A 72,089-nucleotide genomic window follows, 5' to 3' on the forward strand; every position below is an offset into this window, starting at 1 on the left:
GCTGTCTCTCGGTCCTTCCCCCTTGCTGGGGTCAGGCTCCAGGTCCTCAGTTATGTAAAAACAACAGTTCTTCATTAAATGTTCCTTAAAACAATTTGTTACCACAGTCATTTCTCATTCAAGTTTACCTCTGCTAATACTGAAACATGTTGGTCCTTTGATGTATGTTGTTGTGTGCTAGTATGACTAATGGAGTTTTATAGATCATAGTTCTATGGTCTGTAGCCAGATGAAACTGATGCCAGGGTTATTTACAATATGTTCAGGTCACGTTTTTGTCTTTGGTAAAATTCCACATAAACTGGATTCGGGCTGTGTGTGACGTTTCAGTGCAAGTATAATTTCATGATAATTTTTCTCACTTGTGCTCCCTGTTCTGCTAACAGTTTGCATTAGAGAGATTTAAATTATAATTGCTTTGGCAAGATAGAAAGTGAACTAGTTGGTATTGAGGTTGAGTACTGTTCAGTTATTTAAAACTGGTGCACCCTCTCTCTAGATGCCAATAATGTAAATAACCATGACAATTTTTAAGTCATGTATTTGTGTGAGTATATTTGATTATAACTAGGGAGGAATTTCTCATGCAGTATTGATTATTATTTTTTTTTTCCTTGTGGCTACAACACACATCATTAACTAGGTATAGTAAGAATGATATAAATTGTAAATCTGCATTACTCGTTTTGAATTAAATGTGATCTTTCAGAAAAGAAACCTAGGTGGTCATGTGAATTACTTATACCAAGGAGCTTAATGTGGGCCTAATTTGGAAAAAAGGCTGGAAAAGCAAAAGGTGTTTGTTGTTTTTTTTTTAGTTGGTTGTTTGGTTGTTTAGGTTTTGTTGTTGTTGTTGTTGTTGTTTTTTCTTGTGGAGAAATCCAGGTATGAGAAACACAAAGCAACTGGAGAACGGGTGGGGAGTGTTTGGAGACTTCCAGAATTTCATTGTGAGAAGAACTGAAAGTACTACTGTAGGCCTGGTTGGAAAAGAGGCAGGAAAGAGGGAACACAATAGCTATATATGGATGATGATAGCGTCTAGAGAGGAAATCCATGAGATCCCTGGCAAATATAAGTCTATATATACCAGTATAGGTCCCAAATATAAGCTGACTTCTGTAAGATTATTTTGTGTGAAAGGTTTGCTTGTTTGTGTTTTGCCACTTGAGACTGTGCTTTTAGGCATTCTTGTTTTCCCTGAACTTTTTTGAAACACTTAGTGTTGAGGTATATTCTAGACGAGGCTTACGGCTAAATAAGCTACTTATCTAATAATGAATAAGACTTCCTCTGTTCCTAAACAATAGAAATGCACTTTGGTTGAATTGTTCCCATAGAAGACCATTTAGGCCACAAAATTAATTTCACAGACCCTCCAGCAATCACTATACATCTTCAGAACCCATTTCCAAAAAGGCAGAGTCCCTGTTACGAGAGCAAAGTGTTTCACTTTTGAACTGAGAATAGGAATTTCATACAACTTATAAAACTGAAGAATATTTTGTTTTGAAATAATCTTATTTCTCCTCTGTGCTTAAAAAGTGAGACATCTATTACAGCTGAGCTTTGTGGAATTTCACATTAATGGTGAAGTTCTGATATTGGCTTAAATTTGGTAAAAGCAAGTCTAGGATATCTCCAGAACTCTATACAAGAGGATAATAGTGACAAAAACTTAAGGATTTTTTTTCTGGTTAATAATAAATGATCATATTGTGAGTTGTGTGTGTTTTTGTTTTTGTGTTGCTTTTCTTTTTAAGACAAATGCAAACCTGTCAAACTGAAGTGATATCATGGGCAAATCAGCAAGAGAATTTGCCTTGTGTATGGACTGGCTAATAATCTTTGGATTTTCCTTTTATTTGGAATTTGTTCTCTATAGTTCTATTGAGTTTTTCAGTCCTCTTGCAGATACTTTGTCTACTTGCAGGTGTTTAAATATCAGCAGTGAATGTGGGTGAGTGGGGGCTTTCCAAACCCTAGAGGAGAGAGGAGAAGAAATGGTTTTGCTTATGCATTGTGTCTTTCTGGAGGATAAAAGAAATCTCCTTAGATGCTAATTGCTAAAACTTGTAAACAGACTGTGTCCAAAACCCCTGTAAAATTAGTGTTTAGAAGAATCATCTTGTTTGGAATGTAGACAGATTTTGAATCTGGAAACGAGCAAGGTGTCTTTTAGTCATAATGAGGTACATTTGGAACGATCTTTAGGTGATATGTTCATAGCACTATGGTCTTATATTTGTTCTGGCCAGAATAACTGTTTGAAATTACACTGAAAGCTTGCAAAACTACTAAGTATTATACATAGTGAAATTTATTTATTTAGGAACAAACTGTGTAAGTTTAGAGAACCAAATATTTGGGGGGATATTCCTTCAACATTTAATAGTGAAATACTCAGGTTTGTCTTATTTTTCCATGTTAATGAATTCAAGGATTTCTTTTTATTCTGAATGTAAATAGTAGATAAATAACACATTATGTAGCAGTGGAATTACCAATTTTTTTATTATAAACAACTTGAAAAAAACCCTTGGATTTTACAGTGCATGTGGCATAACCTTCAGGTCACTTATATGTACAGTGTGGTAGGAGTGAAGCGCCCATTACTAAGTACAGAGACATGTTGATTGATTTCTTTCTATAAATAAGAGCAGTTAACTACTGATAGGACATGCTGAGGCTGCTTTACCCCTTGCCTATGGAGTTTTAATAGATTGAGGGGGCACAGCCACCCCTCCTCTGCACATAGCAGCTGAGATAGCCAATTTCTTGGCTGAGTCTCGGGTTATAAGGACCTGGCCTGCAGCCTGGTGCCTTGTCCCCTTTATTTATTGAAAAGCATAATCTGCCATAAGAGGAAGGTGGGATGACAGCTGGGATACTGTATATATGTTGTGTATATATTGTGTGTATATCCATACAGAGGGAAGAAAGCCAAATGTTGCAGAAGCTGTACTTGCTGTCACAGTGTCTTAAGACGATTTGATGATTTGATGTTTTTAATAATCTCATCTGAGGACTAAAAGACAAAAGATGACTTTCGATATTTTATGTGTCTTAAGAAAAAAAATAAAATAAATCAAGATTCCCATTTTGGAAACCTACTCAAGGGTAGACTGTGCTTTAAACACTCCTGTTTGTGAAACCGATATTATACTCAGATAGTTCATTGTGGATTTGTGTGATGAGGTGTCAAACCTGTCTAAACACTTAAGATGAAGTAAAAGACTGGAAGGTGTCATTGCTGCATATCTCTTGGTTTATCTTTTTATTAGTTCAAGTCCACACTGTATTACATTTCTATTATAATGTTGTGTGTGTGCTGGGGCTACCTCCATTCAGGACTGTGAGAAAGCTGAAATGAGCCCTCAGTACAGAAAAGACATGGACTTGTTGGAGAGGTTCCAGAGGAGGCCACAAAAATGATGAGAGGGCTGGAACAGCTCTGCTGTGAGAACAGGCTGAGAGAGTTGGTGTTGTTCAGCTTGTAGAAGGCTCCAGGGAAAACTTATTGGAACCTTTCAGTACTTAAAAATGGCCTATGAGAAGGGTGGGGACAGACTTTTTAGCAGGGCCTGTTGTCATAGGACAAGGCATAATGGTTTTAAACTAAAAGATGGGAGATGCAGACTAGTTATAAGGGAGAAATTTTTTTATGATGAGGGTGGTGAAACTGGACAATTGCCCAGAGAGGTGGTAGATGCCCCATCCCTGGAGACATTCCAGGCCAGGCTGGATGGGGCTCTGACCAACCTGATCTAGTTGAAGATGTCCCTGCTCATTGCAGGGGGGTTGGACTAGACCTTTGAAGGTCCCTTCCAACCCAAATTATTCTATGGTTCTGTGATCTTCCTCTACTCTACTGGAGCTGTGCACAGTGTCACTGGGTGACAAGGCTGTTGATCTCCCACATGTGGAGGTGACTTGTAGGGGGTAGTTCAGGAAAGGGTAGGTGAACATCCCACTTTTTAAAGTAATAATAATAATGGAGAAACTGAGAGCAGGCGGGGGACAAACAGACCTATGAGCCCTCTGAAGTTCCTCTAGGAGCTCCTTCACCAAGGTCTGTGCCTCTGCAAGGTGCTTCAGTGATAAAAGGGAAATCTGCTTTCTTCTGTCAATGCTCTGACATGATAGAACCATGAAGAGGAGAAGGGGTCAGTGCATCATATTGCCACTGGTTCTGCCATGACTGCTCTTTGGGGCCTGCCTGGGTTACCATGAATGTGCACAGTGTGCTCTGGGGCACTTTGATGTTTAAGAGGAGCTGGCTGAAGTGAAGGCATGGTAGAGGCAAGCCTTTTCTAAAAACTGTCCTAAGCCCCAACAAATCCAGGAACCTCAAAGCTTTCTCTGTGGTGCCAAAACCTGTAAACTCCTGTTTTTCCCTGGCCAAAGGCGTAACAAAAGCTTCCAGGTTGCAATAGAAACTGAAGGGAGGGGACAAAAGGAGGCAGAAAGGAAGAAAAAAACTATTGCAACAAAAGAGAGTTAAACACCTCCCCCCCCGCCAACCCCCTCCAAATTCCAGAGATTGGGGAGTAGATATTATGAGACAGCTTTGGTTTCTAGCAGCTTGATCTTTGCCTTTGTATACACTTGGCTTTGTATGCATTGATGTCCTGTTGGTAATTATCATTCTGTTGACACCTGTATTCATGATGACACCCCTATATCACATTTTCATCGCAGCGTGAAATGTCGCTCTCTTTGCTTTTGTTTTGTTTAGTACTATGAATTTAGCTCCGAATTGAAAAAAATAGACACTTCTCACAACACACAATGAGACATTGATAACCTTGCAGCTTAGTTACTGATCCTATCTCAGTGCTTCCATCTCTCTCCTTCCTCCCACCCTCTTTTTAAGCAGACAAGGTTTTCCCTCAACAAGCTGATGACAGAATAATTTCTCCAGGTTGATTGTTTGCCCCACATGGTCCTCTGAAGATCTTCATACAAGTGGTGAGAAGCAGATCAAAAGTCTGCAAGAAAAAAAGAGGCAGAGGATTAAAAAAAACGCCATAAAGATCTTGCTCAGGTTTCAGGCTGATGATGAACAGACTTGTAAAGTATTCTGAGACCTGTCAAATTTTCCCATCTAAATCCAAACCTATTTTTAAAAGAATTTTCATAATGAGTGTCTCTTTTACCCCATCCACAGGCTCACGGTATTTTCTGAAAAAGTTCTGCAGGGCAGAGGAGTTGAACACTTGATCACATGCAGGAGCACAGGATAGATGGAGTACAGCTGACTCAACAGCTACAGGGGATTTGGGTAAGTGCCCACCATGTCAGCCGACTAGAACTTACTAAAGTAGTGGTAAGTGTCAGATAATTTGTTACTTTTTGATGAAAATTCTCATTTTTATCACCTGTCAGGCAAATTTAACCTCACTGGAAAATCTCAGTGGTAGTTTGTTGGGGAAGAAGTATGCAGGGAATGGCTAATGAAAACAGGAAGGCAGATCAGCATCCAACTGTAAAAAGAGGTGATTTTTTTTTTTTTTTTTCCACAACTTAGCTTTTACCTAAAGGTACCCAGGCCAGACTCATGCTATTAATGTGAGGGGAGGAAGGTTACAAACCTGTTGCGGTGCTGAGGCTATCAATCCATGTCAAACCCACTCATGTTGCTTTCAGGAGGGAAACAATCAATTGCTTGAAGGAGACAATGTTTTCCAACTTGCAGTGTCAATCAACCTGTTCCCACAATCGTTGCATTGATGGAGGAAAATTTTGATAAGCGAGACTTCTTATCTGACTCCACTGCAATCAAATGACATGGGTTCGCTGATTGGAAATTACATTGTCTCTGGTCACAAAGGTGACTGGACATGGTAATTGCACCACCTTTGTGGTTTGTTTTTTTCTTTTTTTTAAGTAATAATAATAACAATATATTCTTGAATGAAGATAGTGGGGATTTGAAATCAAGTCTTTGGTTAAACTGATGAACTGATACAGTCCAAATTGATATAGTTACTGTAATTGCTTTGTGTACTGTGAGAGGAAACTTTATCATGGTCTAAGTGCAGAAGATAGGAGTGTTGGCCCTACTTGCATGCTCTTGATCAAAGAATATTTTTATGAATGCATCATATTTTGTTTTCTTTCAGCTAGATCTTGAGCAGTACCCCTCAGGCGTATTTTAGAGATTGGCTTGAAAATTACTTCAAACCTTGTTTTAAATCCAAAATGGCTATAAGAGGGACTTGAAACATAGTGAAAGAAATATCCATAAATAATCTTTTCTATTTCACAATAGAAATAATTATTATTTTTTAAATAGAAATCTGGGAACAGTATAAGTGATCTCTTATTTCACAGCATTACGAACTCCATGGTATTACACCCTTTTTAGATGAAGATTTTAGCAGCATTATTTAGTACAAATTTGTTTAACTTTTAAGGAATAGATAAGGCTGTACTGTACTGCAGCAGTATTCTACAACTTTATTGCTTAATTTCTATTCCTAAAAGTGAGGAAATAGAAATAATCATGATGGAATACACTGTTGCTGCTTTTTGTCAGGGAAGTCTTGTTTTACTTGTAACTTTTCAAGCTGCAAACAGATGGCTGCAGTATAATCTACTTGCTAGTGACATCAAGCATTATTTACTGAAGGTATATATTTATATTGCTCTCTTCAAAAGTGTAAAAAGAGTAATTAAGTAGAATGATACTGATTTAGATCTTTATCTGCCCATGTGACTGCAGGGCCCTGGAGGAAGGCAATAGGATTGAGAGCTTCTAATCACTACATCAGTGTGTTTGAATCCAGACCATGATTAGAGTCAACTGAAGGCCATTAATGTGCAACGGCTCTTCAGGGGCCTATATCAAATGATTTTATAGTGTCTGTAAATTTTCTAGTTGATGGAACCCCTGTAATGATCAGTAGTCTGAGAAGGAAATCCATAGACTGAATGTGCATGTATCGAGAATGCATTTCAGCCTAGGAACAACCTCTTTGTTCCAGGACTTAGGGACACTCTTTGTACATTCCCTGCACAAGGGACTCAACATCATTGCTGCTTTTGTTTTTCAGTTCAAGATGAACCTGGACTTGCTTTAGTCTCTCAGAGATTTTCAAATTGCAATGTCTCCTCTGAAAGTGAAATAGGAACACGATGCAAAGCACATACAAGAGAGCAAAATTGTCCATTTTTTTTTCTCAGTATTTGATTAATTAGGCAATGTTTTAAAAATGCTGTAGTAGTGTTCATTACAGGTGCTTCTACGTGTAATAGCCAGTCTGTAGTTGAGTCAAATTATGTGGGTTTTAATAATTAAAAGGAAGTTTTATTTGTCCAGAACCTCCAAATTTGACTAAAATCTTTTCAGATCACTGCAATAGGCTCCAAATCTTATACTGAATTTCCCTTTTTTTTTTTTTTTTTCCTCAGGTCTATTGCTGATGTAAAAGTTTTTCTAATGTAGCAGGCAATAGGAAGAGTATGAAAGTGAGAGAACAATTTGTCCAAAATTCTTTAATTCAGATCCAAAGCTTTCACCATAAATCACTTCCTTCAGACCTGTTTTCCTCTCAAATCTGTTCTTGCTGATAACATTCTGTGCTTTGTATCTGCATGAATGTCCTGTAGGAAACAGTGGTTAATTCATGCATTTTGGAAGAACAGAATAGAAACATGTCTTTCCTGTGAGGCTCAGGAGATGTGATTTGTGTGCATTTTTATATCTGGAACTTTAACTTGAGTTGTGTTTTCACATTTTATGGAGATATCTGTGAACCCTGGAGTTGGAAACATAATTTCAAACACAAACTTAAAGTTTTTAAAATATGTATCTATTAGATACATATTTAAGTACTTTCATTGCATGATATGATGGACATGATTTGTAAAACACTAGCATTTCTGGAAGTTTTAGCAGTATATTCTGAGAAATGCAGGAAGAAAGATCTAAATATCCTATAGAAGTCAATGTTGTAAAACAGCAAAGCAAGTATTCTCATAATATTTGAAGTAGAAGCCAACTGTTCCATCACTAAGCATAACTACAGTAAAAATAATAGAAAGAGGTGGGGGAAAGATAGCGCATTTGAAGAATATCAGTATTTCACTAGTGGATGGAGGAAAAATTGGAATAACTCTGATATTTAGCACAGAATAGCAGGTAAACAGCTTGCTCTGCGACTTCAACAGTCTTAAGTGAATGCGTTTAAATAGATCTAGAAAGTCAAGATCTCTGGCTTGTTCAGTTTTTTATGCTTTAATAGCTATTTGCTTAATAGTCTGTCTCATTGGAAGAAGGTATTATGATACTTTGTATAAATCTCTTGGAAATATTTCATATAGTCATGTTCTTAATTGGATCACTGCTTTGCTTTTTACCTTGTAAGTATGCAGTTAACTTAGTTTCTTTCCAGAGCAGATTAAAAAAATCCCAGAGCATCCAATGAACATTGTTGTAACAATGAAGCAAGCACAAGAAGTACAATGTTTAAAGTATTATTATGAATGTTTTGAAGTGCTAAAATGTAGGTTTTATTTTTTTTTCCCCCAGTTTACTGGCACTATGGTATACCAATTAAATTTCCTGAGTCTTGAGGCAGGCAAAAAAACAGTCTCAGATGGAGCTTTGCCTATCCAAGGCTCGGAGATGAAGCTCCAGCTGGACCTATGTTAGTGCATATATCTTTAAGCACACCTTTTGCTGATTTTATAGGTTGAAGAGTACTGCATGACTCTAAGGCTTCTATTATTTACCTAGCATACACATTTAATTCTCACTACCAGTAATAAGATTCACAAGAAAAGTACTGAGCTGTGTCTTTGGGAACTAGATCTAGGTTTTCAGCCTCTTGATGTTCAACAGGATTTAGAACGTTTATTTAGTTTCCGTTCACAATCAAGCTATGCATTGCTTCCATATAAACATTTTATATATTTAAATATTTTATGCCATAAATATTATGGCAATTTCAGTTGCCTATGTAGAGTGTTTGTCAAAATTTGAAGTCTTTCAAATTACAGCCTAGTGATTTTTGTGTGGCTTCCTTTTATGGAAAATTGTCTCTTTCTCAGTACCTTTGGCTTTTTTATCCCATGAAAGGGATTGTGGTAAAAAGACTGGAAAATAAACCATATTTTTTTTTAACTTTAGAACCAAAGCAAAAGCTTTGTATTTATTTATTTATTTAGTTAGTTATTTATTTATTTTTTAATGATAAAAAAATTTGTTCTCCAGTCTCATTTTCCTTGGACGCTGTAGGCACCTCCTTGATTCGAAAAACATCTTGACATTTGAGATTTTAGCTGTGATTTATTCTTCATCAAGTAGGATTCTTGATTTTAGATCTCAGAAATTGAGTGGAAATATATGACTAGCAAATAGACACGGGTCATTCTGGGACCAAATAATTGATGCTAAGGGCAGCTCTATACCTAACTATATATATGTGTTCAATGTGTGGTCTTTCTTGCATAGTCCACAAATGCTCTTTGAGTTCTGAATAGCTACAAGATAGATTAATTCACCTATTTAAACCAAAACATTCTAGGGTGCACTGATCTCTGTTCTTAGTTTTATTATTTCCTCATATATGTTAAATTATTACATTTGTTGTATTTCTGTGATGTGTGCCCTCAAATACTGTAATTTTGAGAACATTCAGTCTGTTCACAGGTTTAAGTCTGTCGTCAGCTTTAGTCCTCTGTTTAGGAAACTATTAACCTTTAAGGTATATATAAATGTGCCTCTGTGTATAAGTTTGTCATGTGTATATAGGTGCATGCATGTCTGCATATATATATTTTTTCAGCTCTGCATGTTCTGCTTGGTGTCAGAAATGGAACAGCACTATGGAGTCTGAAATAAGGGAAATCTGTAAGAAACTTTGTGTTTCAAAGTCTCAGCACCAAAGATCCCCAAGCAAAGGGAAATTTTATACTTGAAATGTGTCTTAAAATTCTTCACATCTCATGTGCCCTCTATTTCTGTGACAATGCCTTTGAAAAAAGGGAATTAACACCATTTGTAGGCTTGTCTTCAAACAGATACTGTAAAGATCCAAGTCCTATTTAATCTGCATCAGAAGAGCCAAGGAGATAAAGAAGTGGAAGGCAATAGTGTAAATGTGATCTGGATAATTTGTTACAACAGGATGTACAAGCTAAAAGAGAGGGTTCCACTGAAGAACTTGAGGTAGAGAGGTATTCTATTTTTACTCACTGGGTTACTTTTAACTAATGGCAAATTAATCTAGCACATGTCTCGAAGCAAAGCAGTTCTGGAAGACCTGACAGCCATACAGTTAACACACTTCACAACTATTTACAACTTGAATGCAGACACTGAAGCAAGTGTGGCAGTAAGACAAATGTAAACCAAAAGGGCAAGGAATTATCTTTGTCATGAGATGACTGAGAAGTATGCATTGAACTATAGAATGATAATTTTTAAATATTTTTAAAAGTAAAAGTAGTAATTTTTCTATTCCACTACTTGTAGACACCTAATGTACAACACTAAAGAACATTTAGGCAGTTACTAGATATGTATGAAAACACTTATAAATGTTCCACCAGCTTTATTATATGCTTATCACATCTATAATTTTCTTCAGATAAGTTTTTATTATTACTATTAACCATTTTTTTGATACTTATCCAGTCAAAAGACATAAAGATCACCATATTATTTTGCAGTACTGCCACATCGTGTGAAAGAAAAATAGTGAACAAGGGGTAGATTATAGGATGTTCTCATAAAATACAACATGAATATGTGACGTAAGTAATATGCTCAGAAGTCAGAAATGGCTCACATATGAGTTTCAATAAAAATGTAGGGCTGAATTGGTGAATACTGTTCACAATGGAAATTTTTTTAAGATCTTTTTAGAGAGCATGGTTGAAGAAAAGAAATTAATCTTGGGTGTTAAGAGAGGAAAGAAGAGGGAATCTAGATAGATCAAAGAATTGCTTCTCCACGAAACTATATTCCTAAATTGACTGCAAAATGGCTTTTGTTTAAATAATAAACATATTTTCTTTGAAATTTTGTGTGGGTTTTCTGACATGATGGAGTTTATGAAAGCAGGGAAAAGCGCTTTGTAAAATGGTGACAATTAAATCGAAGACTGCATGTTTCAACTCTTCCCTCAGTGTACTCTTCAATGTTATGCAGCACAGAACAGTAAGACCTGCAGTTGTGACACAGTGCCAAATATAAAGACAGCTCTGGTTCAGCTGAGATATACCCTGACTATTTCAGGATTCTGGAAGTTTAATTTTATTTCATTGAAACCTGGATATGTTGGGCTATTTTTCCTTTGAATTGATTGTTTTAGAAATCTATGTGAACCATGGTCTCTGAAATGATTTAATTAACCAAGTTTGATAGGTCTTTAAATCCTTGATTGTCTCTTTATCTATACCTGGCCTCTAAAGCTCTTTTGTTCTAGTCATGCTTGAGATAGTTGTCATGTGAATTTTGTGTTAATGGAACTCCTACCATGAGGATTTTCTACCTCCACCTCCAGGTCAAGAGAAAGAATGGTTCCTTTGCTAAACAGAAAATGCCAGACCCTGTTTGGAAGAGATCCTTAGGTGGATGGATAGTGGCAGAAACACTTGGAAGTAAAATTATTTAAGTGACTGTGACAGGATTTTTTTGAGGTGATCTGGACTGGTCAGTAACATAAACATTAAAGGATCATTGAAGTTGCTTAACAGAGAAAACTGGAGTTGAGGTCTAATGAACACAGACGAGAACTCTGGGTGCATCAGTGAAACCTGGTACTGGTTTGTCAGTTAAGAGTTTTGTAGATAGAAAGGATCATATTTCCCTTGCAGTGTGTGTTGGCATCTTCGGAATTGTGAAAGTCTTTGAAACAGCCAAAAATGTATGCTACTAGACCAAAGAAGCAGGTCATGGGTTTTTGTTTGTTTGGGTTTTGTTTTGTTCATTTGTTCATTTTTTTGTTTGTTTTGATTTTTTTTTTTTTTAAACCACCAAGAGATCTATTCCTTGAAAAAGGCTTAAAGAATTGCATACTAAGTAGAAGGAAAAAGGTGGACATATTTCACGTGAATTTGGTGACTCCTGGATTATAAATCACCCTATTCCTGACACTTGCATATCACATTCCTTTTTTTGTATGTGGAATTATCATTTCATATTCATGTACAGGCAATAAGATGATGATGTTTCTGCTGCTATTTTGATAAAACTTTTATGCTTTCTTCTTTAATTGGATGAAATGCTCAGCAGTATCGGTCTGGTACAAATATTTTGGTTATGATGCCTTATTACATTTGGGGGACTGAAGTTTTATAAATTTCTGTTGAGAAATAAATTGCTAGAGGCCTTTTAGAACAGGCTGGAAAAGCAGGGATGGCTGCCTCGATTCTTACTGGGGTGGGTAGATAAGTGACGTTGGCCTTCCATGGTGCTTTCTAGCTGTGCTAGAAATGTTCTAGCTAGAAATGAAAAATAATGCATGTTCCTAATTCATTTAACTGAAATCAGCAGTAGTCAGCTCAGTTGGTGATGTGGATCTGCATGTTGATCCATATGCAGATGAGACAATAGCCAGAAAAAAAGTAGGATGTTATCGGTTGTGTTAAAATCTGACTTGTTCTGAATACAGTGAGAGAACTAATGCTATAAATACTTAATGTCTTAATTCAGCTTTGCTCCTTAGCAATCACCTCTCCTTCCTCTGAAACACAGCAGCAGAACTTAAGTTTAATAATTAAAATTTTAGAATTTAAGTTCTGCTTTTCATCTAAAATAATAGCTACAGCTTTGTCAGTGTAATCTTTCATTAAATTATTTTCAAACAGTTTTGGTGTTTGTTTGATTTTTTTTTGTTTTGTTTTGTTTGGTTTTTTTGTTTGTTTTTTTTTGTGTTTTTTTTTTGTTTGTTTGTTTTTTTGTCTATTTGTGGGAGAAAATATTGTAGGAGTTAGAAAGTTGAAGTCAGATTTAGATCTTGGTAAATTGCCCTTGATTCATAACATTCTAAGGGACATCAGAAACCAGCTCATATACAACAGAACAGTAATAGCCACTTTATTGATGGAACTGTGGTACAAGCAGAGGTAAGGCTTCAGTACACTGGAGAAATGCCAATTTTCCAAAGGAAAAAATATATCTTTCAAAATAAAGTATGAAATTTCATGGTAAACAACACACTGCCTTATTTCTGCATCTGAAAGTAATGGAGAGGGTGAGGAGATCATGAAAATAGAGAGGTTTCATAGCAACCCAGTTTGCAATTTTATTTTCTATCCTATTTTTTTTGGAATTCTTTATCAGCATTAGCTACAAGTGCTGTCAACCTCCACATGAATCTAATGGAAAGGGAGTAGAGGGTCAGAGAGTGCTTTCATTTAGAGTTATGTATTTACCTGAAACTAAAAGGAGGTTGCATTGTTGCTCTAGGTCACACTTTGAGGAGGTTGTGAAGAACTTGCGAGCAAAACTGCTTTTGGATATGATAGCAAGAGTTATTATACCTGACTGACAAAACATGCATGCTTAGCAGGAAGCTGGTGTTTCAGTTCTCCGTTTTTATTCTGTTTACTTCAGAATTACACGGGAATGAATGGCTGTACATTTGGACAGCCTTTTGACCTTATTTAGTAGAGTTTGGCTCAGCGCTTTGTTGTATAATGGTTTGTTTGCTGACAAGGAGCACTTGGCAGTGTCTCCTGTGGGTCTGTCTTTCAGTGCAGGGCTTTACATCCTAGGTTTGTGTGCTCTGTGAGCCTGGCTTGAAAACTAGTGGAATTAATTTGAGCACACTTTAGCTCAAACCACTGTGTAGCCATGAAAGATCCAGGTAGGAGTGAGGATTTGTTTCAAAAGTCTTCTCTGTGTGCTGGTGCCAGCTCTTCTCAGTGATGCATGACAACCACTTGCTATGCCAAATATGGTGTCGTTTAGGTGTGCTCTGTCTATGGAGTTTACAGATGTTCCTTGATGTCCATTTTGAGAAAGGTGATGGTCAGCATCTCTGTGTCCGCAGTCTTAGAGAAAGCAAACCTCCTAAATCTTAAGAATTTCTTAAGAAATCTTAAGAATCTAGACAAATTGAGAGTATTTCAGTGTTTGAGGTCCGTATCAGCAGAGATGTTTTATAGGATTGTGAAATCTTATTAAAAAAATAGTGACATTTGGATTCATGGACAACAATATCAATATTTTTGAGATATTTTTGAAAAAAGCATGGATCAGATATTTTTTTGGATGTGCTAAATACCACAGGTATTACACCTTGGATTTTTCGTCCCCAGAGGAATAATTACTCAAGATGCTAGAAGTTCACGTGTTCTGATCTCCTGGTCTGGTTGCCAGATATAATTCAAGTAGATGGAAGTGTCTGTGCTAAGTTTGTATGTGAGCTCAATGCAATTGCATGTATGCTTCAAAGAACAATTTTTTGGCAAATAGATATCAACAGATTTTTGTTCTAGGACCTTGAGTCTGAGAGTTGCTCAGCAAGCCATTTATCTGTATGGTTTTCAAGGACTTGGCTTAAGTAAAAGCTGTTCTTCTAGGATGTCTTCCTCAAAGAATTTTTTACACAGAAATGTCAGAAAGTTCCTGGAGTTTAAATATTTAAACAATCCTAATCTATCACTATATTTTTAGGGATTTTTTTTCCTTTTTTTTTCATATCTTGCTTGAGTACCTTTCTTTTGTCACAAGTTTTGATTAAAAGCTTCAGAAGTTAATAGAAATTACACTCGGAAGTAGAGAAATGGGTTGTGCTGCCTGTGGCCTCTTTCACATAAGCTTGTGAGCTTTATCCCCCTCCCAATTCCTTTGCTGGAGACCATCACCTCCCCAGTGGTTAAATGTCTGCAGTAAGCATCTTTAACGCAATGAACAGATGTGTGTAATAACCACCTAATGTTTTGCTAGGTTTTGCAATGGAACAGGTATGGTTACTGCTCCTGCTGACGATTAAAGTGCTTTCAGTGACTGCTCAGTTCAATGGATACAACTGTGATGCTAACCTCCATAGCAGGTTTCCTGGTAAGTGTTTAATAGACATCTTTTTCTAATGGCTTCTTTATTGTCTTGGTTCAAAGCAGTGCTTATTTTTAAATACAGAGCTTTAAATCTGTCTGAAGCCTGCGGGCAGGACTCCACATTGACTTTTAACTATCTTGGTGACAATGAAACTCCTCTAATATTGTGCTTTACTTTCTTTTTAATTGAACAACGAGTCAAATTCAGCCTAGTAGGAACAAATACAACTCCCCTCGTTCCACTGGGGTTTGACCTGCTTTTGCCAGAGCTCTATCCTGCCCAAGAAGGTCACCAGAGGCTGTGTTGTTGGAAGTGTTCTCTATAGATTTAAGAGTCTGAAACTTCTAACTAGATTTTCTTCCATGTTTTATCTGGATAAGAGAATATAATTATGTTCTTTTAGTTACATAAATATCTGTCTATCTTTGGGCAAAATGAAGTCAATGGCAAAATTAAGTGTCTTATTTCAACATTAAGTGCTTAGTTAGGGACTGGTGGAGCCATGTGATGTACCTATGTATGACATATACTCATGCCTCTGGGAAAGTGGGAATTAAGTTGTTCTAGGGACATCAGATATCTGGAGCTGTTAACACAATGAGAAACAGAAATGAAATTTCAGTCTTAACGACACGCGTATCAGGGTTTACTCAGCTAAAGAATGTTTTTAGTCTCTGTTACATTGCTTATACTTCCTGCCTCAGTTATTTCTTGGGCAGAATAATAATAATTTAAAAAGCTGTGAATACTGGCTCATTCACATCTTGTGTTTCTGAGGTAGCAATCAAATTGAACCACATAGTGATAAACTCTAGTATTACACTGTGATACCTTCCAGTCTTGTTGATTTCTGAATAATAATAGTTTTGATTTTTTTCAGGAAGAATCCGCTCTTTCATTAGCTTAAGTCAGCAGAAAGTCTACAGTCTGTTTATTGTTTCCTGTGTTACTTTTAAGTACTTTGTTGACATAAAGACCAACACTGGGATTCATTCTTGTTCACTTAATAGGTGTGAATATTAGAAGTAGATAAATAAGACATGCAAAGAAGAATATGTTGTCTCCATCCCTGACAAAATCACTGTTTATCTGAGTATTTAACAAACTACTTCTATATTTCCCTTCTTAAGTAAAAACTTTACAGGCTTGCCTCAAATGTGTGGGTGAATTGTGCCCACTTGCCTTAGATCTACCTTTCTCATGTTATTGTTTTTCTGTTTCAGGCTTCTTGAGAGGATTGCAAGAGCTAGAAGGAAGTTTAGATTCCTCTTTCTGTCCTTTTAAAGTATTTCTCCGGTCATTTTTTTGTGCCAGCCTTGTGCCAAGGTTTTATATATGCAATATGATACTCATTAATTGAATCAAGCTCTTATTGTGGGTATTTAGGGGCCACTTGCAGTTCTGCCTCATGAAAAAGGGTCAGATCAGATTCCATGTTTGCCCAATCTCAGGTATTTGGGAGAAAATCTCCTCAGTTTACAAGTAAACAGAATTTTTTTTTTTTAAGTAAATGCTAATCACCCTGCACTTCCTGTAAGAGCTGAAAGTTGAGTCCTGCTCTTTCTTGTTTGTGATCTCAGGCAGCAAAGATTCAAAGGTTGGAATTTAGTCAACAGCCTTAGTGCTGATTCTGAGAACTAGGAAAGAAAAATAATTCTACTTATTAGCTGTGCATTTGAGATAAAGGTAAAATTCAGAAAACCCTTTTGTCCCAAAATTTGACAGGTGTTATTTTCGGTACACAAAAAAGGACTGCTATGAAATGGGCTGGGGCTAATGGAGCTGAGTGAGGCTGCTGGAGCTCTGCTCTCAGGGTTCAAGAACCCCAGAAGATGGCTGAGAGAGCCTCTGTGGGGTAATGGGGTTGCTGTCGCTACGCTTCTCCAGGCTGCTCAGCCCAGGCTGTGGCTTTGAGGATGCTGGCCCAGCTGCCTCCAGAATTCAAATGTAAGGGGAGTGGTGAGAGAGAGGTCATAAAGGAGAACATTTCAAAACAAACATCCATCGAGCTTAGATACTGCTCACAGGGCCTGATTGTGGATAGGACTTTCTTCCTGTTCCTAATTTGTTCCGCATGAGAAGTCTTCATTGTTGTCAGCTGAAAGTCCAAATGTGGAGTGAGAATGGACTTTTTTGCTGAGGTCTGTGGTGTGCAGATACGAGAGAAACCATTGAGATTTGAAGTTGTCTGCTCTTTTTCTTTCAATGCTGTGGAGAACAGAAGTTGTTTTCAGCAAAGATGAGAAATTAAGCCTTCCTAAAGGAACCTTGGAGCTCATCCGTTTTTCATTTGTTTGTGCTTTTATCATTCATTGCTTAGGTGACTCTTGCATAGGGATAGTGCTGCAAGAATAGGATGATAAATAATCAGGCAGGACTTTTGTTTCTGCAGTTCTTGGGTTTGTTTTGGTGTGTAGGTATGCAGTAGTCAGCAGGAATGAAGAAAAAAAAAAAACCCTATATGGTAGATAGAAAATTCTATAACGTTTTATACCAAAAGCAAGATGTGTTCTAGACAATATGTAATAAGGTCAGGTCCTGCTGTCCCTCAGAGAGTTGTCTGGAGAAAAAAGCTTTAGTTCTGCATTGCAAGAAAGAAAGCTTTTGGAAGGCTTTTGGGGGATGGAGCCATCTCCAGGTGGGAAAAGCACAGTTTTGGTTCAGGGAGCTCTTGTTGTAAGTACATACTGAAAATTTAGTAGAAGACAAGAAAATATTGCAGCTTTTTCACATACACTATGCATTGTAATTCAATTTCAAAGCAGTGATTTGATCAAAGAGGACACTCATACAGAGAAGCTGGTTTTGAATGATAAATGTCTTTGCATGCCTCTTCTGGTGGAATTACTTTTGTCAACTGTGTTCTGTGGCAAACTCGTGTCCTCTACAGGTTTTTTACTGCCTGCTCTGGGGCAAATCTTGGCAATGTGTGGAAGGCTACCAGAGCAGAAATGAGCAGTGGAGCTGTCAGCATTTGGCTCGTGTTGCCATGGGTCTGTCCTTTATTCAAGATGGTGCCTGTTACTGTAGTATCTATGTACCTCTTGAGCTTTACTTTCTTTTGCACATGACACTCCTGTGAGTCCTGTTGACTAGAGATAGTTTGTGTGATTTGAGTCAGAAGAAGACCAAGTGCTTTGCCTCTACGGAAACTCTGTGGCAAAGTAGTCATCATATTTGAGGCCCCATCAGCTGGGTGACCTAACCTTCAAACCATCGGTCCTCTCTTACTCAGAAAACCAGAAGCTTTTACTGCAGGAATGCAAACATTTTTTTTTATTTAAACTTATACATAGATAGGAATGATATTTACCTCTCTAAATTCACAAGAAATTAGCTAGAGCTAGATATTTAGCATCTAAAGGAGCATTAGGTCTGTTTGCACCTGGTTTCAGATGAATATCTGAACAAATAATGTTTTAATTCCAGAATGGACTAGTTTGGCAGCAATACTTTCTTGTAAAGTAGTGGGCAGAAAAGATTCAGTCTGGAAAGGTCATTTATCCTCCTGTATAGCACAAAGGTTTTTTTTGTACTGTATGGTCTCATTTACCTTAGTGTCAAATGAGAATTTTGCTAGTAATGGTACCTTAACAGATAGAGTAATATGTTGCTTTTTAAAAGGCTCGAAGGGAGTTATAAAATTAATGGAACTGCTTTATGTTACATCCTGAAATTTGTTGCAATCTGACTGTTTGTGCATTGGTCCAAATAAGTGTAAAGACACAGTTTGCCATTTGCCTTTTTGTACCATTCCCTCTACCTCAGTACATCAATTAAATGGATCATAACAGTCCTCAAGTAGTGAATACAAAGGCATGCTTTTTCTTGATTTTTGCATGTTATGTTAGTGGAATTATGTATATGTATGAACCAGGAGAATTTCATGCCAAATCACTTCAGTTCCTGTTTTGCCTCCAATACCTTTCTGCCCAAATTTACACCCTGTACATAACATTTATCACCACATTAGCTCAGGACAGAGTTTTGTCTGTTATTTCCTGTGCTTGATTGTTTTGGCTTTAAACTCACCATTAAAGCTGTCTGTATTAAACTACTTATGCTCCTGTACCATGGGGAAAGAGCTAGTTCATTATAATGGAGATTTCATTTCCTCTCTGTTGTGACAATGTAGTGGAACAATTCGTTTCAGCAGGTTTAATGGTATAGTATTGACTGAAGTCCTTCTGCAGTTTTTAGTAGCACTTAATCTTTAAATAGATGTAATAAATGAGTTATTATATAAAGGAGTAATGTCTGTGTTTACCACAATGCAGTATGTCTTTTTGTAAATCACTAGGGGAAAAAAAGCAGTCCCCCAATTGTCTGCAGGCACACAAGACCTTATAGAAAAGCTATGTTACAGCTCTAAAGCAAAACAAACTGTTGCTTGTGCCTATATCCTTACTTGATGCTTTTCTGTTCAAGTATATAAAAATCTTCAGAACTTTTGAAAAAAAGGTCAAATTAATCCAAAAAGGGTTTTGTTTTTTTTTTTTGCTGTTGTTCAAAAACTGATCACTTGTAACAATTGCTGTTTTCTAGGTCTTTTATATTGTCATAATGTACAGAATGAAAGATTGCAAGATGCTTTGCAGTATCGATCATTGTCTTTCAAGAGCCAACTGATTTTTCATTACAGCTAAAGTTGATGGTTCTTAAAAAAAACCCCAGCTTTAAAGATAACATAATAAATTGCACTGGTATGCTGTTGATTGTACTTCAAAGTCTGCACAACCTGAGACTGCAGTCTCATACAAAGTAGATTCCAGACAGGCTCAGACAAACACACTTGACTTCCGTGCCAGAGTGGGCTGAAAGGCAGAGCTTGGCCTCCCGAATTTCTCAAAATCACTGGAAATTTCTATTTCAGAAAGGGGCTATTTAATCAGACTCCAAATGTTTAACCACTTGATTTTTTTCCACGCCCTCGCAGTGCTTCAGTTTATGATGTGCTACTGAATGATTTGCTGGGGAATTTTGGAATAATGGTTTTGTTGTGTGGTAGACTATGCTATGATATTAGTTCTTGTCTTCTCTTTAGTGAAGCCATAGAGTCAAGTCTGTTCTTCAGAATAATGCAATTCTGACCTTTACATTCCAATATTTTGCTGAGACTGGGTTCCAAAAATTTATTTAATCATAAGTTACAACACTAGAGTAACTGCTACAATAATTATATGGAGATTAGTTAAAATACATCTTCTTACAGTGTCTTTCCCTGTATTTTTCTTGCAGCTGAACGAGATATCAATGTTTTCTGTGGAGTACAGACAATTACTATGAAGATAAATTTTTGCACAGTTCTTTTCTCTGGTTATTCTGAGACAGATCTGGCACTGAATGGGAAACATGGGGATGCCCACTGCAGGGGTTTCATCAATAACAACACCTTTCCAGCAGTGGTCATTTTCATCATCAATCTGAGTACTTTGGAATCCTGTGGAAACACTTTAGTGGTAAGACAAGGTCAAAGTGAAATTGTAGCATGGCTGTTTATGAATAGCATCAAGTGAATGACCTTGACAGTGTTATTTCTTTTACACATAATGTTTACATTGTCTTGTTAAAAATATATTCCATTAATCAAAGAAAACCAGAGAAAGTTGGTAATTTATTACCTTGATTACTAATGACAAAATGTGGTGGGCCACACATTTGTTCTCTGATTAGAAAGTTTTTTTTTGATTTTACTCTTTTTTTCAGTGGAAAAAGTAGATTTTTCCAAGACATTTTTAAGACTCTTGCTGAATACGCCTTCAATTTTGCTGAAACTTATAAAATACCCACTTGGAAAATGAAAGTAAAATATTTTAATAGTGGGCTAGACAGATGATGAGACTTATAGTCTGGGTACCTACTTCTGTGGTCTGATATGAGAGAGGCTTGCTGACTGATTGACTGATCTTGTGTGTTCTGTGATAAGGCTGAACGTCTTTGGGGGAGACAGTCTGGCCAGAGGGCCCAACCCACACTAGACACCTCTGCTAGCAGTGCCTTGAAGTCTCGCAATCAAAGCTCAATATGTAACTGCCTGGTAACAAACTGAAGTGTTCAAGCAAGTTTTGAAAGTTTGACATACAAAAAAATGGTTATCTAACCTATGTGCTCAATTCATGGTAAAATGTCAAGATGTGGGACCGAAGTTCAGATTTGGATTTTCAGCTCTGATCTCTTAGTGTGCAGCCACTCTGTGCTGTGGTGTTTTGCCTGGTTACATGACTTCAGTGTCTACAATTTATGTTGTTGTTCCACATATGGATAATGCACATCTTTGTGGAGCTGATGACTAAATCTGATCCTCAGCTGCAGGTGAGATTTTGGAGATAGAATCTGATCCAGAAGCTGACTTTGAAATCTGTTTTGTACCAGTACAATTTCATTTTCTTCAGTGAAACTATCTCACTCTAAATGGAGTGAGAGGGGCAGGTCAGGACTCAAACTTTCTAAACTAAGGGAGAAGAGAGTTGTACAGTTTGTGTGTATATTGCACTGTAGAAGCAGTGCTGACTTGTATCAAAGGATCTATGGGTAACTCACAAAAACAATTATAAAAAAGTATTATTTTTAAGGTTTATATTATATCTGTAATTCATACTTGCACTTGATGATACCTGCCAGTTTTTATAACAAACTCCCTGTTTTCTGTTGCTAATAATTTTGCAAAACTGGGCTGAAATGTTCAATGTGCTCTATGACCTATTTGCCTCAGGCTGAGTTTTGTTTTAAAAGTTCAGCAAAAACCAGTTCAGCAACTTCAAGATTCTCTTTTCCTGCTTTGCCTGAAAAGCTGTAGTGCTTCCATGACTTGCAGTAGAAGAAACTGCCAGGAAGCAACTTTTTCTTGTTCCTGTGGTGTTGTTCACATTGTAAATTCCCTGAACTTGTTATTTGATTATAATTTTAAGAGCAAATGCAAATAATTGGAGCTCCCTGTGAAGCTCCCCACAAGGTTGTACAGGATACAAACATAAGGTAGCAGCTGCTAAAATTATAACTAAATATTCCTCTCATCCTCTCTCAGTTTATGCATGCTGTGCAACAAAGTGGATAAAGGAGCAGGGAGCATTTCTTATCATGTTCCCCACACTTCAGTAGTACAATCCCATGCATTTCTTGGCTGTGTTTCATAGCAAAGACCTTCAAACCCATTTGCAATAAAAGTAAAGATGACAGTTCTGGCAGAACTCAGGTAAAACCCAGGTCTGTCTGTGGTATGGCAGACACTACTTTTTGTTTTTCAGGGTGGGATGGTGGGAAGCTAAAGAAGGCTGTAGCTGGCTATGCTACCTTAGTGCTCTAGTCTGTGTCTTTTAGGCAAGGAATAGATCCTATGAAATTTGACTTTCATAACTTTCCTGCCATTTAGCAAATGTCTAGGTATACTATTGGGAAAGTGCATGGCTGTATCTGTCTTGTAGCTGTTTTATCTGTAGTCAAAAAAAGATATCAAAATACCTGCTGGGTATCCTGTGCTATTCAGTGCAAAATCTTACAACTTGTGCACCTCAGATGATTCTTCCATAATGAAATGTTTTAAGAAATTGTGTATTCTAAAGCTAATGAAAGCATCTGTTTTGCTAATACTGTTATACAAAATAAATGCAATGGTGGAAGTCCAGTGCCAAGTTAATTTGACTTATTGTGTATGTGTCTACTCAGAAAGTGATTTGTGGCACTTATCTGCTGTTTTCAAACTTATTCAGATCAGTAGCTACAGATGAAGTGGGGCTGGGCTGCTACCAGGGAATGTAACAAGGTGGATGGATGATGGCAGAGCTGTGGATGTGGTCTACCTTGACTTCAGCAGAGCGTTTGACACAGTCTCCCACAGCATCCTAGTTGCTAAGTTGCAGAGGTGTGGTCTAGACAATAGAGTACTGAGGTGGATTGCAAACTGGCTTAAGGAGAGAAGCCAGAGAGTGGTAGTCAATGGTGCGGAGTTTAGTTGGAGGCCAGGATCTAGTGGAGTGCCTCAGGGGTCAGTACTGGGGCCAATATTATTCAATATATTCATTAACAATTTACACGAGGGAATTGAGTATACTATCAGAAAGTTTGCTGATGACACTAAGCTGGGAGGAGTGGCTGACACGCCAGAAGGCTGTGTTGCCATCCAGTGGGATCTGGGCAGGCTGGAGAGTTGGGCGGGGAATAACCTGATGAAATTTAACAAGGGAAGGTGTAGAGTCCTGCATCTGGGCAGGAACAACCCCAGGTTCCAGTATAGGTTGGGAAATTACATATTAGAGAGCAGTGTAGGGGAAAGTGACCTGGGGGTCCTGGTGGACAACAGGATGACCATGAGCCAGCACTGTGCCCTTGTGGCCAGGAAGGCCAATGGCATCCTCAGATGTATTACAAGGGGAGTGGTTAGTAGATTGAGAGAGGTCCTCCTTTCCCTCTACTCCGCCCTGGTGAGACCGCATCTGGAATACTGTGTCCAGTTCTGGGCCCCTCAGTTCAAGAAGAACAGGGAACTGCTGGAGAGGGTCCAACGTAGGGCAACAAAGATGATTAAGGGAGTGAAGCACCTCCCTTACGAAGAAAGGCTGAGGGAGCTGGGTCTCTTTAGTTTGGAGAAGAGGAGACTGAGGGGTGACCTTATTAATGCTTATAAATATAAAAAGGGTGAGTGCCACGAGGATGGAACCAAGCTCTTCTCGGTGGCAAACAATGATAGGACAAGGAGTAATGGGATCAAGCTGGAACACAAGAGGTTCCACTTAAATTTGAGAAGAAACTTCTTCTCAGTGAGGGTGACAGAGCACTGGAACTGACTGCCCAGGGGGGTTGTGGAGTCTCCTACTCTGGAGACATTCAAAACCTGCCTGGACATGTTCCTGTGCGACCTCACCTGGGCATTCCTGCTCCAGCAGGGGGATGGGACTAGATGATCTTTGGAGGTCCCTTCCAATCCCAAACATACTGTGATACTGTGAAGGGTGTCCTCCACTTTTCTGGAGAGCTGCATGTTACTGGTAGCTCTGCACACTCTATCAGCCTGAGCAGTGCAAGGTAGCATGTGTCCAGGGACTGAATTAAGGTTGCACTGGCATGAAGTTTGTATTGCTTTTCAGCTCTTGCATTTCTGACAGTGTTTCTTTTCATATAATTTATAATCTAGATTTAGAGATGTGTAATGTAAAATGACACAACCACAGACTCCAAGTTCAGTGATTTGGCTAATAAAGTACATTGATTTTAATATGTCAAAAGCAAAGCTCAAGAGTGACAGAGTTGTTTCTGTGAATAAAACTTCTTATGTATTGACTTCATTATTTCATATGCAAGCTCATCTTAAGCTAATAATTTTAAAATGTAATAGAAAAGTTCCTTCAGTTTTTCCTGGTAAGTTACGTGAATTAGCTGGGAATGCTCAGAAAGCAAAAGTATCTACAAAAAAACCACTTCCAGGTTGCATCATTTTTTTTTCAAATGTTGTTCAAGTTTGTGTTTTAAGAACAGGGATATCACTTGTGAACTGTATGTATGTGAATATGTGGAAGTGAAAACCAGAACACACGGAACGTGTTACTAAATTAATTTCACTTTTGAAGCATTTCCTGAAGATATCTCTTGGTAAATTATGGGTTAAAGCATCAGTGTCTGTAGGTATCTTTTGTTCCGTAGTTAACTTTCTGATAATAGTTGTTTTCTGTCTCCCTCAACAGGTATCCTCAGCTCGTGGTATTAATGCTTATGGAAATACCTCAGTGGTACAGATAGGTAATGTTTCAGGCTATATTGATACTCCAGACCCACCAACAATTATCAGCTACCTGCCTGGGCTTCTGTACAAATTTAGCTGTAGCTATCCACTGGAGTACTTGGTTAACAATACTCAGCTTGCTTCGTAAGTGTGCTTTTCATTCCTACATGTTTCATTCCCATGTTTGTGTAAGCCCATATAAAAATGTCTATATGCAATGTATGCCTAAATATATGTGCCATAGCAGTGTTGTCAGCATAGTGGTTTTTAGCTGCACAAGAGAAAAAGGAAGGCAAAAAAGCACTGAAAGAAGAGGTGATGCAAATTAAAAGAAAATTCTGTAGCATCATTTTATGAAATAACATAATTTTTGAAGAGCTGCCTTTATGAAGAGTGCCTTAGATACTGTAAAACCTCCCTTGAAATTCAAGTGTTCTGGGGACAAAATGGTAGCAGCAAAAAAAAGGGAATTCTTTATGAAATAATTTTTAATCATGTAAATATAGTGTGCAAGAGAAAATATTTCCATGAGTAAACCTTGTATATCATGAAAAGTGGGTTCCTTTTTGTCACTTTGCCTCTCTGCTAATTATTTTTCTGATTCATATTTTCAACAGTATCCATTATTTTCTGCATAGTTAAGGTTCTGTCAGTCTTTCCACTACAAATTCCTGTTTCTGAAGTTTATAACCCAAATGCATAAATTATCTCCTTGTGATATATCTCGTTGTGGTTTTTAATGAAAAAAACCCATTAAAGTATATAAACACAAAAATAAGATAATCTTTCTTCATGATGGTTTTTGGTTTCTGGTTCTGTTGTAGGTCATCAGCTGCTATTTCTGTGAGAGAGAACAATGGTACATTTATCAGCACTTTGCATTTGTTACTTTACAATGTGAGTATAAAGCACAGTAGCATGACCTGGACTAAATTAATCTCTGCACTATGTAGGTACAAGCTGGATTAGCAGAGCAAAGTATAGAAACCTCTTCATTACTTGCTATTCCCTTCCCACTCCTCCTGTGAATGGGACGTCTTTCATCTCTACATTCCTTTGTCCTTTTTGTTTGCGTGTACCTGTTGTCTTGTTTTTATATGGCTGGTCTTTGAGGACACACAGTCTTTTTCTCCTATATTTATACAGTTCCTCAGTTTACAGCTCTGGCTTTCAGGTTGTAGTGCTACATGACTCATCAGTTGTAGCAACAGTAATCATACTCCAGAGTGCATGCTTGTGTTTGCATTTATGATGTTTATGTGTGTATATGTGTATAGGTACATTGTACAGATACAGAGAGTACTCTGTAGTATTCTGTAAAAATATTCCAGACCTGTTACCTCAGCAATGAACGGTAACACTTTTGCCAGAGTATTTTTATGTTCAAGCATCATCAGAGTGTTTTGATCATCTGTAACTGTAATGAGGGATGTAGGATTTCTTCCAAATCTATAGCTCACTGCACTTGTTGCCTCATTGTGCGGACTTTCAAGATTTTAAGGGTTAATAATTTTAACAGCTTTCAACTAATTCTTCTTCCATACATTTTAGATAATTTAACTTGAATATGCATTATTATAAAAGCTTTTACTATGTAAGTATGGATGGTGACAGTAAAATATGAAAAATGCACGGACCTCTGCTTAGCATTAATCCCTGAAATTATATTTTTGTGTTGATTAAAATTTTTATTCATACATTTTAAATACCTTATTTAAATATCAATTTTTCAATCTATCAAGCAACATTTTTGTAAATTATGAACCTGATTCTTTTACGTTATTATTCATGCCATCATGATGCTGTGTTATAATTGATGCAACTGATTTAAAAGTCAATGCTTTATTCTTTGAACATAATGAGCTATAAATATTGTAACAGGACGTTTTCCAAAGGCATGCTTAAAAAAAGTGCTGTTTGTTTGACAGAGCAGAGTTCCAAATAACCTATGATCTGTTAAAATGAAGATTATTCTTCTCTCATTTTTAAATCAACCTGTAACCAAAAGGATGGGGCAGGGTGAGGGGTAGCCAGATTTCTCAGTCAGGACAAGCATTGATCACCACATGTTTGCTGCCTCTTGGGGCCCAGTTCTGCACAGAGTCAGGTGTAAGTGTTATTGATGCTTGTGCTGAGCACTTGTTTTCCCTCAAACACCACATACCAAGATGAGCTTTCATCCTCCCTACCCCTGTGAGTTTACAAGTCAACCATGAGCAGTGGTGTCCCTGTTGGAGAGTCCTGGTTATGGTGGGGGCCTGGGGACCCCTTGGCATTGGCAAGGGGTTGTGTACAGATGTGGCTTTTGACTGCAAGCAGCCAAACTTTAAAGCTTTAGCTGTAGTGTTATTTCACTGGAATTGTCTCTTCATTTTCTCAGCTCACCCCCACCTTCCCTCACAAGGTGATGTCTACATTTACTTTGTGGTGTTAGTGTGTGTTATCATTAGGAAAGTCAAGAGGAGCCATTATGATAGAGTCAGAAAGACTTTAATAGCAAAACGTTTAATGGGCTTTCACAGAGCCTAAGTGGCTTTATGCTTCATGGTCTTGATGTAAATGTCTATCTAAATGAATAGAAATTCCTCTTTAAGAAGAAAAGAACAATTTTGTAATGTAATAGTGAGGCACCCTTTTTTTAATCAGTTGCAAAATGTGACAGACCTACGTATTAGAGAAATGTATAATTAATTTTAAAGAAGGCAAACTTAACTGGTCTCACTTGAATGGCTCTTCAAGGACTTGCTCTGTGTATGTTGCAGAGCTGGTCTGTGTGAGCATGTGTATGTTGCAGAGCTGGTCTGTGTGAGCATGTGTATGTCCCAAGGCCTCCAACGCTGCAGAGATTGAATACTGGGCGTGCTGTGAATTTTGGAGTTATTCCCTTTGAAAAAATGCTTGATATATGAGCTTAGTCCTAGTTCCTGTCAGCTGCTGCTCTTGGTCTTGCCTGCCTCACTGAACCTGGTCAAAATTCTGTTTGACAAAAATTTTCTTATGTATTGAGTGTTTCAGCCACTCATAGAAGGTCTCAACATGCTGAGTCCCTGTGCTTTCTGGATTAGCAACATATTTGACACAGGTGGCGTTAGCAGTAAGTGCATTTTGCATTTTGATATGCTGAATTAACCTCTGTCACTCAAATTTGTTTCATGGATTGCTGCTGAAGCAACATTTATGGTTCAACCTTTGAACAAGACAACCAATAAATCAGCTATATCTATGTAGTAGTATATGGGGAGTTCCCGACTTTTATTTTCTATGCAGCTTTCTTGAAACAGCTTTTTTGAAATAATAGAATTTAAATGAAAATGTTTATTATTTGTAGTCTTCAACAAGTTGACTTCCACAGAAAGTACATTTCACATAACAGAATGTGTCTGTTTTCCCAGACTACATCTTAAGATATGTAAAACCTGATGGCATTGCTATCTCCAATAAATTGGATAACCTTAACAACCTTTCCTGGGAAAGTATACACCGGGACAATCCAGTTAAGCTCCTCCTTTAGAAAACCAAAGTAACTGCTACATTTGCCTGTAGGTGCTGGGATTCATAGATTCCCCAAAATGGTTGCATAGGATAAGGCCAGCCAAGTGGTGTTGATTGTTATAGACAAATGTGTAGGCAAATGCTCTAGCACTGCTTTTTGCTCCTTATGGAGGACAAAATAAATGATTGTCCTATATAGAAAGGTCAGAAAAATTAGATGGGAGTTCAGTCTGTGGATGCAGATGGGTTGTTAGAGTGGGATTTCTGATACATTGAGGCATTTATTTTATTTATTTATTTATTTTTTTTTTTCAGGATTCAACCTACAGCCAGCAGCTCCTTATTCCGAGTACAGGTTTACCTTTGAAAACCAAAATATATGCAGCTGTAAGAGCAACTAACCTTGATGGCAGGTACCATAAAGGATGTTATTTCTTGTCTTGGATTGCAATTTTTTCTGATATATATGCAACTGTCTTTCCTCACAGCCTTTCGTGTGTTAAAATAATGGTTGATGTTTGACAATCACTGCCCTCAGTGGGAGGATATCAGGTCCTTAATGGTGAATACATATCTTGCTGCTGTTCTCATTATGAAAGTTTTTCTGAATTATACCTTAAATGTTGTATTGTTGTTATTTAAGAAATGACCCCGTAAGATCAAGTGAGAAACTCCAGGCCTTCTAAGAGTGGGATGGTTTTGATTTCTAGTCCTATGTGGCTATGACTTCTGAGAGGAGGTATAGAACATGTGTTGGCCTGTATGAAACCAAACAATCAGATTTCTACTATTCTGCTGCTATGCTGTGCTGTTTAGTTTTGTAAGTTGTGGGAAGAAATAGGTGATATGTTGGGAATGAAGGATGATTTGTGTGTGACCAGTTAAATAGGGTAACTTGGCTTCAATGTAACAGCCTGCATTATCAGTTTGTATGCTTGCCTGTACTGTCTTTTATTCTATCTCACTCACTCTTCATCCCTACTCTTAACATAATCAGTTCCCCTCACCTATCACTTTGTTCCGTGTGCAGGTGGAATGTTTTGATGGACTACTGTTACACCACACCATCTGGTAATCCTAGTGATGATCTGCGATATGATCTTTTTTTCAGGTAGGTCCTGTGCAAACTGCCTGGAAAGTCTAAGTGCTATTAGCAGGGAGGAATGAGGGCTGGGCTTACAGATAAAGTGTCAGGATTTATCTTGTTTGTGAACATAAACATAGAAGCAAGAGAAAAGTCGTAAGAATTATGAGAATAGAGAAGCATATATCTAAATGGCTCTTCTAGAGATACCATTAACACCCAAATTGAATGGCTAAACTGGCCTTTATTTTACCAAAGGTACTTTTATGGTGAATGACACTGATATAAAACATCTTAGACTCCAGGAAAGCAGTTAAGCAAATGATTAAAGATAAATAGATGCTCCTCCTTCTACTCCCAGTGATATAATTTGTTTGAATGGGAACTTTGAATAACACCTTGGCAATATCTCAGATTAAATCTTATCAGTGATGGTTGCTGGAGAGATAGTGTCTTCATTTGGAGTTACCTTTCTATACTGGTTAGCATACCTGATTACTTTTTGCTCCAGGTCTCAAGTTTCTTTAGGCACTAAAATTAAATGGTAGCTTGGTTATAGCTGTAATGTTGCAAAACAAAACATAATGTTTTTGTAGGAATGCATTTCAGCACAGGACTGTGCAGCCTAACAGGCAGATTGTGGCTGCCCATGGTGGACATCATGGCACGGCGTTCTTTTCCAAGGAGCTGAAGCACTGAGCTTGCTACTTAAGTTGTTTTATTCTCATCTAAGAGCTTCCAAATGCTAATCATACAGCTGCTCATCCTAGATTTAATCTTCTCTACAAAAACTAGCTGTGACAAGGACCCACAGACGACTATAATTGAAAATGGCAAGAGCCAAATGGGCCGGTTTTCCTTTGAGGTGTTTCGCTTTGTGAAGCACAAGAACCAGAAGATGTCTACGGTCTTCCTTCACTGCGTGACAAAGCTGTGCAGAGCAGATGACTGTCCCTTTCTTGTGCCGGTAAGTTTCCATGGATGAAAGTTGCTCTTAATTATCTGGATATAAAATAGGCACACTGGGGTTATTCTGCATATAAATGCTATGGAAGTTTGGATGGCACAGAACAAGTATGACTTGTAGAGTCTGAACTAATAATGTTTTTTGTGTCTGAAGGAATGTAAAACAGTTGATGAAGAACAGGGCAGTGTATATTGTCATCTGGAGATTACTAGACCTCCAAAATACAGGTTGTTGAACACATGAGAAATGACCTCTTCGTCCTTTGGTTCTTAATTCATTTTTTAAAGTAGCAACTCTGAGACAGCTTCAGACCTGAAATTCTTAGTATAGCATCTGAGAAAAAAGATATCCACAATCACAGTGGACGAATAGAAATATCTTAGAGTTTATGGAAAACTTAAACTATAGTAAATGCCACTATGCTTACAAGAAAAATTTGGAAGAGTTTCTGACAGTGAAAAGAAAACCAGCTTACTACATCCCCTGTAGTTTATTGCTGTCTCCCTTATAGTTTGGACAACGCTATTTTGTGGAAGTTAATGAAGTTGTATCAATTCAAAAATTATTGAATTTTAGGAGTGTCAGGAGCAACAAATCTATTTTGGAAATTGCAACATTTAAATAAACATATAAACACAGAATATTCTGGGTTGACATCTTCAGAATGCAGTATCATTTCTTATTACTATTTAGAGATTTAAAATGCTATCAGTTCAGTATGCTTCTGACATTTTTTACATTATTATGTACTTCTATATTATGCTTTTAAATAATTCATTGTTGCTATTGAATTGATGTTCTGAGGTTTTTGAAGGTCTTTCACAAGAAGTTGAAATTAAAGAAATGCTCTTGGTTGAAGCATACTTGAGTACCCAAGATTAAAGTAGATGATAAATTAGAGATGTTAAAGGTGGATTCCAGATGACACAGTGCTGGGGATTGTTTTAATGTGGGTCATTGCTGTTTAGAACTCCATAGAAAATGCGTGAACTTTAACTTGAGAAGCTTGCTAACATAGGAATGGTAGCACCCTGTCTGTGCCTAGTCTAGCAAAACGCATTTGTTGGGGAAAACTGTCTGTAAACAAAGCTTTGGGAAATTAACTACTGAAAATTTAATATACAATGAGAGGGATCTTGTACACAACAGCAATGTAGTTTTGTAAACAATGCGAGGCAAAATGCATTGGGAAGCAAGGCATTTATAAGATACGCTTCTAGGGAATATTGCAGCTGTTTTTATTGCAAAGTAATTTAATGCGTACTAAGAAATAAAATAAAGGTCATAGTATTGCTTATAAAAGAGTTTACATTAAAGCAGGAAGCACAGAAGAGCAATAATTCCATTCCACTCTGAAACTGACTTTGTTTTGATTAACTGCTCAGATTTGCAGTAACAGAGAAAGAAGAGATGCTGGTGGGAGGACAACTTGGAGCCCTCAGAGCACCTCTGGCAATGCTGTAATCTCTGCTGGCCCCATCATTACGAGGAGTGGTAGGAATAAGCAAATGTTTTATATGGAGGGCAGGAATTTCAGAAACCTGGCGAAATGTTTTGCAGTTCAATATAAATTTGCAGTGTTTCAGAGAAAAGCTGTATTCTCCATGCGTTTTTTTCCCTGCTGTCAGAGTTCTTGGTGGAAATTTTGAGCTTATATTTCTGTTAGTCTCTCACATGCTTCCTCCCTACCCCAGTAAAATCACTGTGGGATACTGTTATGCATATAAGGCCATTATAAAAGCCCAAACTTGGTGGGTTAAATTTTGCCAGATTTCATTGAAGATAATGGAATTTAAGGCACTGTGTTCAGTGTTGCAATTTAATTTGGACAGCTAATGAATATTCATTGTTACTTTCGAGTCACCATTTCTTCTAGCTTCACCTGCGGGGTTTTATCTAAGTGTTGCATAAAATTAATACATGCTGTACTTAGACTTCAGCTATAAGAAAGAAATAGGACAAACACATTGTAAATTCAAAGTAGAGTGGGCCAAAATCTACTCCTTTATATCCAGACTGAAATTCCAAGATTTCCATTTTTATTGCCAAACTTTAAGAAGAAAAAAAAAGGCAGCTCTAAATGAAACCTATAGTCTCTGAAAAGAATTTGTGTGGCTGCTGTTGACAAAATAATAAAAATAAAATATTTTAATAATGTTTAAGAATTTATGTTTACAAATATTTATAAGTAGTTGCAGTTAAGTAACTGATTTCAGCAGTTTTATATTTAGGAAGCTGAGAGTGGGACCAGATCTTATCTATGAAAAATAATTGAAACTCGTGAGAATAAAATCTGTCTTTACAAGCAAAGTGGTTGTGCCCACATATACAAACAGAACTGATCCATCAGAACGGGGAACCACCTAGCAAGAGACAATTATTGGAACCCTCTGTTATAAACAACATTTCTGCAATGAAAATGAGTATTTTTTTTCCTGCATTTTACATAGTCCCAATTGAGTTGCTGCTATCCGAGTAGTCGAGAAAAAGTGAAAAGAGCTAAGTTCAAAGTTGCATATGTGAGTAGTTATGGGAAATGAATGACAGATTTGCTCAGAGAAACATGTATGCTAGAGAAATGCTGCCTTAGGCAAGGAGTGGAAACTAGACAAAGCTTGTTAGATGAGCAACGCCTATTAGGTAATGTAACTTATGATCCAAATGCTACAAATGCAATTTTTACAATTATAAAAAAAAGTAAGATACTCATCAGCTACCTTTATATACTGCATAATTTCAAGCAAACAAAGATTTCTACACAAGTGTTTAATGACTCCAAAGAAAGGATAAGTGATTTTGTAATTTCTTGACAAATGTTGAGGTTTTTTTTTTTAAAAAAAGTGAAAACATGAAAAAGGCTGGAAAAAGGAAATAATAATTGAAGTGTCTTCTACTTGAGGAATATGGATAAAGCTTTTTAGATTAGAGATATTTCTGCATCTCCACAGTACGCTTTTAGAGTGTCCCGCTCCTGTCAGACGGATGGTTTAATGGGAGTACTCTGCAAAAATGGGATTCAGTTCTGAGCACTGTCATTAATTTTCTGAGTGGCATTGGGCGAGTCCCTTAATCTGACCTGGACTACACTCTTCCTTCTGGAGCAGAAAGAGGGAGTTAGTATTTCCTCACACTGTCCCTCCCCATTGTGAAAAAAAGTGCATTAAAAATGCGATGCTCAGGAATTCTATAGTCAAGGAAAGAACAATAGGAAAGTAATGAGAGAACTGGAACAGAGCTACCCTGTTTCCCTGAAAATAAGACCTACCCTAAAAATAAGCCCTAGCATGATTTTTCAGGATTTCTGAGGATGCTCAAAATATAAGCCCTACTCCAAAAATAAGCCCTCATTACAGTTCATTAAAAAAAAAAAAAAAAAAAGTCAGTTTAAATAGTGTCCAGGCAGCTATGCATGTAAACAAACAAACAAACAAAGGCATATTTTGGAGCAAAAATTAATATAACAAATCTGTCTTATTTTTGGGGCAACAAGGTATATGAATGTGGATGAGAAGTGCAGGGGTGCAGTGCTGGCTCACCGTGGTGTGATGCTGCATAGAGGCACTTAGAATATTTTCAAAGTCCAGCCTTAGTATAGATAAATTTGTACAGAGACCATCAGACCGGCTGCACCCGACTCATCATAGTATTTCTGGCCAGGATTAGGGCTGCAATGGCATGAATGTGCAGCTCCTCACTTCCCTCATTTAGGCTAGTGCTGCACCTATCCCAGTGCTGGTCCTGTGCCCATTGCTATCTGCAGAGGGACCTCAGGTCAGCCAGGTCTCCCCATTAGTCTCACCACCCGTTGTTCTGGTAACAGCGGTGTTTGTGCACTTACCTTGGTAGGACCTGAATAGGGGTACTGTAGATCAGTGAGTGGTCCTTCTGCATATTTCTGAACTCTTCATTGCTAACATTTTGTTCTTTTCAGAGAAACTTTATTCTTGTTTGTCAATCTAAAATAAGCCATTATGGGAGGCATACACAGAAGAGAATGTTTTAGTGTCTGTTTATAGAAACAAAACTGGCACCTACCTGTGAAGGTGAAATTGTGTAGCTTTTGATGGATGCCTCACTTAAACTTAGAAAACAGCTGCTCAAAACAAATGTATATGTGAGCTGTGCTCAGAAGTTGCACAAAAAAAGTAAAAACAGTGACAACAAATGTTATTCTGAGATGGACAGTGGTAATAAAAACTGAAGACAACATACAAATGTTTCTCTGATTATAATGATACTGTGTAACTGCCAAGAGAAAAGTAAGCATGGGGAAAGGGTGTTTTTTGTAATAATTTATGGTTGCTGATGTATTTTTGCTTGAAAACCTCAGGTTAACTTTTTTCATATACAGATCTTCTTGTAATATGATTAATAATGAGGGCACTTGCATATAATATCATGCTTATGGTTGTATTTTTATTGAGGGACAGAATAGAACTGGCCACCTTTTCAGTTAAGAAGTTCCAGCATTAAGGCGTGGGTGGTTTTGTTTGTTTGTTTGTTTGTTTGTTTGGATTTTTTGTTTGTTTGGTTTTAGCTTTGTTGCTTTTGTGCCACAGAATAGTAAGTAACTGCATATTGGTTTGATCATATTAAAAATGAAGCAATGTCACATAATTAACACTGCTGTCTTTATTCTACCAGAGATATTAAAAGCTACTAATCAATGCTGCAAGTATAGCTGATATGCTTTGGAAATAAAGTTAGGCCTCTTGGCTTTTGTGTTGCAAGGTGGGAAGGAGGTAGATAAAATATAATGCATCCCACTTTTGTTTTATACAGATGAAACTCCAACCAACAATTCACAGCTTGGTAAGTTAATCAGAATTCCAAGAAACATAAAAGATGATTTGAGTGAAAAAGAACTGAGGAGATGAACCATTTTGATTGAGCTCCATGCACTGAGCTGAAATGTTTTTTTCTTTTTGGCTTGTTTTTGTCATTTAAATGAGTCAATACTGACATGCTAGAAAGAAAGCAATTGGTGAATTTGGAATGCTCAGTTTAATTTGTGTACCCAGCCCCACCAACCTAGCAACTTCTAATTCCTATGATGGAATTGAAATGAAAATCTGTTGCTATGATATATGAGGGAGAGGGAACATTGCAACTGCCAGATGCAAAATCAAACTTAAGCAGTAAACTCTGCCCATGCAGAGTAGAGCAGCAAAATAGTTATTACGGTGCAGTCCACCTCAGTTCACAGCTCAGAGTCAGAAGAGCTCTGCTTCAGCTCCTGTTCTCCTGGCATTTAACGACACAAAGAACCTATAGGGAATCTCAGATAGAACTTCTGGTCTGCTAAGGCAATGAAGGAAATAGGCTCCATGAGAGATCAGGTCTCTTGAGTTTTAGGATGTTTCTCCTTTGGGCACCTGCAGAACTTGTTCCAGCCTGTCTGTTCCTGTTCTCTGTTGGTAACAAGGAGTAGCTAATGACTAAGATAGGATGGTGAGGGCAACCAGGAAATCCATTGGGCCATTCTACCTCTTGCTCATAACAGGATCAAGTGGCACAAACAACCTATCCTGTCCTTTGAACTCTAATACTATTTTTTTCCTCCTTTTCTTAATTGAAACCACATGAAAAGCAGCTACCTTTCTTTTCTAGTATGGAAACAAAGTTCTCCCTGAAAGGAATTGCTCTGTGGTATGTTCCTTCTCATGAGTATCATTAAAATAATTCTAATTCTTAAAAAAACCAAAATCTCCATTTGCTGTACACAGCTTGCTATGTTAATGGCTACTACCTTTCCTTCCCAAGCAATGGAAGCAGCAGCCCTCTCTTTCCATCCCAGAGCAACAGCCTTTCCCGTGCCTGTTGCTGTCCCAGTGGGGAGTGCAGAGGTGGAACGAGATGGGATTACTGCTTCTCTGCTATTGGAGAGAAGACGTGTAAGGTCAGAAGACAGCACAGCGTTGAAAAGGGGAGGGCAACTTGATTAATAGAGCTGAATTTTTTCAGCTTTGGTGAGGAGGGATGGTTGATGGAATTGAAGGCAGGTGGCTGCTTCTGGGAAGAGCAGTCTCGTTGCCCATGTAGAAGCTGTGTTGTCATTTCACCTCACTCTCCACCACTGGTAATGGCAAACAGAGCTCTTAGAAAAACACACATCAATGCTTTGGGTAGTGCATTCCACTCAAATGTTTTTTTTCCCTCCTTCTGGAAAAGATGGTAGAGGCTGGATGTGTATGTTCAAGTGTCCAGGAATTGATCCAGGAACAGCCTGTAAAACTACACTAAATAGTAAATATGTTGCCTCTTCTCTCTGAGAATTAATAAACATGTTAAGCCTTCTATGAAAACATACAGACAAACTTAAGGTACCTCAAATATCTTGTGCCAGATATGCCTGCTAAGGATTTATATAACCTTCAAATTGAGATGTGGATAATGATACTGGGGAAGAAATCCTTTCATTAAATTGATTAGGCCACAAATCCTTATACATCTGCCTTAATAGTTCTTGGACAGGTCAAGTTTGGTCACTAGCAATATGAGAGGTTATGGCCCACAAGTATCCTTACTCTCTTTATCCCCCAGCACGATGGATACTGAAAGAACTAATAACTGTTTTCAAAGTACTCTTAGATAAGCTTTATCCACATAGACGGGTACTCATTCTGAAGTACAGTTTTAGTCCCTTTATTGTAATTGTTCTGTAGAGAGGGTGTTGTAGTGGAAAGACAGAAGTGTTTGGGACTGTTGAGAGGTGGTAATCACATCTTAACTGTACACTTTCATTTCCCTTACAGCTCATCCAAACGGACCTCCTTTCCAGTTGAACTCGGTCACCAGTGCACTGATTTCAGGTGTTGTCGTCCTAGGAATCACAAGCATTTCATTTTTCGTATGTTCCCTAACTCTTCTGCACAGAAAGTGGCCCAACGGTTCAGTCTTGAGTGGCATCCGAAACCCAGTTTTCAACTGAAAATGATTTACTTGCACTTTTTCTTTGGAGTTTCCTTTCTTGTCCATGAAGTGTGATTCCATTAAAAACTAATATTAAGGCAACACTCCAGCTGTATCCAGCTTCTATTCCAGCTATATGCTATATTTGTAGATTTGCTAAATGTTGTTGTGTAGATAAGAAGCAGTGATATTGGTAACAATCCTAGAAAATTATGAGAATCTCAATTGTGTTTGTGATCAGACTGTATGACATTATGCCCACATGTGTGCTGACAATAGAGCTTGTGTCTCCAGCTTTCCAGTAAGGTCTCAAAGCTGAAGATGCTGAAGGTGAGAACCTTTCCAAGTATGCCATCTTTATACAAAACCTGACACATTCAGAAGCATTCATAACTTTGTAAACACTTAAGATAAGGAACACTTCTATTTTATTATGGTATTTTTCACAAATTTGAAAAACAATTGTGTCTCAGGAAGAACTTGTTTTCATCTATCTTGGCTAAAAATAACCCCAGAGAGACTTAGAATAAGTGATTTCTGCTTGTTATTAATTTGGAAATATTTTATTGGATATATCTTTCCATTGAATTGTGGCATATCATGTGAAAGACATAATCTGGTTGGTTATCTTTGAATCAAATAGTGTAGAGCAAGCTGCAATTGGTCCCAGGGAACAATGCTGCAGTTCTTGAGGTGGGAAAAACTTTTTCCAGCAAAATCATTGAGTGAGAATCAGTGAGAGCTTTACGTTTAACTAACGTTCAGCAGAAAGTTAATTCTGCACAGAATTGCCACATCTGTAGCGTTCAGTCAAATTCTAACCCCAGGAACTACTCCAAGGAGAAAAAGTTTTGCTTTCCCCCTGACTCCTTGAACAGGCACGCTAATAAAAGCCCAAACTTCCTCAAACAAAATTGGTTTTGGAGCACAATTTGGCTATTGAGAAAAACATTCATATCCAACTTTGTAAGGGCCAGTTTTGCCCAATGAGTTTTGCAGTTCTCAGATAAGGCTTTAGTTTCCTGCATGAAGAGTTGTAGAGCAATGCTTATTTCTTTGGCAAATTTTCTGCATGGACTAGATTTCTTCACTGCATGAGTGAGGGACAGAGGGCAACTAGAAGAATAACAGTCTATGAGCAGTACTGTACTGTTGATTGTAGTTAATCTGATAAACATCAGACTTATCTGAAGTGACTGTGAGTGACCAGGTGCCCTCAAACACAAGCACAGGGCAGTGGCATAGCTCTGTAGAATAAACAAAAATGCTGGGTTCTAGAGAGGCCATCATAGACACAACATATATTAAACTGAACTGGCTAGACAGTTGGGATTTTGGTCACACATACAGCAATTAAATTTCATTTTCATGTACTGTACATATTGTCCTAGAAACACCTCATTGATTTTTATCACCATTCTCTGTTAACCATGTCTGTGTTTTCATTGATGTGACACAACTGGCTACTGATAAGGGCTCTGGCTCTCAAGACTAAAGACAAATACAGACTTGTTCTCAGTTTTCTCTGATCCTGCAAATACTGGATAAAAGCCTGTTGTTCACAAAGTCCACTGTCCTGTAGTGTGGTATCCCTGACAACAAATACTGTGCCTGTTTTCCTCCAGTCTTAATACCTCAGAAACATTTTTGCACTTCAGGGGTTAGGTCTGATGACATGTAAAACATGATTGTTTAATAAAATTATTTGAAACCTTTTAGAATGGATGCTTTGTCTAAACTGTTTTTCTCCCTCGTCAAATTGTTTCAGTTTTTGGTGCGCTTTCAATAACCTCCTCCTACAAAGATGAAAAACGGGCAGGACTTTTTAAGTTAGTTTGGTGAGAGCTTTCAATATATAGGATAAATTAATGTAAGTGTAGCTTTACTGGCTTTTAAAAGATGGTAATAAACTCTGGGGATTTATATCCCAATCTGGGGATAAATAAATTCAGATAATCTGTTTTAATTTACTTATGAAGACAACCACAGAAATTCCATTAATGTAATAACTACTTCATAACCAACAGCTTTAGCTGAAAGTGATGGAGATAGCCATTACCATCCTTAGTAAGTCGTTCCAACAGTTAATTGCTCTCTTTAGTACTTTTAAAAAGACTATTTCTTCTGTGAATGTGCCCAGCTTAACTTGCCAGCCATTAGAAACTGTTGTGCCTCTGCTAGACTGAGGGAGACCCTCTTTATAACACAAATCTCACACAATTTAGTTAAAGCTACAGGAAAAAAAAAAAAAGTGAGGTGCTGCAAAAAAAAAAAAAAAAGAAAGAAAAACGAAAGCTACTGATATAATATCATACTTGTCATATTTCTATTTCTATGTATTTCTGGAAAGACAGTTTGTTGCTTTTATATGTAGAAGTAATTTGCAGTAGTTAACAAAGAGTTTTTGCCCAAACCTTTTGAGGCTTGGGAAGCCTATTACAGAAATGGAGCTGTTACTCAATAATGTAATATGCAAAATGTTTTTCTTACATTAGTTAAAATTTCTGCAGTGGTTTGTTTTTTTGAAGAACCAGATACCATGATGCTCTTTGTGTAACTTTTCCTCATATGCAAATTATTTGGTACCTAAGGGTGATTTCACGCTAGTTAAGTTAGTGAACAGTTCTTATAGTCATCTGTAGGAGTCATTATGAGCTTGCTATGGATTGAATGGATTTTTCTCCGTTATTCATTAAATGAGATAAACAACTGTTCACACTTTGTAAAGCAACATGGGGAATATGAGGTGGAAAACGATGTCTAAAACCAAGCTTCTTCATTTGCAGATCTGACATGGGAATGCTTTACAAAAAGCTTTTAGGGGAGGTGAAAACTTGAGTCAGGCTGCCCAAATATTTCTAGCAGGGAGAGGACTGATTGTATTTATAAAAGCATCCCCATCCCAGTTTGTTTAAAAGAAGTATACAGGTATTTAGGAATGCATGGAGGCCATAACTTTTGACCTCACAAATGTCAAGAAACTGGTTAGGTAGAAGCTGGGTGAATGTGCATGAAGGTTACACTCTGATTTTTGGAGGGCAGGATGTTAGGTGAGAGGGAAAGAGGAACGGAATGAAAATATAAATTATGTACAGTGGGCAGGGACTTCTGGCACTCGAAACAGCAAGTTTTAAAAGGAGCAGTGAATTAAGACACTTTGCACTTTGAGTGAAGGAAATCTAGCCAGATACATAATGAGGGTCTCACAGGTGTTAAATGAAACTGAATTACTAAAAGAATACTGGCTCTGCTAATAAAATAACTTCTATTAGGAATGCATAATACATCTGTTTAAATGTTCTTTTTGCACAGGAGTCAGGTTCTGTAGGTAAGTACAGTGTACTGAGATGTTCTCAGGTCTGTGATCCAGATTGGGGGGCAGACAGAAAAGAAACCCAGTGGGACTTTAAGCTTAGGTCTAAGTCCAGTAGAATGAATAAATCCATAAAGAAGTGAAAAGACTTCCTGGGTTCCTGTGTTTGGAAGAAATAAATGGCATAGCCAACTGGAGCTATGCACACCAGTGCTTGGGATAAATTCATCTGGTATTTGTGAAGCACACCTTGCCTAGGGAACCTAGAAGTAAATCACATTTCCCACTTCATTTAGAAGGCAATATTTCTTACTTTTTATATCACTTAACCTCCACAAATATGCCAGAAGAAGCAGCCTTGCCCTGTTATTAAGCCACTCATCTCTTAATCCGGCACACACAGGCAGGAGTATCATGATAAACCAGGAAATGCTCCAAGTGTAGCAAATCAGTCCTTCCTCAGGTTATTCTTAAGTTTTACTTTAGTACTACTTGGACCTTTCCTGTGCCTTTTGGGAAGAAAGAGGTAGGATGGAGGTGGAAGGGACAGCAGAGAGTAGCTCTGCAGAGTCATTAGGGGCTGGACTGTCCCTTTGATACACTGGCAGTTTCAGGGTTGTATGATGGCTCTTTGCCATGATGTCTCTTTTGAAAAGATTTTTCTGTTATTCACTAGTTGATTAACTCTTTCCTAATCTTTAAAATAATATGTTTGTACAATTACGAAACACGTCCTTGAGATAACAAAATTGAAACTGTAAGGCAGAAAAGTTGTTCATTTAAGTCACTTATCTTGTGAAAAAGGTAAACTAATTACATAAAATAGAAAAGGGAAAAAAAAAAAATGATTGCTTTAGCATGTTTTCAACCTGTTTCCCTGGACTGGAGAATGAATCAGGAAAGACCCTGTGTTCCTGCCAGCAGAACACTAGATGTTGCTGAGTAGCTTGTTCTGCTACACAGGAACTTCATACAGACTTTCTCTCATAGGAATGCTGATATATTACATGAATAGAAATGCATGAGTTAGTGGGAAATCACTGAGTAAGCCCCTCTCTGGATAATTGTGTTTGCTTCCACAAACGAAGGCAGAGCAGAGAGAGCAGGAGGTGGCAGCGCTATGGCCTCTGATGGGAGAGAGGCAGCCCATGCAGAATGGGTGGTGGAGATGTCAGGTTATAAGGAAGAGATACAGCTTTACTCCCTGTATAGAGTCACTTGGGCTTCAAAGGCTAGTGCATGTGCTATATGGCAGGAATTGATAATGTTTTATGATATCTATGGGGCAACCACATCTGTTCTTGGCCTCACACACTCCGATGCAGTTAGTGCATAAGATGTAGGCTCTGTAGTATAAACTAGGAAGGACTCTGTCATCCTAGGGAAATCTGTTTTGATACTGAGCCTGCAACAAGATCACAAGTAGACAGAGCTAAAACTTAAGTACTTGCACACTTACGTCTTGTACAGATCACTTCTGCAGCAGGAATGGGCTCTGCTGCAATGACACTTCAACATTCTTAGCACAGTCAGCTGGGAAAATCTTTTATCAGTGCTTGCAGAGGACTGCACTGGTACGCTGCTCAGATAAGAATCTCTCTCTGGGAGCCTCTTAAATTAATTGCACTTAATAAAGGTTTTTCTGGTCTGTCAGGCCAAATCTGTGGGTGTGACTTGTGCCTTGGCTCTTAAATTACTTAATGTTGAACTCAGACATACTTTGAGTATGGTCCTGTTTAAGAGACTATTCTTATTTTAATCCTTTAGAGTAGGAATTGCCCTGAGCTCATGGCCATTCTTTGTCTTAGCATTTTTCAGATCTGCATGTTCTTTAAGCGTACTAGGCTCTCTCTAGACTGAGCAAGCTCCATTCTCTCAGACTTTCCCCTCAGATCAAGTGCTCCAGCCCCTAACAATCTTGGTGGCCCTCCACCAGACTTATTTCAGTTTATTGATGTCTTCTTTCTATTGGGGGAACCAAAAAATGACACAGTATGTAGATGCAGTGCAAAAAGTAGTGAGTAGGGTGGGTTAATTGTTTCTCTCAGTCTACTGGCCATGCTCCTGTTCACACAGCCCAGTATGAACACTCTTGACCTGCTTTGCATCCAGGGCCCACTGCTGGATCCTGTGCAGCCTGCTGCCCACCAAGAACCCAAAGTCCTTCTCAGCAGAGCTGTTTCCCAACCAGTCGGTGTCCAGACTGCATCATTGCAAGGGTTGTTCCCAACCAGATACAGGACTTTCCAGTTGTTACTGAATTTCATTAAATTCCTGTCAGCCCATTCTTCCAGCCTGCCTGGGTTCCTCTGAATATCAGCCCTGCTCTTGAGTGCATCAGCTGATCCCACTAATGTGGTGTCATGTGCATGCTTGACAGAAGTGCACTCTCACCTTCTCAGTTGATAAAGGCGTTAAACAGGGCAGGTTCCAAGTGGACTCTTGCAGTACCCCATTTGTTGCTGGTATCCAGGTAGACAGTGACCTGTTAGGCGCTACTCTTTGAACTCAATCATCCAACACAATTTTTACGACACAGCTGTTCACCCATCCAGAGCATAATTTTCTAATTGGGGTAGAAGAATGCTGTGGAGATCATGTGGAAACCTTGCTGAAATTGAGGTGGATGATGCATGCTGTGCACTCAATCATGGGCTCAGGAATTTCATCAGGTTGGTTAAGCACCATTTTACCCTTGGTAAGTCCTTACTTGCTTATCCCAATCTCCACCACCTCCTCTGTGTGCCTAGAAATGTGTTCCAAGAGTACTTGCTGCATGCTTGCTCCAAATGCTGAAGAGCACTTGGGATTCAACCCAGGAGGCTGAGTGTTGCCACCTGCAAGCAGCTACGAAGCTTGTGGTTTCAGTCTGTTTCCCATTGAGCAGTCATCAAACTGGCCTGCAATTGCTACCGCATCTCCATTTGTTGAACTGAAAGAGACAGTGCCCTCCCTCCTGGGGTGGGGGTGGTTAAGCCAAACATCTCCTAGGTGGCTGCTGTCTTATCAAATTCTTGTTGCCTGGGATAGGGCACATGGGATCTTTAGTTACAGTAATGAAAGTATGCAGTGACTAACAGTCTAGAAAATGAGTTCTCGTTTTGTTAAATGTCAAACTTACTGTTCCTCTGGGTAAGTCTTAAGCAAATAAATCTTGATGCTCAATATATTGAGCATGCTCTCCTGCTGTCATTGTACTAGAAAGAAGAAATACTATCATTAAGAGGAAGCAAAAAATATCAAGCAACAGCAAATCCTTATGCTAATATTTTTGCATTTACCTCATAATTAAAAAGAAACTGAAATATATGTGCTTCAGTAGTTTTTTTTGTGTCTATTCTCTTTCGGATTGAAGTTGTGCAAAACATCGCTGATATGCTCTGATTTACATGGATGTGAATCTGGCATGAGGGCCCTCTGCAGTTAATAAAATAAAGATACTTGTATTCTCAGAGGGCATCCCTCTTGTGTACTTCTTCAGCTGTTTGTTTGTATGATTTGTACAGGTTTGCTCTGATGCTGCAGAGGTTATTTGCTATTCACATTGTTTTATGAGTTTTGTGGTGGAAGAAATCTGGAGAGGGACTTACGTCCTGCTTCTTGTTTCTGTTTCTGTGATTGACTGGGTTAATTCGGCTTATAGGTGTGTTGGGGCTGCCAACAATCTCTTTTAAGGTGTGTATGGAGATCACTTGTCTTTGCTCGCCTGCAGACAAAGAAGCTGAGATTTGCTGCTGTTTGTGCTGTCTGGAAACAGCTTCCCCCTGTGAGAAATACCTCTGTAATGATTAGCAGACAGTGAACATACAACAGAATAGATAATGGTATCCATATCTGTTGATCCAATGTAGTAAAAACAGTCCAGCCCCTCACAGAACTGACTCACAAATGGTTCCCATTTGAATTGCTGAAAGAAACATTGAAATGGGTATATTTTATAGACGTGTAAATTTCGCAGCATAGGCTGTGAGCTTCCTTTTCCTCACTCATTTCATTCTATTAAAGGTTTCCTTTCCTTTGAACTTTTAGTTTCCTACCTCAGAAGCTCTCCAAACCTCTCTGCTCTAATATTCACCTTCCACTACCTTCATCAGCATTGCTAGAGCAGAGTCCTTCACGCTTTAACTTGTGCTGTAACTCACTGGTGTCTAGTATAGTTGTAGTGCTTCTGTTTCTCTGCTATTTTTAAAGCTGCTAGGGACAGTAGAAAAGGTATCTATGGAGGAAAATAATAAGCAGCAATCTGAATTTTTTTTTTCTCTGTTGTGATATTATGTATTTTATTTGCTAAGGTGTTGTAATGGAAGACATTATTAGTAAAGTAGTCTTTGGTGTTTGTTTATTTTTTTTTTTTTTTAAAAAAATCTCTGTATCCTTCCAGCTTGGCTGAAACATTTCTCTTCCTAGGCTTTAAAGCATACTTTATCTCCAGTGACTTGGCTGGTCAGGGTTTCTTACAGGGAAATGTTAATGTGCAGTACTAGGATACAGAGAATACATGGACTGTGAGGGTTGTAAGGAGAGTTTAGAAATAATTTGTTTGTTCCTATTTTACTTTAAAATCTGTGATTTGGAGAGAGATTCTTGTGAGGCAAAGCACACCTCTCAGTGTCATGCGTCCACTCATTTTGAGATGGTAGAGAGTGGGAGAAGCTGTTCAGATGTGGTGGTGGTGTTCAGTTTTTGTTAACATCTAAACAGCAAGCTTGGGAAGATGAGTTCTCAGCTGGGACTTGTGCATTTCCTTAACAAAAGGATCAGCTCTCTGGTTGCTCGCTGAATCCCACTCACTTGAGATAAACCTGTGCAATCCCCAAATGAAGGATTATTTGCTGATATGGCATCATCTGCCTTGAATACGTGCAAGAAAAGCTGAAGTACAAAGTTGGAGTTTGCAAACTACACTATGGTAGCCACCCACCTTCACCTGCTTCCAGGGCTGGGTAAGACACCTGACATGGGATAGCTACCAAAATACAGCTAAAATGTAAATCCATGCCCAGCTTAGTGCGTAACTTCCTCCTGAAGCACTGGGAGGATGATCACTTGCTTTCTGGAGTGCAGAGTGCATGTGTCCTGCTTTGCTGGAACACCATCAGTATATCCTGTAGAGCATCTTCCTCTTGACATATCCCAAAGGGACTAAATGTCTAACATTATGAGCTGGGTAATTACAGAAAAGCAAGAAGGTGTCAGAACTAAGATCAACAAGCAAGGATGAAAGAGGTTTTTGCTGGTGAAAGCTGAAAATGTTTCAAGCCCAGATAATTCTCCTGAATTTCAGACTAGAGTTGTCTTAAGGATGTATTGCAGCACATTCTCTGTAGGGACACATCATCTAGGGTGGATTATAGCCCCAGATAACAACACTCTGAAGTTTGTTTGTTTTCCTGACTAGGGAGTAAGGCCTAACACCAGCTAACTAGCGAATATAATGATTGATACACAGTGACAATCAGATTTTAAGTCACATTATTTTGTTTCTGAACCAGCATGTTTCTGAATCAATACAAGCCAGCATGAGGGACTTCCATAGCACTGCTGTTAATTTGCAATAATGTTAGTAAATTTACTGAGGCGATGCATATTGGGAATCATTCAGGTTGGTATACATAGTGTTGTGGAGTCACTGATGTCAGTGTAAGCTCAGAAATTGCTCATGTGAGCACTACTGGTAGTACTGGATGTATGAGGGAGTTGCTCAGAGTAGCGTTAGGAAAAATACTTCTTTTGCAGTTGTCATAACCCATTTTTAGCAGTAGAGAGAAGACACATAGTAATATTAAAGATCAACATAAAAACCAAAAATGGATGGCATATCAGAAGTTTATACATCTGTATATAAAGAGATGACCTAAAATGTTTGACCTTATCTCTCACCTTCTATTAAAAGATATGAAACTGCTGTCCTGCAGTTTCCGATTACAGCTCAATACCCCTTTCCTGTTGGGACTAGCTCATCCCACGAATGGTGGAAGGAATCAGAGCCCTGCAGCTCATATTATCCATTTTGGTATTTTATATCATGTCTGTCAATCATTAGAGTATTGAACAAGGCCATTTCATATCACCCAGATGAGTTCCAAGAAAATTATTTTGTGCTGCAGCATAACATCATGTTTGGCTTTTATAATACTGTACATTGTACTGCTATATAATGAGATTCTTCTTCATATAATATAGTGCCATTATTAGATTTTGCCATGGACAAAGGCCAAGCAACTGCCCTTTGTTGTCTGTGTAATAAACGCCTTGGTGGTGGCAAGAAGAAATAAGTTGCTTTTTCAGGAGTACTGACCGAGCAGTTAAAAAGACAGTGAGTGCAAGTAGATGTGTTTCTATACATATTAAATACTTTTATTTTCTGTAGAAAAGAGGCAAACTGAGGAAGCAATTTGCAGTTTGAATTGAACAGTACTCTTTTGAATAAAATTCCTTATTCGTCTGTACCTAGAAAGTCTTCATGCTCAGGCTTGTCCTTCCAAAGTGAGCCCTGGAGTAAACTACTTTCAAGGTTTGGAGGAAAGGCAGAAAAGCCACTGCTAGAGTTGGAGCCATTGAGAGCTTTAAAATACCAACAAGTAACAAGAAAAGAAAAATACCATTTTCACCTCAGTGACCTCCTAGTCTGGGATTCTCAGGGTTTGGTTCCCCTCTGTTTGCAGACAGGTATGGGTAGTAAATAAACCATACATCGCAGTGAATGCTTGTATGGTTCTGAAGGTGTTACAAAGCAATGAGACCAGAACAGTTTTCTGCACTGAGGCGATGCGTTTAAAGACTGTAATTTCAGACTTCATAATATCCCTATTAGCCAGGACAAGCATGGCTTCCTTGACAGATCTCACTCAATGAATATAGATTTATGGTTCATTAGATAATTCATTTTGATTTTTGACCATCTGCTATCCATCATCTACCAGGTACGTGCTTTGTATCTTTATTAATAACGAGTCATGACTTGTTGACATGCTTGTGTGCAAGATGGGCTGTGGTCTGGTTGGGCTCATTTTGTGCCCTTAGTGGCAGACCGGGGAGTTGCTGCTCTTGCTGCGCTTGTTCCGCAGGGCAGCTGCTGGGTCCAGGCGCTGCCTTACTGCATCTTTCTCACAGAGTGCAGCCTGGCCGTGGTTTTTCAGGTCAGGTATCCTGCCTGAAGGCAAGTGGGAGGTAGCATCCCTGTTAGGTCAGTGTTGTTTCAGAGTTGTTGCTGTGCAATAGGTTAAAAACAAAACTGCTGGAATTGGAGTAGCTCCAATAGCTTTTTGACTGTTCCATTTCAGATTGAATTTCTGTAACTATCTCGTCTCCACTGTTTTTTTTTTTCTGCTTTGTGTTCCTGTGGCTCACAACGTGTGAAGTTATCAAAAGAAGTGAAGAAAGTTCATTAATGCTCAGAAGGCACCTCTGTATCCATTAGAAAGTTCAGTTAACTGTTTACATATGAGATTTAAGCAGTTTTGCTTTGTGATAGCCTATTTTTTCAAATTTATTACTGAGGACCCAACCTTCCTTAACTTTAGAGGAAGATAGGGAAGATGATATCTCAAAACTGTAAGACCAGTAATCCCCTTGTACTCAGAGTAAAGGGGTGGTCACTGGTGGTGACCTTCCGTTCTGGAAGCATAGACCCGTTGTGACATTTTAGACATGTTGGAATATTCAGCCTGATCTCTAGCTTCCACTCCATGAAGATGAGTGTCTCCTGTATGTTACATGGCAGATGTCTTGCTTGCACTAGTGTATATAAGTCAGTGCTGAAGTGCCTGAACTATTCAATAGCTCTTCATTCATGTGATTTTGATTCAGTGGCTGATGGGCAGCATGAGCAGATATAGGGAGTACTGAGCTTCAACTCAGTGAAAGATACTGATGCCATATATATGTTCATCCCTGCAACGTCCTGTAGATATGTAGTATAGAAAGGGCTACATATACCAGTATCAAAGGACACAGAAAGCATTCATTATTTACCTTGGAACAGAGAATGGGAGATAATTCAGTGACAAGCACTGATGACATGAAAAAGCACGAAGAGCATTCCTGCATTCTTCCTGTTGTCCTCCTCTCTCTTATTTATTAATTTCAGGGCCAATTAGAATGCCTTTGACCTCCTTAACCTGCAAGTCTGTACTGTGTTATGGAGCACCTTCAGGAGCAAGGAGATACTTAAAGTAAAATGGTGATGAATTTTTGGCTGATAAAGTGCTGCTGTATGTACCCTAGTACAGAGAGTCAACTCACAAAAATTCCTACTGTGTGTGACAACCTTGAAGCACGAGACACTGTGATAACAGGTACAGTTGTGGCAAAGAAGCTCACTAGAGTCATCATTGGACTACAGAGAGCAAGTAATTGCTAAACCCTGAGCTCCGTGGAATATAAGCAGAGAGCCTCAGGGACTTTGGGTAATAACCTCTGGTTTGGGTTGGTTTCTTATATTAGTCTGCCTCACTTAGAAGGGCAGTGGATGAAATGCATGTAGACTTATCACATTTCACATTTTTATCATATTCTTTGTGTCCTCTATGAGAATGGCAGGGTGGAAACAGTGTGGTGCAGACATCTGTTGGACGTCCTCTGCAAATCTGTCCACATGAGAGGAGACAAGCATATTGTTTTATTTGTAAGATGGTGGGAGATGAAGGGTTGGAGAATAAAAAGCCTCAGCGTGATAGCATGAACTTAATCCATGCTTAGGAATAAAAGTGAGGGTATTGTACAAGGAAAAAGAAAAACATCTTAGGCATAGCTGAGTCAAACCAACAAACCTTCCTAAACATTAAATGATGTATGAGAAACATAGAAGTGTTATTTGAAGAAAGATATCTCCCTAGTTACACTCCTTCCACTTCTTATAACAGTTATCTGTCAGCAGATACTGCAAAGTCAGTGCTGCTTTCATGAGGAGCCGTTGATGTTTTAGGAAATTACTTATCTTTTTTTTTATTTTCTTTTTTTTTTTTTTTTTTCTTTTGCTGGAAAGTTGCCTTTTATTACCCAAGACCTAGCAGTGATTGATTCTTGGAAGGAGTGACTTTTGAATTGGTGGAGCTGCCGTGACCTACTTCTCCTAATAGCTTGATAAAAAGTTCCACAATGGGTTATGTTTACAAACAGCTGTATCTTTCAAAAACATTTGCTTCATGGGAATTTTAATCTCATCTCTGCTCCTTTGTAGCTAACTAAATGTGTGAAAACATAAAGACTTCCCAAAGAGTGAGCTTGCAAAACTGCATTTGAAACAAGTTAAATGGTGCAGAAAGTGGGTCCTGACTGATATGTCAAAAGGTGAGAAATGCTGTAATGTCACAGCGAGTTGGCTCTCATTAGGAACAGGCTTTAGAGGCGGTGGTTTGCATTTGCATCTGGGGCTTGACATGCTGTTTTTGCTCAGATTGCTTATTTATCTCCATCTTGTGCCTCTGTTTTGGCAAAGTTCCTCAGCTGCTGGCATGGCTCCTCCTGCCCTGCATTCCCTGCATCTCTGTGCATTTGCCTCCATCCTCATGCTCTTCTCCCCATTGCCTTATTTTTTTCCTTTTCCTTCTCTCTCCATCATTATGCCTCCCCTGCTTCTTCAAACCTGGAGTAAAGACATTTACTCCTATATACCTCCTATATGCCTTTACTGATACCTTTAAATTGTCTTAATTTTGAGATGAAAACTGTGTTCTAGCATTTGCTCAGATTAAACACACACCATAGAGAAATAATGTATTCATTACTTCATGGGGAAGTTAGAAAAGGGAAAGCTAAGTGTATAAAATCTAGACTTTCCCAAGTTCATTTCTTTATTTATGAGTCAAATAATGTTCCACAGGTCTTCCTAGAGTTAACTTTTTAGTAGTTTAATATTGAGGCTGTTTATGTCAATAACTTACTGCTATGTAACAAATTCAAAAAAGGTTCAAGACAATGATCTTTCAGCTGCTTTTCAAATCAATAGGAATAAATGAGGCATTTCAACAGTTATTTTTCCACTGAAATAAAACTACATTTCACTCAGGAATAATTTCATGGAAATAGGCTGCTACAATTAGAAGTAACTTAGATTAGCGATGATCCATTTCACAAAAACTTTCCCAGAAACAGAAGAGACAAAATTCCCTCTCCCCAGTAAAAATACTCCTACAAAAAAGATCTTTCAGTTTGTGCTTGTTCCTTTGAATAGAGAAAAAAAATCAATTTTCTGTTAAAGCTTTTCTGTTTAGGAAAAAATCCACCCTCAACGGAATCAAGTTAGCTAATGGAAAAGCTATTTTTCTGCCAAGAGGCTGCATCATTAAGCAGGGAATTAGACAAATGAGATCCTAATGCGTTTTAATAAAAACAATATATTTCTTCCCTCACTCTGAAACCCTGTGGTCTTGCATATTTTTTGTACTTTGGCTACAGGCTATGTGGAACTCAGTTATAATTGCTCACCTCATAATTCCTTCTGACACTTATACCTAGAGCAGACTGTGTTACAAGAATGTAGATATATTCTGAGCGCATGAAATATTTTGTAGTTATTCTAGAACTGTGTTCAGGAGAAATGAAGATAATTTTTAATAGTTCTTCAACCACTGAAAATATGAACCTGTTATACATTTTATGCATATTATGCATCTCTTGCTATTCTGCATTGTTCCATTAAAATTGTACGTTCTGAAAAGTAATGGCAGTATGTAGAAATAGCATTTCTCTACATACTAGTTCTGTTCCTGGAGCATACCAAGCCATATTTATTTCATTTTGTGAGTAAAACTGAGTGTTATGACTTTTATTTATTTTACGTGTGGCTAACATTGCACAAAAAAAACCTGAATGCTGAACCAGATTCTTGTCTCACCTGCACACTGTTCATTTGAGCAATTGCACTGAATTCAGTGTCCAGGATCCTTTGCAGGACAGTTTGCTTGCCTTTGACCCCTGAACTGGGTTTGGATGTCTACCAGCAGGAGACTGTTAAAGGCAAGGGGAACTGGTGAAATGGGAACTCTCTGATCTTGTGAATAAGTGGTATTTACTTTGTGAATCATGTTCAGATGTGAATGCCTCCTACAAAATGTTTACAAAAGTAATTTTTCAGTTTTCCCATCTCGCACTCTTTCTAGCTGTTCAAATCTGTACACACCATCCTTTTCCACCTGTTTGAAGTTTCCTCCCATTTGTCTTCGTTTGCTTAAGCAAATTAATTGTTTGCTATCTCTGCTGTGTTTTTGGCTTCCCTGTTTAATGTAGTGGTTTCCTTTTTTTAAATTTTATTTTGGTTGGTTGTTTTTATTTTTTTTTTTCATTCCTACTATGCACACCTTATGTAAACTCCTTTGGATTTCCTCCCTTCTATAACTTTACTAGTGGCTCAGTAGGATGAAATTGGAAAGCTTGCAAGTAGAAAACAAGTCCACACACTTACTGATAATGTAATGTGGGTATTAAACACTGTACAAGAAATGCTAGTGATTTTCTAAATTCCTATGCAGGGAGTTGGTTTTGCAGTGGAAGGAAGGATTTAAAACACTGTTGCTGAGTGTGAAGTGAGCAAAAATATTGCAGGGGAAGATTTTCCACTGCTGTTTCCCTCTTATTATTCATGGTTTTTACTTTCAGAGAGCTTTACACAAGGTAGGTCAAACACATTGTGGCTCCTTGTCCTGTATCTTTCCCTACCGCGTTGGCTACAGGCAGTCCTCCAGCAGAAACTGCATCTGGGAACTCCTGGCTGCCCATACGTTTCTCTGAGCTATGGTAGGATATGGATGTGGTCTCCTTCTTTCCTCAGCAGGCTTGCACTTTTCTGGTAGTTGATCTGAGAAAAAGCACCAGGATGATGCCTTCCAAAACATCTGTTCATCTCTAGCCAAGAGGGCTCTGCTAAAGAAGCCTTGGCTGTGTGTGGTAGAACATACTTTTCATTGTAAATGTAGTCAGTTTGGGCCACAAAGGCAAACAAAGTGTGCCAGTGGAGAGCATATTGAGCATTTTGATTAGTCTTTTTGGCAGGCTTGGTCACATACAGTCAGGTGGTAAATGTGGTGCTGGTCTTTCAAATGTTTATCTGAGGTTCCTGTTTTTTCATTTAGATGGACATGTTACTCTATATGGTGATCACAGCAGGTAATGTATTAAATCTGAGCAGGACTGGAAGCAAAAAGGAAAACTCCAATGATTTGCCTGTAGTCCTACTGGTAGTATTCATGGATTTGAGTTCATGTGGTACCTGTATGCAAGGGCATGTATGGAGTCCACTGAAGAGAAATGATTCCCTTTATTCTTCGGGAGACAGAGCCCAAAGATCAAATGTGGGCTCAAACCACTGCCTGTCAGTGTAATCAAAACACTAAGCATAACCTTCGGCTGTGCCTGGGGTGCCTTTGCAAGTGCAGGCAAAATGCAAAGGTGAATTTTAAACCTTATCCTCGAACTTTGCCCTGCTCATGGTGACACTGAAGGTCAAAACCAACCTCAGACTTAAGGTTGCATTGCCACAGGGCTGCTGACCCTTTCCTTACTCATCCAGACTACAAGAGCGGCAGATTTGATTACAACACTGCTAAAATAGGTGAGGCTTTGTGAGCCATGTGTACCAATGTCTCAGTCACTGGGTATTGGTGGGCAGATGGACTCCTCTGACATGTTTTGTAGTTTCTGAGATTTTTTAGAATCTTTGTTGTCTTATTCCCCAAAGCTGCCAAGTTGTATAAAACACAACAACATACTTTGCATAGGGAGTTGCAGACCTTGTGTCTTTTTTTACACTGAGTCAGAACTGAAGCTCTTGGCTTGCATTGTCTGTCATGCTTCATCTGTCACAAACAAGAACAAAAAAATGTTTCATAGTCTTGATTCAAACCAAATATAAGCATGGAAATTGCCTGCTAATTACCATCTACGTCAAGTAATTTTCTCCTATACAACAGTTACATTTGTTTATTATACATGTTTATTGCAGTCTTCTGGCCCGTGCTCATGATCAATACCCATAAAGGAAGAGGATGTAGGAAATGCAGGATCTGATTAGCAAAGCTCAGTCAGAAGTGCTATAGGTTAGCTCAGCCTGAGAAATGTAACATTGACAATATTCTCAGTTTTGTTACCCTGTGCTAAGTTCTCAGATACAAAGCTGTCTTGAGTATCTGAAAGCCCTTAATCTGCGAAACAGTCCAAGTATATAAAATTGGTATAGTTTTGAGGATAGTGTTGTGATTCCCATTTCGCTTGCTGTCTTCTGGTGCAGCTCTGAACATGAAGCTCCCAGTTCATTCCTGGTCTTTAAGTATGGACAGTTTTGTCAGCTCTGTGTTGCTATACATTCATTGATTCTTGTTACTGTAAAAAAAAAAAAAAAGTCTCTTTTTCTTGGAGTTGTGTGATTAGGTGAGATTCTTAGGCTTTGTTTAGAAAGTTCCTGATATTTTTTAGTGGTGGAGAGGATTTTGCAAATGTGATCACTAAGGGCTCAAAGGCTGAAAGAACGAATGTCAGAGGTATTATTTTCAAATTGTATGCTTTCTGATATCCGATGTGGCTTTTCATGGCTTAAAGAAGGCATTATAGCCTTAAAGTGCCTGACTCAGTTGCCATTATGAAGAAAAGGCAATTATTTTGCTGCACTAGCAAAAAAGACAGGTTGGCACTGAGGTACCTGACTCTGCATTTCTGGTGCAAAATGGGTGTCTGCTGCTGTTGTGGAACCACATGATCCTGCACCAGTATGGAAGACTTTTTCGTCCCACTCTGCTAGTTGCCTTGCACAAACTGTACTGGCTTTGGGAAACAGTGTCTTCACAGAGGTGAACCCTAGCACTGAGACAAGGTGCCTTCTGTTCTACTTAAGATCTTATGCTGTAATAGATATGACGAGATATATTCATTTAATTGTTAACTTGGTGAATCTTGATTATACTTTTCCTCATCTCAGTAACTCAATGATTTCCTTCCCTAGTGCCACTCAAATATTGACCATGAAAGTGTCCCAGTCCAAGTGAAATTCTGACCTTCAGTCACCGAATTGACAAGCAGCTAGCAGAAGTGATTCAGGGCCTTGCCTGACTCCTTGGGAGAAAGCTAGATTTGGCGAAGACGCCAGATGTGGGCTTTGTTGTTTGTTTAACCACGTGTTTCATGGGGTCGACAGTGCTTCCCCATCATTCAGTGCTTGGTTCACACTCTTTTCCATGAGACAAGTCTTCTGTGGTCAGAGTCTGGTTTGTTTAAGAAGTTTTCCTGTGCAAAGCAGTTCACAGCCTGAATTGTTTTAATCTACAACATTCTGAAAAGCTTCACTGAAGTCTCCTGAAACTTAAGAGCCTGAGCCCTTGCTGAAGGTAAGTCCCTACAGCTATTGAAAGCTGGCTTGCTCCTTTAGGTCATACAAAGAGGGACAGTTCAGAAGCCATTTAAGCACAGGGGTAGAGCAGAGAAGTTCTGCTTAAGGGCTTCTCACTCAGACACAATTCCACAATGAAGCATCCAAATGGTTTCCAGAGCACAGAGCTGTACCACAGCCTTGGAGCCCAGGTAACACCACCCCTGAGCACTGTGCAGCTGCTGAGGTAGGTGTGCTCTCTGGTTCCTTTGAAATCCCAACTTTTGTCTTTATAAATCCCTTGGCGATCCTTGTAAGAAAATGCCTGTGTCAGAGCAAATTATTATTACTGCTGACATGATAATAAAAGGTGAAATCAGATGTTGCTTAGAAAATTGAATTCCTGCTATAAAATAGCACTGTCAGGGCTGCACATTACACAGTACCTGCATTTGCTCATTTAAAGTAGTACGTCATCTTCAGCTCTACAGCTGGCTTTCGGCTCCTTTTTTTTTCTGCCTAATAATTGGCAAACGACGGGATGTGATTACATGGCCATTTACAGTACTTATTAACATTTCATTTATAATATTATCATATAAAACTGACTTAATTGCCCTCTGGGTGTAAACATTTAAATTTAGTAAATGGCAGCTCCATTCACTTCTCTGCCACTGAGGAATATAGTATATTGCTTCTCAGAAAAGAAAACACAAATTTGTCATGGATGGCTACATCCACTGTATGTGAAGAAGAAAGAGCTTAAAAGATGCTATGGCTCCTTGGGAGTATTGACAAGGATAACAACATAATTTGCATTCAGATATTTGCATATATGATACAGTAATTTGGCATGGCTCCTTTGGTTTTTATGTCATAGGAGGGAAGGACTGTAATTTTTGTATTTAGTATCCTAAAAATCATGATGTCTAATGCTGAAAAAATTCTTTGTAAGAGCATCCATAGCCTTGTCAATGTAGAATTGTTCCCAACAGAGTATTTTATTTAGTGGTACTTTGCCAAATCTGCATTTAAATATACCAATTGATAGCTTGGCATTAATTTCTGTTGTAGAATATTCTAGAAGCTAAGCAATGGTCTGCCTGGGGATTTTTTCTTCTTGGTGTTTAGTCCTAAATGTCATTCCTTCTGTTCTTATCTGGTCTGTTGCCTATCTGTTTATTCAGGCAAGCTGAACATATTTTTAGCCATACTATGCACATTTAAGTCTGCTTGCAAGGGATGTCTGAACTCCTTCAGGGAGCTGTTGCTTTCTATGTCATGGTGGTTTTTAAATTCCCACTGCTGATCTTTTCCATAACACTGTGTCCCTGCCCTCAAACATTATTGGTCATTTTTTTCTGAACTCCCTTTGGATAACAGCTTGCTCAAACCACCAAGCAATGTGCCAGATGCTGCTGTGCTGGGGCTGTGGGTATGATCCAGAAGGCACTGCAGCCAGAAGAAAGCCTTCATTGATTTTGGATTGGGACCATAATGAAGAACCAGGGAATAAGAAAATAGTTCGTAACTTAAAACACCAAAATGTGAGCCTGTACTACAGTGTGAAGACAGAATAGTTGAAGGCTAAGGGTCTTTCATAGACATAGCTAAGAGGCAACAGCAATGAACTAATAATAATAATAATAATAATTTAAAAAAAAAAAATAAAAAAAAGACCAGAGTCATTTTTGGACCCCAAGGAGGCTGAAGGAGTTTTGCCAGGGTGGGAAAAGCTCAGCTTGTCAGTCATGGGCTGGAAACAGTGCAGCAGGCGATGCTCCATGTGGGCTCTGGGGTGAGAGGAGAGCCTGGGAGGGCTGTGGGGTGGAGAGGGGACCAGGGGGCCTCCCTAGAGAGCTGGGAGGATTGGTCATAGCCTGTGGCACAGTGTGGTAACAGTTTGCTTTCTTGGAGTTTGATGGGAGCAAGGGAAAAAGAGGTCTGCACGTCTGGCAGGATCTCAGTGGCTTTGGGAGGGTTGTGACTGTGACTGGGCATCAATGTGACTTTTCTTTGCTCCTGAAGCCAGCATCCAGTCCTTCCTGGGGAGGAAAATGTTGTGTCTGGAAAGGTGGATGGTCAGGAGCAGCACACCTGGAAAACAAGGCATTTAGCTCCTGTGATGTTGGAGACTAGAGGTACCCATGGGACTCTTTCAGCTAAAAGCTGTACAGATAAGAGATGGGGAGGGACTGCCTGCAGCAGAGGAGCCATGTCTGTCCTGCCTGCTCTCTGCTGGCATACTGCTGTCCCAAGCAGCCACATGCCATGCCAGTGTGTTGGTCTGCAGGCTCAGCATCCAGTGGAGGAGGTGGTGGATTATTCCCTGGGGACGAAGGTTCCTCTTCTGGTCTCACTTCTCCATCTGGACACCCCTGTGCTATCACCATGTGGTCATGTGCCATTTCTTCTCCCTTTTCTGTCTCGCTTGCTTCCAACACCTTCCCATTCATGCACAATCACACTGACTTCCTCCAGCCCCAGAAAACTAGCCATTGACCTCTCTTGCCCCAAACCACTGCCCCATCTCCTTTTGCCCTTCCAAGTCACTGTCCCAGCGCTCAAGCACTCACTTCCTATGCTATAGCCAGGATGGGAAAGGTGAAGAACGAGATGACTTAAACCTGCACAGGAGGTTTTTGGGGATCACTGCAGTCCTGTAAGCCAGGGAGGAAGTGTCAGAAGCTGCTCAGTCCTCTGCGTCCCCACAGTCCTCATGGGCTGGACTGAAGGAGCAGGAGTGTCCTGCTCTGTAGCCCTACACATAACTTACCTTTCAGCTCAGAGTGTGACTCTTCCTCATCCCACCACCTGGTGCTGGACCCCAGGAATGAAGCTTAAAATGTTCCTTGGAGCCCACAGTGCACAGGAAGAGTCTCTGTTCCTGGAGATACTGCCCAGATGCCTGGTCATCCTACCTGAGAAGCTGTCTACATTACCCTAAACAAAGACTGGCCTCTCTGCCTGAGGTGAGACAACACACAAATGGTATCAGCATTGTTTTTCTCCTCTCCCACAGTGTTTTCAGGCTGATCCAGGCTTTCTGCAGAAACCAGATAAGTTTTTTACTCTTTTATCAAAGACCAACAATATATATTTCCATGGTAGTCTGAGCTAGCTGGCTGATATCCTTTGCATCAACAAGATGGTTAATTCAGATTTCCCTATTCTTTCAGCTTTTGTCCAAAATAGCTTGATTCATCTCAGTGTCTCTCTTACTGACCTTGCAGGTTAACTTTTACAAATGATGATGAGGAGAGTGCATTTTTTAGGACTAAACAAAAAATTTTTTATACCTGAATATGTGCAGCCATGTTCTGAAATACATGAAGGAATGTAGAAAAATTCTTTGAGATAAGGAAGGAAAACTTAAGGAAACAAAAAGATGAAAAGGAAGAAATGTGAAAAGAATGAGTAAAGAGAAAAAAAAAAAGGACCCCCTCCCTTCAACAAATGATAAATGGCAATTGCAATGGTCACGTTTTCATACCTCATTCCTAAGGATGCACTGCCATCTGCCAGCCTTTAAGCAAAATGCATCAGAAGAAAAAGTGGATTTAATTCGTAATTGTACCGTTCTTCAGTTGCCTGAATCGCCACATGCCCTGTACAACAATTTTAAAAATAAATTTTCAGTCAAGAATTTACATATGTATTTGCACATTATGCAAAGAAGGGGAATACATTGGCAGGGTGAAGAATCCTGACCCCAGCTGGAGATGGCAGTGGCTGGGAGGCTGGGCTGGGCTGCAGTGGGGTGCTTGGAGCAGGGGCTCCCCAGAGACACTCCTCACCCTGCGGATAGGACCCTGCACTTGGATGAGGGTTAGAAAAAATGCAGGGAGAAACGCACAAGTGAAGGAGGTGATGAGAGGAGTTGCTTTATGCTACTGGAAGAGATTAAAACTGCAGCGTATTAAAGGATTTTAAATGGGAGCAAGAGGAGGGGGTTGCCGAAACTTGAAGGTGACAAATAACTGAAGGAAAAGAAATATTGATTTAGGGTGGGTGCCCAGGAGTAATGAGATGAAACTTCAAAGGGAAACATGAGTGTTGTGTATTAGGAAATACTTATACTGAGAAGAATCAAACTGTGAGTAATATCCCAGGGGAAACTCCCTCACCCCAGGCAATTTTAAACTAGACTAGAATAAATGATATGACATTATTATAGAGTGAAATCTTATAGTGGTAAGGGGATGAAATAGATAATCTGATAGGTTTTTGTTTCTTAGTTGTCTTAGTTGTTTGGTTTTTTTTGTTTTGTTTTGTTTTTTTTTTCTCTGTTGTCTTTCATTATGCAGCACATACAAGCTGCTCAAGTTTGCATATCAAGCAGTATACTACTATTATGGTGTACACAAATGTCTGCTAAGCATTATGTCTGTTGTACAGTCCATGATAAGGGATATGCAGAGTACAGCTTCATCTCAAATTTTTTGCAACTGGCAATGTAAATGGCATTTCTGATCTCCCAGCTTCTTTGTCTTGTTTCAGATTTAGCTTTTCTTTAGCACTATGTGGGGTCAATTACTGTGAAGAACCTCATATATGCTTTGTTCAGTATATTTCCTAGAAAAAAATACTTCTGTCATTTGAGGCAGTACATCACCTTAAAACCTTACTGAGTCAAAAGCAATTTTGTAAGCACAATCCAGTTACCTCCTCCTAAAGCATCATTGTCTTTTCTTGGTAGAGTTGTGTGGGTTGTAAAAATTCAGAAATATCTCTGGAAATTAAGCAAGCCATATATCTCCCTGTTAAGCTTTAAATGCTCTTCTCTGGGTTGGGTTTGAGATCAAAATAACTGTCTTGTGTTCATAACTGAATACTTGTCACACTTATTCTTAACAGAGACCTTGTGACAAATGGCAAACAATTAAAGAAATTATTGCTGTCTTGAGAGTTTGGTTGTCTTTTTGCATACAAAGATGAAAATTAGTGAAAATGATGGAAGCACACAGGTGGAAAATCATGCTGAGAGCAGAATCAAATCCTGATTTTTATAACCTAGTTAACTGAGTTAATTCCAAGACATTGTCTAAAAAGTCTCCATTATTTGTATGTATATATCCTGAAAGAATTTTAGAAGATCCTCTCTAACTTTTGTCAGAAGTCATACAAGTTCACATAACAGCCATTTAATAATATCACCCCTAAAGGCACTGTATCTGTGGAGGCCTTATGAGCCTCATGCATTAGCTGCCATTATTACACTGTGAGTTGAACTTTCCTCATGAAACTGACTGTATTTATTTTTCTTTTACTTCTCTCTGGGAATCATTCAAAACAAAGTGCACTTACAGATACTCAGAGAAGTCATAGTTTAGGAAGGCAGATACCATACGCTTGAAACTAGGCAGGTACCAAGTCCTATTTACTTTAAATGAATGTTAGGAATGTGTGCATATTTCTAAAGGGCAGTGCTTGTCTGTCATTGAACTTTGGAACTGAGTTGGTGGATTTATTCTTGGGTAATATGAGGTTTCTTCTGCACTGAGTATAAAGAGAAAAATAGTTGCTGTTATATACATAGTGATGTCCAGGACCACATCACTCTGAAGACCAAAGTTGGCCAAATACGTGTGGTAGTGCCTGCACTAAGAACTGGCTTTATCTCTACTAAGCCCAACAAAATATTCAGTGCCTTAGCTCTCAGTCCTCTGGCTGAACCAGAGGGCAAATTAGGGTGGGCATGCAATGGTCTTTTCCACCAGAAGCTCTCATGAATTTGGCTTTTCTCAAGCACAGCATGAAGACCTAATCACCTTGTTGAGTTCCTGATACAGATGAGACATTAAAAGTCACCTGTGAATGTCAGAAGAGCCCCAGTCCTCAAGGTGCAGTGTGTGAAAACTCACGCTTCACCTTGCAGCTCAGATATAACCAGTGACCAATCCAGAGGACAGTTTAAGGGTACAACAAAGAAAGAGTGGTCTTCTGAACACAGCAACAGTGTCATGAAAGAGCACATGAAGATTTAAGCTGGGCCTGGGCAGCATTTCCTTGCAATATGCCTTAGAATCTGTTTCAAGAAAGAAGCAGGGGGGAAATGAAGTGGTACCTGCTGTAAATACAGTTTCCATTTGTTTCTCTTCAGAGGGACTGAATGAGGGGTGGTTTGGGATGGGAGGATAAAGTTAGTGCCTTGTGGGTAAGGGACAATGGTGCCATGAAGTGGGTGAGGAGGAGTTGAGTGAAAAGCAGAGCAGCTGTAGGGGTTGGATGATATACCAGAAGAAAGAATAAATCATGTGGACTGATTTGTCTTCATTATTTTTATCTTCTGGGCAGAGTATGCTATGGATTGTGACACCAGGATAGTGAATGCTTGATAAATATATAATATTTGGTAGGACTTTCTTCTGACTTGGTTATGCCAGTGTCAACTCACACAGGAGATTGGCTCATTTGTCATCTCTGCAGGATAAGAACAAATATGAATACCCCCCGCATTAATCCCTTTCAAAGTAATATATGGATGGGCTAAACAAATTTGTACAGTTCCGTTTCTCAATGAACATGGGAATTACTATGAAAAGTTTATTAGCTTTATGTTGATTAATCATCTCAATTGATTCACTCTTATTGCGTATTCTGCAAGAATAAATTAAAATAAATGAGTCTTTATGAAAGTCCTCTTAAACGATGTTTTTGTTTAGAATTTCCCCACCAGCTCTGTGAAACTTTCTACACTTCCAGGTTCTCAGACTGATCTTCCAGCATCTATTGTGTTTGCCTAAATATAGAGATGAAAAGGAAAACCTAGTTCTCTTAAATGTGCCCTCTGGGACTAATTACACTCATTTGACTAGACTAGCAGTTAGATCTGAATTATAGTCATGAATAAGTTAGATCTTAATTAAAGTCATGTTTGGGTGCAAAAGGCAATGTCATACATGCCAAGAAGCTGTTTTGTAATATGTGGAAATTAGTGTTAATAATAATTTGTGTATGAGATTTGGATTTCAATTTATTCATATTGCTTTCTCTGGTGGTTTACCCATATAATAGTACATCCTGCTCATGTTTCGATATTTAAGTATTCTCAAAGTAATAAAAGGTAAAATACTGCTAAACCAAAATATTTAAGGAGCTTTGTAATTGTTCGGACAGATGTTTGACCGTGTCTCACTTCTAGTTGGAATATGTTGAAAAATTAACAATATTATAGTGTAATATAATTGCTTTCTTCTAAAGAATACCTGAGTTTCCCAGAAGGACAACCTAGTCTCATTTTTTTCCTGTTCTGGTCTGTGCTGATCTCTCCCACAAACTTACCAATAACCCACAAGTGTACATACATACTGAAACAATAATACAACACACTTTAAAACACTGTTGCATCTGAGTAACCATCAGCCCTTGCTTTGCTTTGGATGATGGTATAAACCTTTATGGAGAAATATCTACTCCATGCAGGAGATAAAGATGACTCTGAGGCACGGAGAGCTGGCACAAGGCCAGCTGAGAACACAGGGCTGAAAGATCAACAGGGAAATGCCATCTAGACCACAGGATGTCTCCATGGAGTAACCTAAAAACCCCAGAGCAACAGCAGCTGTGGTTGGTAAGTGACCTTATTTTTTTTGTGGTCAGTCTGTCTTGATGCACAATGATCTAGGCCTTGAAAGGGAAATTGCCACTCCTGTTTAGCATGAGCAGGTAGCCTGAGCCACAACGTGGAAGTTGGGCAGACTTCTTTTGTGTGAGAGGTTTTCTACCAAATGCGGCAGCTCAATATGTTCAGTGACAAATGACTTTCTACATTTTTTTGGGGACCATTTTGTCATTCCGTTTTATTTCTGAACAAAACATTCTGAGACAGTGGAAGTACTTTCTTTTGATATTCTCTAAGGAACACGTTGTTTTCTGAAAGAAGATGCTATCTTCTCCTAATCCCAAGCGACTTCTTTTTTGACACTTTGATCCATTAATTTAAAAATATAAGGAGAGGTTGAAGAGATGGAAAACTTAAAATAGAAATGAACCTTTTTCACATTATTCTGAATGAACTATTTTTTTTGCCTTAAGATGAGATTATTTTTTCCCCATCAATTCTGCTCTTCATATCTGATATACAAGATATGTTGAGACCAATCCAGGCAGGCAAGATGTACTTGATCATAGATGAGGACAGAGAAACAATAAGAATTTTGTATCCATTTCACTGGTCATCTCAATGACTGAGTCTGGATTTCCACTGGGTAGCACTGAAGTTCCTGAATTTGTCCCTTGCACATGCTATGTCCAGAGGAAATGGACCTCAGGAGATGATCTTTGAAGCTGGATCTGGTGCACAGTTGTGGTTGGATGGAGGTCAGGTTCATGGTGCATATTTAACTCTGCAATCATCACAGTACAGCCAATGCTGTGCTCATGGACACTGCAACTGTGTGGGCAGAAATCACTCTATATTGCTCACCATACTTTTAATTGTCATCTGAAACCGCTCAGTGCCCGAAACCCTTCGGGCAAGGGTGTGTAAGATGACCTGGTTTAGGAGGGGTTGTTTGCACTACAGATACATAACATATGAACAGAGTAAATCGTGATGGATTAAAATTGCAGAGCAAGGGAAATTTGATCTAAACTTTGAGACAAGCTTTCCAATAGTTATATGTTGGAGTTCTCTATCCATAGACGTACTTGAATTCTGTTTCCTAAAGATTTTAAGAACAGATTAGTCAAATAAGGAATGATTTTGGTTAAGTTGATCTGTGCTTGGCTAGTAGATAGATTGGAGGACTTTCTCAGGTCTTGATGAGCAGTTAAATAATTCAAATAAATTACCCAAAAGATACCAGAGTAGCTCTTTATGCAGTTTTGGATTTAAGATGTAAAATACTTTAGGAAAGCAGTAGATAGCAATATGGAAAGTAATCACATAAGTGTTTTCCTTCTGTTACCATGTTCACTCCTGCTACTTTCACTGCTGAAAAGACATCAGAGTTGTAAAGAAACACTGTAGAAATTGTCTCAGGTACAGAGATTTTCAAATACTGTTAAAAATTTTAAGACTTGATCAAATAGACTAGTGAAAAATAAATGTATGTAAAGGAAATATTTAAAGGCATAATTTGGACCTCTCTTTTTACCCTTCATTGTTATTTCAGAAACGGTGGTAACTTCGTAAAGTGAAGGAGGAAATTGTGAAAATTTATATGAAAATACATATTTTTTTCACTGCCTCTTTTTAACCTGTGAAACTCACTGCTTTTGGACACTGTTACTGTGGTACTGAATTCGACTGAAGAGAATTCCACTCGATTGAATGTCTGTATCTGCACCAGCTGAGATAAAGGAAAATATTAAGGATCTGAGCCCTAGTGTTTCAAGACATTAACCAATCTTAAGTGCCTTGGATTTGAAAGAAACATCTTCTATGGGAACATTACTGTATGACTGTCCATAAGGATTTAAAGCATCTGTTGCTGGTACCTATCAGAGACAAGATATTGGGCATAGCAGAATTATTGCCTGATTTAGTCCAGCAATCCATTTCCTCTGTAGGTATTATTATCCAGTAAAACACGGAGCAGAGCAAAGTCCTGCCACTTTTCTTTCATCGTAGGTATTTCTTAATTTCTTGTAGGAGAAAAGTAATAATTGCAACTTGAGAAGTTGAATTACAAATACAGGTAACATTCCTATAAGTGAAGGACTTATTGTCTAAGAAGTACTTAAACATATGAAATTTCCATAATTTGTAATTTAATTTCAGGGTATGTATGCTCTAAGATGCAAAAAGAGTCCTGAGACTTTGCATGGATGCGTCGTGCTGTGAGTGAAGTGTGACAGACCCTCTTCTTTGTCCTTGCATGTGATGATGTTTACATGAGTTACTCAAATTTGTTTCATTTTTTTTTTAATGGTTATTTGTGGATTATCGCACAGTCAGTATCAGTAATGTATTTACTTTTATTTAGCTAGATATGTCTGTGTCTGCTTCAAGCTTCTTTGTTCCTATTGGCAAATGCAGAAGCACTGTAATTCCCATTCATGTGAATAAACTCAAAATACAACTCAGGGGCAATATAATTAGAAGATATTTATGCTTGTTTTGCGGCCTTGGTCTTTTGAACAGCAATTACTTTGAAAGACAGGCCTGGTGCCTGATTTATTTATTTATTTATTATTTATTAAATTTTACAGTTTTCCCTTTATTCAGCCATGGATTTGCAACAGAAAGATGGAGGGAGCAGAGAGGTAGGTAGCACTTTGTATATTTCTTAGTGAAATGAAAAATAATATAAGGTACCTGATTCAATAACCTTCAAATAAACCAAGAGAGCTGAAAGAGTAAGGGCCTTGGCTGGAAAAATTTCTTTATGAAGGAAGAATAGAAATAATGGGCATATATTTCACCAAGGGTAATTGACATTGGATATTAGAAAAACTTGTGTTTAGTACAAAATAACATTTCTTGAGTAAGGCATGGTCTTCTGTCACTGAAAGTCTTTTAAATAGGTTAGAGTAACAGGTTGGGAAATGCTTAGGAGCACTTGAACCTGCTCAATGCAGACCAACAGACAAGATGATCTCCCAAAGTCTCCTTCAGTCTTCATTAGTCAATGTACGTCTTCACTGTGTTGTGCTTCAACTATATAAGCACAATACTCTTAAAATGTACTTACACAGCTATGACAGTGATGGAAGCTGTGTACGTATATGCCACCAAGATACAGCTGCTCCTGTGGAAATGCCAGCCCCTACCAAACACTGTCAAACAGCAGAGCTTGCGGCAGAGCAGGAGATGACTCTTAACTAATTATAACAGTGATGACTACCAGATTCACACACAAACAAGTGTACCACATGCCATCTGCTTCATTGATGAAGGTATAAACACTTCATGCTGGTACAGAGCTTTTGTCTGAGGATCTCAAAGTATTTTACAAAGTGGAAATAGAAAGTGACATTATCCTAATTGCACTGTTAGATGAGCAAGATTACCACCTTCCTTAATTGCATGCCAATATTGTAGCCTGGCATCTTCCTGAAGAGGTGTTCCTTATTCAGGCTTTGTCCATTGCTTAACCCTTCTGGGGATACTTGGAGGAAAAATGCTTCTGTTCTGTCACAGGCCATATACACGTGTATATGAACACACATTTACTTTACTAGCAGAAATTCTTCACATAGTGGATGTGATGTACTTTTGCTGTTGTGAGATAACTTCTTTGTAGAATAACACGTGCATCCAATATAGCTGTTTTTGTATGTCTGCACCACTGGCAATGTCACTAAACTGACATTTTTACATAGATATGGATGTGTTTATGGCCTCAAGAATGTGTTTTACTCCTAGACAATAATACCTGGTGATACTTATGTGAATAATTCCATGTAAAGCACCACCATTAGCAAACTGGTGTATTTTCACTTATTTTGCATTGAAGCAATTGATTGGTGATGCTAGCAATGGAGAAACAGGCCTTCACCTTTGCAGAATGATTTTTACCAGCACAGGAGTAGTATACTTGGGAATACACGTGTGTGCAACTCCTCCCTGCCCCAAATATTTTTCAATATTTCCTAGCCATTTACCTGTACATTTAGGACTCTAATGTGGAGAGAATTAACCCTTTTACCAGGCATTGAATAAACATGTAGCAGAGATCTCATGACTGAATATGTGCCAGCAATGAGCTCATATCCACTCCAGTTCCTTTTTCAATATCTGTCTAAGCAAAAGTGCACATAAGATATCAGGCAGCTGCACAGAGGCCACGTAAATCCGTATTTGGACCCTAATAAAGTCCTCCAAAACTACCTTTCAGCAAGAGATTTCTCTTCCTGTCCTCATTTTTTAAATCCACTCTGCAGGTGAGATAAGAGGATTCTTTTTGCCCTTCAATTATGGCAGTTACAAGTAATCTTTGCTGTCTCTGTACATATGGGGATTTTTTGTTGTGGTTTTTTGTCTTTACTTTTTTTTTTTTCCCCCCAAGGAAAGCAAGTATTTTGTGCTCATGGAAAAACAGGAGATTAGATGCACCAGAACATGAAGTGCAAGTTAACCCGAGGCAACGCACAGCTGAACAGCAGCAATCCTACCTTCCCCTCGGCTCCAGTCCCAAGTCTTAAAAGATAAACCTTCGGGGGCCATTAAGAGGAAACTAAGTGTCCTTTCTAAACTTTCCTTTTTTTATTAGAAACAGTAAATATAGTTGAACATCTGATAGTAAATAATTTCCCCCCACTGCTGTGGAGATAAAGGAAGGATTTGAAGGGCAGCAGGTACTTGCTCTCAGAAGAAACAATTTTGACACGGTTTGAGGCAGCAGCTGCACTTGTGACCAGACAGGTCAGTGACATTAATATTGTTTAAATGCATATTTAAAGACTCTCTGACCTATATACAAATATTTTCAGGACATGCACATTCTTATTCTAACTGGCATATTTTATGTGACTGAGAGGCCTGCACCTTTCTCCACAGACTATAGAGAGGGTTTGGAACATGCTTGGATAAATTATTTTACGGTGGATTTTAACTGGGAAATACCAATTCAGTTGTCTTGAAGATAGGCAAAATTTGAGTTAGGTTCACCAAATACATGAACCTGTGTAAAACAAAGAGAATATTTTAGGAGACAGATGCCATTCAGAGAAGGGCAATAATGGTGGCAGTGTGTATTCTTTCTTCTTTGTTTTGGTTATTTAGGCAGAGACACTTGGGGACACAGCAGAGAGGCAGTCAAATCGCGTCTGCCTGCTTTAGATCAGAGGCTACAGGGTAGTCTGAGAGAAGTGTCCCTGTTGCAGCTGTTCTGCTTGTATGGATGCCAGGGAAATATGAGCGGTAATTAGGCTGTTCACCAGGACACTTTTGTTATAGCCCATACTCTGCACTGAACAAAGAGAAGCTGCTGAGACACCTCCAGCAAATGTCAATTACTAAGCTACGTGGGCAGGGATATATAGCCAGTTTCTCAGCCTATCTGTGTTGCTCAAGTCTTTGTCTTATTAAAACAGGTAGGAAAACTGTTGTGACTTGCTAAAAAATTGGAAAAGAGCTGCCATTTTCTAATTCAAGAGGCTCATTTTTTTCTTCCTCAGCAGAATGGTATTTTGACTGTGGTGCAAGGATCTGGGTTTCTCTTGAGCTTTTAGGGTGGCAGAGGTGGGTAAGGCAGCCTGCCTGCCTCTAGCGGTGCTAAGCAGCAGTGCTGGTAACTCTCTAATGACCGTCTTTCTCTAGGTGCTCGGATCTGATGTGCTTGTTCAGATGAAATGGGAACTTCTCTTTGAAGCCAGTCACCAAACTGTGTCCGTGTCAATGTTTTTCCAGGGTCACTGTCCCCTGCTTGGGGGATTCCTAGATATTTCAAACTTGAATGACAACTGTTGAAGCTGGCACGTTGTCCCAAAAGACCACATCTGCATGTTGATCATAAGTATGAGGCAAAGCAGAGTGGATGTTTTAGTTGCTTTCCAGGACTTGTAGGCAGGAGAATTTATGACTTGGCCTGACAGTTGTCTTGCTAATAATGAAAATGAGAGGTGGCCAGAGTGTTACGGAGTGTGAAAGGGTCATGCTCTACTTTATGACAGAGCTAAGAGGGAGAATGGGTTGTCACAGCATCAGGTATTCAGGAGAAAACTGGGGATAAGGATGGGAGAGCCTGAAGAATGATGAAGCGAAGATGAGAGACAACTTCAAGGGTATGCAGTAACAGCTTGAGGGAAGACATGCAGTTTCTTTAAGTTGTTTGATCCCAGGGAGAATTTTACTTAGCATTTGTAGGGATGTTGATAGAAACAATGCTGGAAATGAGAATACTACAGTCATTCACATTTCAAGCAAAGCAGGAGTTGTTTCTGATGCTCACTCCAGGGAAACTGGCAGTCAGAAGCACAAGAGATGTGTTCTGTTGCTCTGGAGCAGGTCATGAGATTGCATTGCAAAACAGGCACAAGAATGTTAATTTTAAAGCATGTGCTGTGTTGTGGGAAGAGCAAGTGGATAATGATGATACGTGAGCAGCATCGATCAAACACCAGCATGTGCTGTGATTTCCAATGCTCAGGCAGATCTCTTTACTGCTTAAAGAAGTTCCTCTGCCTCTCTAAGAATCATGAGGCTCTCCTGTTAGGCAACAATCACACTTCAGGAACTTGTGAAGTTTTCATTAAGTACAGTAAATGCAGGAACTGTGTAAGCGACCGAGTGTCACTTTGATGGACTGAGTACAGTCTGTTATAGTCAATAAATCCTCATGGTCTTTCTGTGCATTGTCATTCAAAATGAATTATTATTTCTAGCTAAAGAGATACTGGAAGTCTAGAAGGCCTGCATATTATGCACTGTTACGTCCCGGGTTACTGGGCCATGTGACTGGTGCCATGCAAGTCTGTGCAGAGTTGGGGAATTAGCCAACTTATTGGACTCTCACAAGGATGGGGCTGGGTCAGATGCACTGGAAGAGCATCTTCCAGTGAGGTCCAGAGAGAGCTGGATGGCTGTGAGTGGTATCTGATCTCTAGGGCTTCCTCAAACACTAGTTTCTGAATCAATGTACAGTCAGTATAAAATGTGCAAAGGGGAGAGAGAGAAATAGAGAGAAATGACCTTTTTTTTTTTTTTTTTAAATAAGGCTTGAAAATGCTTTGGGATTAAAGTAGAGCCCAGTTCAAATTTGTAAAATACACTTGTCTTTCACCATATTAAAGCTTAGGCACAATTAAAAAGGGCTTTGAAGAACTGGGGGATTTTTCAGCAGATGTGAAAGGGTAGGAGGATAACAAGGCAAATGTGCTGTCTGCATTAATTTGTAAGTGGAATTCAGCTTCATTAGCTTGGTGATATCTGAGAACAAAGCTAACTTTGTTCAGCTTTTGACCAAGATACTGGAAGTCATGTATGATCTCATTTAAACTTTGTCATTATATGCCATACCTCATCTGTGCCCATGAACATGACTAGGGTACAAATTGATTTACTAGTTTTTTAGTCATTTTCATTGGACCATGCATGGAAAGCAAGCATGACAGATGTGGGTGCAATATTCCATGGCCAGAAAGTGGCATTTGTTGATCATGTCACTGTATAATATCACAGCATATAAAAGCATACAGTACTGAAAAATCTAGCTGTCCAATTTCCTGGAATCAGTACTAATTAAAAAGCAAATTGGAGTGGGCAGCAGCTGAAGAATATCCAACAGTTTCTATGATCATAACTGCTTGACGTAAGGGATAAATGAGTAAATGTTGTGTTTCAGTTGGCAAGCTTTCATTGTACAGCTTCAAGGCTGCTACGAAAATGAAATTAAACTTTTTTTTTTTTTTTTAAACAAAGATGCATTTATTATTCTTCCTGCTATTTAGTAGAAAATAGCCTTAATAGATACAATACAATAATAAGGCTGTTGGATCAAGTCCAAAATAAATCTACAATGACCAGATGCCATAATGTGAATATCTGAGTGTGACATTTTAATTCACTGAATTGCTCTCCTTGCTCCATTTTCCAGTATCTATAGGCAGTGGCCTTGCAAAGTCCCCATGTTTAGATTGTCATCAGCACAAAGTGGGGAAGGAGGGTTCTTAGCCGAGTGGACACTGGGTTCCTGTCTCCAAACCTGCGTGTGCTACAAGAAATTTGGGAAGCAGTTGAGTGGAAGTCCTGGGTTAGAAGCAATGTGCAGATATTGTGGAATGCGTCTCCTCTGAAACTTATGCTTTTCTGGCATCACCACCTGCTTTGATTGATGCTAAAACTTTGTGGAAAAGTATTACCCACCTCTTAATATTTGTGTCTCTGCTGGGGTGAACAGTGATGTAGAGTGTGTGCTAGAATAGCTATTTAACCTGGATCTTTGACTATGTCTCTGAAGAACTGGTTATGTTGTCTTCCTTAATCTGCTTCACAGTACTTTTAGGTTGCAACTGTGAAAAAGCTAGCAGTTTGCTGGAGTCAATTTTCAAGAAAAGCTAGGGACACAGTAAGAATTTCTGCCAATCTTCTTAACTTGCACTGAAAGCCTACAGTTTCTCAGGTAGCAAGAGCATGATATTAAGGGAAAAAAAAGGCAGTCATCAAAGCATGCTATCAACAGAAGTATTCTGCTGGTTTTTGTGACCCCTTGTTTCACACAGAAATGCCCAGATTTACAAGGCAGGACTTGGGCATAGTCCTGTACTTTACACTGTGCATCCCAGTCACTGACGTCATGAAAAGTATTTTTCTTTTGGTGGGTCTCTTGGCTTGGTTCTTCCTGTGGTACTGCTGCTTGTTTCTCCATATTGCTGACAAGGTGAAGAACTAGAATGACTAGTCATTGTGTTTGGGCTCCTTTCTCAAGAAGGACCTTGCTTCTAGCTTGAACATGCAGACAGAAGAAATTGGAGGAGGAATGTGACCCTGCGCTTTCGGTAGCTTTGTTCAAAAAGAGGGTGAAGGAGGGCTCTAGATTTCTTTCCTGAAAAACTCTTCTACTTGTAGCCCTCTTGACAAGAAAGGAAGAAAGAACAGAAGGGTGCTGGCCTTACAACCATGGAAAACTTGTTCCAGGAAAAGCAAGTTTCCCATAGTTTCAAAAGTACTTTCTAATCCCCTCGCCTTACCAGGAGTTTGCATACGGTATGCTGCGAACTGTAAGCAAAGTGTAGTGCTTCTGTGCTCCTAAACTTGCCCTTATAGGTACTTGTTATGTGATTGGTATGCAGTACACATTAAGGATCAAAAAAAGGGAGCATCTGTATGAGAAGTAATAGTTCTTCAGTAGGATGTGATAATGTGAGGTCATTTTTTGCCTTCATTCACAAGCAAATCTTTACTGAATTCAATATGGGTTTACAAGCATTATTGGTGTTGGGAATTGGCCTTAGCTCTAGCTATGCAGCTGCAATAACTCTTGTGGCATAGTGATTTGGGCCTCTAGTAGCAGCACATGACATAAACATCTCTGCTATGAGGTTTTCTGCATAGAAGACATAGAATGGTTTTGGTTGGAAAGGATCTTAAAGATCATCTTGTTCCAACCCCCCTGCCACGGTTCATGGGGGTTCATGGTTCATGGGGGTTCCAATCCCCCTTCCACTAGACCAGCTTGCTCAAAGCCCCATCCAGCCTGGCCTTGGACACTTCCAGGGATGGGGCATTCTAAATTTCTCTGGACAACCTGTTTCAGCACCTCACCACCCTCATGGTGAATAATTTCTTCCTTATATCTTATCTAAGTCCAAACTCTTTCAGTACAAAGCTGTTGCCCCTCGTCTTATCTCTACATGCCCTTGTAAAAAGTACCTCTTTAGCTTTCTTGTAGGCTTCCTTTAAGTAC

At 38.8% G+C, this 72,089-nt stretch overlaps 1 protein-coding gene across 1 annotated transcript; it reads left to right on the plus strand.

Moving 5' to 3' along the window:
- Positions 1-14,913: 14,913 nt before the first annotated feature.
- On the plus strand, positions 14,914-37,205 carry ZPLD1 (zona pellucida like domain containing 1; the record flags this gene model as incomplete). Its single annotated transcript, XM_080364110.1, has 10 exons — positions 14,914-15,022; positions 20,258-20,478; positions 24,694-24,875; positions 25,556-25,628; positions 28,539-28,636; positions 29,254-29,334; positions 30,103-30,274; positions 31,660-31,768; positions 35,057-35,086; positions 37,030-37,205. Exons 1-10 carry the CDS (start codon positions 14,917-14,919, stop codon positions 37,203-37,205), a joined length of 1,248 nt encoding a protein of 415 aa, XP_080220236.1. The 5' UTR covers positions 14,914-14,916.
- Positions 37,206-72,089: the final 34,884 nt, after the last annotated feature.

Source organism: Nesoenas mayeri (assembly GCF_963082525.1).
Source record: "Nesoenas mayeri genome assembly, chromosome: 1".
Taxonomy (NCBI): Eukaryota; Metazoa; Chordata; class Aves; order Columbiformes; family Columbidae; genus Nesoenas; species Nesoenas mayeri.